At 45.5% G+C, this 71,254-nt stretch overlaps 1 protein-coding gene and 1 pseudogene across 1 annotated transcript; one reads left to right on the top strand and one right to left on the bottom strand.

Annotated features, from left to right (window-relative positions):
• The first annotated feature begins 342 nt into the window (after nt 1-342).
• LOC149326824 (trypsin-1-like) lies at nt 343-55,133 on the top strand. Its single transcript, XM_089564689.1, has 6 exons — nt 343-459; nt 2,890-2,993; nt 8,956-9,094; nt 28,509-28,623; nt 43,525-43,673; nt 54,945-55,133. The coding sequence occupies exons 1-6, from the start codon at nt 343-345 to the stop codon at nt 55,131-55,133; spliced, it is 813 nt and encodes a 270-aa protein (XP_089420815.1).
• On the bottom strand, nt 16,500-18,707 carry LOC149326825 (uncharacterized; annotated as a pseudogene).
• Nucleotides 55,134-71,254: the final 16,121 nt, after the last annotated feature.

Raw genomic sequence — 71,254 nt, forward strand, 5'->3', positions numbered from 1 at the left:
TTTTGCCTTCCTCAACACGTCCTGCCTTAGGAAAGGCAACACTTCAAAAATTGGCAGTGGTTTATCTCTGGTTATATCTGGAGGATTGCAAAAGCAACGAGGAGAGAGAGAGAGACGATGGTGAGCGTGCGGCAGCGGCGGCGGCCCCGGCACGCTAGCTATGTGCCGCTACTGCGCATGCGCAAATGGAGAGCGGGGCGGCGGCACCTCTGAGTGACCCGCGCAGCAACAGCAGCGGCGCGCCGTCTGCCGTCACTACTCCTCGCTAATGCGCAGTATGACCTTTTCGTGAGTTCCGCGCAATGGCTCGGCGACTCGCGTAGTGTTGCTTTCGCAACAATAATGCCTCAAGTGGTATTCTCTACTGTGTCCTTTGCAGCATGTGGCTTCGCGAACGTGTGCTCTCAAGCCAGGATTATTGGCGGTCAGAAGATCAGCAGATGTGTAGTGCCATGGATTGTAAGTAACCTGCCTATTTTCTGGTTTCAAGGAACAGCTAGTCCACCTAAGGCACAGCTGACGGAAGGCAAGGGGAGGGAACGAACACGTGCTGTATAGGTCAAGAATTAGCCACGGTAAAATTGTAGCCCCTTCGAAAAAGTTTATATTTATTGCAAGCATAAATTATCAACTTTCCTTCATGGGAGACAGTACTCATTGTCCCTAGGACTCGCCCTGAACGAGGACAGCCCATTCGCGCGAGTGATATTAAAGTGCGCTCCGAAGTATCTGACTTGGAAAATTTGTTTCGTTGTGAAAAAAAGAGGGCTGAATTGGACCCGCTCCATACGAAATATTCTTTACCTGAGCGGAATTGTGATTATTTCACACAAGCGCATGCGTTTTAGGAGCATGCAAAAAGACACCCACTCCGAAGCGGCTTCGTGCTGGTGAGAATAAAAACTGAAGCCGCACTTGAGCACCCTCGGTGTTACATCTCGCGGCACTAGCAGCGCTTGACACTCGGAAAGATCTGGCGCGGCCAGTGATCTAAGAGGGAAATGATGACAGGCGCCTTCTGTTTTAACTAGAAACAACACTGGTTAAGAGGAAGGTCGCTATTGCCTGAAATGTAAAGTAGAAGCTGCGACGTTGACTTTTGTAAGAAAAAGCAATCACAGCCGAAAAGTTCAAGTCTGAGTTTTCTTCTCGCCAAATTTTCCTGCGCTCGTCTATGAGTTGAATTTAGATTAACAACTCATCATGCATAGGCTAGATTATTTAATTTCTGGTCTGTGCTTCGGGGGGGAATGGGGTGAGGGCAATTTTAAACAAGTATTACTAAAGAAAACAAGCTAAAGGACGGTTTAGGTTAGAACACATCACTAAGTGTAATTTAAGTGCCGCAGCACTAACCGAAACACATCTGTCCAGTTTTCGACTGGACGAAACGGAATACAGTCGAACCCCGCAATAACGAAACCGCCGGGGAAGGAAAACCTTTTCGTTGTCGTGAGAATTTCGCTGTCGCGAAAATGGACAAACAAGCACACCCATTACCTTCCAGAACCAAAAATTGAATTAAAAAAGTCGCTTATTTTGCTCTGCTTGACATTGCTGTGCAGGAGCTTGACGACTCTGGCTTCGCAGCTTGATAAGCTATGCATAGGTTCGTCGTCGTCGTGGTCGCCGAGAAAAGTCCGGATAACATCGAAAGCATCAAGCACATCACGCGAGCTTACTTGTGTAACTTTCCTGCATCCAGGACGATGCTGCATCAGCGTCGACGCGCGCACACTCCCCTGACAACACTTTGGCGACGATGCAGTGCCGCGCGCTTTAAATCGATTTAGCCATCCGGCGCTCGCCTTAAAGTTGTCGTGCCCCAGAATGCACGCGAAGTCAATCGCATTTTGCTGCAGAAGGCTTCCAGACAAAGGCACCTTGTTCGCTCTCTTGTCCAGGAACCACTGAAATACGGCTTTGTGCACGCCTTCGTACACCGGCGTTGCCAAAGTCTTTTTCAGAGCGCGCGCACCGTTCTGGAGTGCCGCCATGATGCCATTCTTTGATTTCATAATCGTAGAAAGTGAGCTGCACGGGATACTGAACTCCTCCGCAATTTCCGTCTTCTTTCTGCCTTTTTCAGCTTCGGCGATGATAGCAGCCTTTTCCTGCAGCGTCAAAAACTTGTGCTTCTTTACAGCAGGCAGCATGTTTCCGACAGTCGAAAAACAACAAAAAACACTGTACACAAGCAAGTCGCGGGCGAATTCGGCTTGCACAAGGCGGACGGCGAGATCGGCGAGACAGCGTGGTCGGCGCACTAGAGAAAAAAAAAATGGTTCCTTGCTCTTCCCCGGTTGGCCGGCGGTGTCGTCACGTGAAACGTCACGTGCGTGCGTAGTCGCCAACAGACGGGCTAGCAAAAAGCCGCTTTCAGCGGGCAAAAAAAGAAATTGCTTTGCTATCATCATTACCGAAACAACCGAAAGTAAACAAGAATGGCTGCGCCGGTGCTTGTTAGCAGGTGAAATGAATGGGCCCGACTTGTCGGATGAGTTTAATGCTGCAGTTTTGCCCATTCTATGTTCCCGACTGGCTGACGTGCCGAAAAAATGTTGCAGATCACTACCTCAAACTTTCGTTAATGCGGGACTGCTTTTTCGCTATTGAGAGGGGACAAATGCATTGAACCCTATGGGAGTTCGCCGGGGGCGCCAGAATTTTTCGTTGCCGCGAGAATTTCGTTCTTGAGGGCGTTCGTTATTGAGGGGTTCAACTGTATTCGTAATCGTTCTTCAAAAAATACTTTTGTATACCAGAGGGAAGGTTTTCTCGGTATCATAAAGAACGTCTTTTTCTTGCGCACTCGTCCCAGAAAAAGTGATGAAAGGGAAATTTCCGTCACTAATCTTTTTTCTCTCACCCCACCGTTCTCGAGCGCAGGTTCGGCTTGAGGTTAAGCTGAGTCAGCAAAATGCAATGCGATGCGGCGGGACTATCATCACTAACCGGGTCATATTAACTGCTGCCCACTGCATACACAATCAGTGAGTATTCAACCTCTTTGTTGCGTGTCTTTACTTGTACTGAGTAGCTCACTAATGCCGCATGCAATATACACAAATCTTTTTTTTTACCACAAATTTCTTAGCAATAAGGACGTCGTAGTAAGGACTTTAAAGGCCATTGATAGGCACTTGCACCTCCCCCCTCACGTAATATACTGGGGTAGAAAAGATTTCGCAGCCAGTTCAGTCATGTATAATCTTCTGTATCTTGTATAAACTTCCCAACATTCTCCACTCATTCGACCCTTTGAGCGCTAGTTTCAGAGCTGTTGTTTTCTGGTATAATAAGTATGACCCGAGAGCAGACGGTGAAAGTCCGTACTTAGCAAGAATGGAGCGCTCATGAGCTGTAGCCAACCTCCAGCTATTACAAAGATTAAAAACAACTCACATCGCGGTTTGTATAAGCTCAGTGTCAGTTTCCAAGTGGAGTTTAGTGGATTATGCGCTCAGGCAGAATGAAAACATAAAATTCATAAATTGCAAGCCTGCAGTCAAGTCTATGCTACTCCGCTGTAATTCTATTCTTGTTCTTGCGATCCAATTCAAATTTCACAATCCTGTGCCACTTAAGGCCCTATTTCTCCCAGGGGCACTGGCAGCCTGTAGTATACATAACATGTTCTTTCATATAAACAAACGGAGTACAACAAAATTCCCACAGAAAAGGCGTGCGTGAATTGGCGCTCCACACAGCAATAAAATCAATGGTGTGTTGAAATAAAGCGCCATCGGACTAGTATGGACACATAAAACTCATAAATACCAATTTAATACATTTTGTATACATGTAGGAGACAGAACAAATATAAAGCAACTGAACAGCAGTAACATCAGTTTGGTTCAGAAAAGTTTTCCGAAGAATCAGTGAAAATAAATTTTTATAAGCGCTTTCTTCGAAGTTGTATCGAAGCATTGCCTAGGGCCTTCCTGAGATAACTCATTGAATAAGGACGGGACCGATAAATTCCGCAGCTTTTTTCGTGTTTCGTATCTATTTAAGGAAAGTGCAATGCTTGGATTCCTTTAGTTCTAATACACATTTTAGTTCCATGGTGTTAAACGCGTGGTTAAATTCATCATCAGCCTGAGTGCGCCCACTCCAGGGCAAGAATTAATGTCAAGAATTAATTCCGTTGTAGTACGTAATCTCATCCCAAGCAATAATTTTCTGCCACCCCCTGATATACTTGCCTTCAAACACCTCCAAACTTGCTTCCCCCTTTTTATTCGTATCGTCCGTTAAAATACGAAGCACAATATTTTCACACATTTGCAATTATTTGAATGGTTTCATGCTTCAAGGTGCTAGAACACAATCCCAGCGAAATAATTCCATAGGGTAGTGCATTTTCATCAACAGACTTGAAACACGGTCGTAATTTGTATTCTGTCCAACATATCCGGTGTAGTCCGATGGCTCATTTCAAAAAGAAAAAAAAATTGTTTCGCATTGTGTCCGACCAGTCATAAGCTTCAGGGGACACGCGTGAAATTCGCGCACAATGTATGTTTACAGGCACATTGTTGGGTTTCTACGTGGAAAGAAGGCTTACCTTTACCGGCGATATCTACGTTGTTCCACTCTGTATGTAACACAGGCTTCTGAAAGCCAGCTTTAGTGAAACCATTGCGGATAATTGCTTGCTGCTGCCCTGCCCATGGTGTATAAGAAATGCATCGCCGTACGTTCATTCTTTCTAAGATGATCTGTTAAAATGTGGTGACATAGAATCAAATCGAGGCCCAGATATAATGGAAGAAGAAATGCTACAGCAGCTACTTTTGGGCCAAAGCAACCTCACGTCGTCTGTTAACAACATTCTGGCAAAACAGGGTTCTTTTGAAGAAAGCTTGACAGGTAGAGTTAAAGGTCTTGAAATAGAGCTAGCAACGATCAATACAATAAAAACGGAACTGCAGAACCTAACGAGGACTGTAACTAAACTGGAAGGCACCGTTTCATACCTGCTAAAACAGGAGCCGTAGGAACAACCAGCTTATTTACGGAATAAAAGAAGGGAATGAAGAACGAGAAACAGAGCTGACGAGGAAAATAACAAAGGAAATTTTTAACGAGAGCTTAGGAATGACAATACACAGCATAGAAATGTGTCACAGAATAGGTATGAAATCAACAAAGAATCGCCCTGTCATCAGAAAAATGAGTGACTACCGCGAAAAGGCTTCAATATTTAAGGCATGTCCTAAGTTGAACGGCACAGATTTTTCGGTTAGTGAAGACTTCTCAAAAAGAATTCGTGACGTCAGAAAAAAGTTGTGAGAAAGCGCAACTTGGGAAAAGAGCAATGGTGCTAAGGTTAAGGTGGTTTTTGACAAGCTTAACACTGACGGTAACATTTTCGGATGGGATAATGCAGCAAACACTCAGTATAAAACCCTGAGGAATCAAAAGTGACACCAGAAAAGGAACAGTCTGGTTTTCAAAATTCTTAACATAAATGGTCGCAGCGTCGTAAACAAAGATGCAGAACTTGAAGGCGTGCTGTTCTCTCACGACGCGGACGTTGCCATGCTTACTGAGACCTGGGTAAGCAATGAAATATATGACAACGAATTTGTTCCCAAAGACTGTAGGCTTTTTCGTTGCGACCGCCTTAGAAGAGGTGGAGGAGTGCAATTTTAATGAAATCATCATTGTAAATTTTCAGGATGCCTGTTGCTGACGGCATTGAAGCTATAGTTTGCAAAACATACATCAACAAGGTTCGCTTTCTTCTTGGTGTTTTTTACAGGCGTCCCAACACTTCTGTTGTGGTGTTGGAAAACTTAAGAGCATATTTACATTGACATGTAACGAGAGACGATAGACTAATACCGGCTGGTGATTTCAACTTGCCTAACATTGACTGGCACACCTTTTCATAATACACTTCCCACAACGCCGATACCGTAATGCTCACATTGTGTTCACATTTGACCTGCTGTAAGTAGTAAATAATTTTGCTAGAGTGCAAGGAGCCGTAGGATCAAATATAGATCTAATTTTTGTAAGTGGTGCCATCCGCAACTTCATAGCCTGTGAAGTCAAAAACGAAATATCTGATCACAAAGCTGTCCTGCTGAGCTTGTCAAGTGTGTACTCAGATCGTCAAACTGGCGTGAAATGTTTCCGCATTTTTCGCGTGCGGACGAATATATTCTGGATATGCATGATTCATGTTGCGATAAATTTAGGAATGACACTGATAGTTTGAATGACCTATCGTTTACCTTTAAAATGATCGTTTCCAAATGTATTTCCCGGTGCATTCCCAAAATTGCAAAAAAAATTATGTGTACCGAAATCTATGGATTTCTCGGTGAACGTTACGCTTGCAGCGAAAGCTTAAAGGTTAGAAAAGAAATGAAGCAGAAATTCATCATTAAAACCAATAGTGGAAGCAATTTTGGAGCACCTTAAGTAAAAAATAATTTGCGTCAAAGAAAAATATTACGGAACACTCCTGCCTTCGTTTATTAGAACGCCTCCTGAGAGATTCTGGCGCCAAATCACGCCCAAATCTTCTCCCACGAACGAATTCATAGTAGACTGCAAATGTGTGCGTAATGAGGCTGTTTTTTGTTCTGCATTCAACAAATTCTTTCAGTCTGTATACAGAGAGGACAATGATTGTCTGCCCAACTTTTCTGCAGCACTCCCTGCCATTTCTGATGTTGCAATTTCAGAGACTGGTGTTTTTAACTTGCTTTTGAACCTTGATGTTAAAAAAATCGCCTGGTCCAGATAACATAGCAAACATTTTTTGAAGCGCTATGCGGAGTGGTGCGCAAAGTACATGACAGTAATATTCACCAGATCTTTACATGACGGTTCTTAACCGGATGACTGGAGGACAGCCGCGACTAAACCTCTACGCAAAACCGGAAAAAAAAACACACATCGAGAATTACCAACCCATATCTCTATTGTCGACATCATGTAAAATTTTGGAACATATAATTCACAAACATATATTAGGTTTCCGGAAGAGCACTAAGTACTTGCGGATTTTCAGCATGGTTTCAGGCGTGGGTTTTCTACACGTACATAGTTTGTTGAAACTGTGCAGGACTATGCTTACTCGATTAACCAGGGAAAGGAAACAGCCGTAATAGTCATGGATTTCCGCAAAGCATTTCACAAGGCATCACATAACAATCTAATTCATAAATTAAGTTATTATATTAAAAACGACCGGATACTTACAATGATTACGGCTTACTTTTCGAAGAGGTGTCAATTCGTCACTCTAAACAATATTTCTTCTAGCAGTGTCTTCTAGCTGGGTTATGTTTGGCGTTCCCCAGGGGTCTATTTTGGAACAACACTTATTTCTTTTGTTTATTAATGCCACTGTGCCATATCTTTCAGTCCGTGTGAAGCTTTACGCGGATGAATGTATTTTGTAGTAAGTGGTGTCTTCAGTTGAAGACCAGGTGCGTCTAAATAATGACCTAACGAAGGTGGTTGCACAGTGCAGCAAATGGCAGCTGCGTATTATTTTGAAAAAACTTACACACAAGAAAATGCCTCTTCATTTTGTGTACGGTACTAACAACATATCATTATTAGAGGTGACAGAGTGTAAATATTTGTGCCTATGGATTACTAACAACCTTTCGTGGTCAAAACACATAGATGCTGTCGTAGCGAATTCAATGCGGAAACTTTTTTTTGGGGTGCTCACGAAAGTCATCCCCACCTAGTATTCTTCGATTGGCATATAATTTCCCTCGTCTGTCCGCTACTAGATATCCTGTTACCATCTGGGACCGTTTCCCGTGAACAAACATTCAGAAATTATAGGGAATACAGCATAAAGTAGCTACATTTTTTAGCTATGTATCTGTGCATATGTAAGTGAGCTCGGGAGGCGAAGTGGGTTACCCCCAGTCGTTGAGCGCAGTCGTAATTGTCGATTAAGGTTTTTCTTCCAGCTTATAAAAGGTCATTATAAAGTTAATACTTATAATTATTTTGCTTACTCCTCAGGTTACACGAGACAAAGGCATGCACTAACAATAATCCCTTTGAATGCGGGAAATAACTGCTTTAAATATTCCTTTTTTTCCGAGGACAATTAGTGATTGGAACAAGCATAATAGCGAGACTGTTCATCATAATTCTTTAATGATATGTGAAAATGGTCTGCAAATGTTATGAAGTTGAGAGTATTTATATCATTGTGTTTTCTTTGCTTTTTTCCAACCTGCTATTATCTGTACTAGATCGCAGTATCTATGAATGAAAAAACTTCACAAGGAACACCTTTCCGCAGTTACACCATACACTTGCGCACTTCAGTGTATGGGGAAGTTCTTAGATATCAAGACAGCACCAATATTGCCAGTCAGCTTGTGTGATCTTGTCAGTTTGGTTACAGACGGATAGCGTAAGTAACAAAAACCTTGCTGTAGAATTGTGTTGGTCCTTCATAACATATTTGTCAATACTGCAAAAAGAAAAAAAGTATATGCTAGGTACCTATAGAGAGCAAACAAAAAAGTACTTTCACCTTAAACTATATGTACACCATGGAATTTTTTAATTTATATGATTCCTTGTCTGGAGTTCGCACTGCATGAAAATTAGGAATGGTCAGATCAAAAAAGTAGTGTTCAAGCATGCTGTTCATTGCAAACCATAACATTGCGAAATAGTGGCAACAGTAGAAAACTGAGCAGGACATCTCGGTCTAATCGGGAGCGAAGACAGAAATCACTTTTCATTGCGCAAGTCTCACAATGGTGTTACTGCCGCGCCAAAGCTTGGTATTTAGGCGCCTATTCGGGTACAGTTTACCAGACGCGACACGTATTTTCCCAGAGTCGTTTGTTTGTTTGTCCTGAAGTGCTTTACGCGTCCCGCTCTGTGTGATTATTGAATGCTGCAGTGTAACGAGACGTGTACAAATGTTGACGTTCTCTCTGCTTTAAGGAATTATTCCACGCGAGCCATCCAAGTCTACCTGGATTCAACGAACAAGACTCCAGGGCTTCGGCTTCAGGCACAAAAAGTACTGGTGCATCCTGATTACAACGGCCAGATCTACGCCAATGACATCGCCGTAATCAAAGCAAGTAGTTTGGAGATCTTAACCACTCTGACAGCCCGCATCAATGACAATTCTACTGTGGCATAGTGATAGACGGAAGAATTGTTAGCCATTACACGATTTCATTGCTTCATGTAAGTTTAGCCTCCTCTAAGAAACAAAAAAGCTTGGTTCTCTTAGGGTAAATAGCGAACGTAGTATACAGTATTCTATTCCAGAGTGACCTTGGTAGCATCTTTGAAAATAATATTAATTTTTTTCGAATTTCTGTATTATATGTGTCTCTAAAAAAGAAAATTATTCCACGATTGAGTATTTGCTCGCGACGAAAAATTCAGGCATTCCGATGCTTTACAAAACTAAAAATTCGCTTCTTGAGGACTGGATTTACTCCCATAGCAGAAAATTTTTCTTTCTAAATTGAAATAGCGGCAGGCGTCTGGAAGAGTCAAGACAGAAGAGTTAAGAGAGTTACGGCAGAAGAAAGACCGCAGTATGTCTAATTAAATAAAAATAAATATATATAAACGAATAGGCACACAGCGCGTAATAAAAAGTTTGAACATGAGAAAAATTGTTTGTTTGCCTAAGTCTTGATGGCCGCTGATTCTGACTCGAAAAGAAACGAAGAATTATCCGAAGTTCTACGCAATTTATTCGCTCTCCTTCAGCAACTATCCTGAAACTTAGTTAAATACAATAGGTGCTTAGGCAAACCGTTAGTCTGCCGAGTGCTTGCATAACTTCTACAAAGGTGAATGAAATTCGCTAAAAGTGGGCACCTTACTTCGTTCAGAGCATACAAGCACAAGAAGTACATCGATTTGGGCTAGCTGGTTCAGAGCTGAGATTGAGAAGACGGCGCAAGAGGGACGAAAACATGCAAGTTACAGCCTGGGAAGTGGTCATAAACGTATTAGTTTACGTTTGGGAGCCTTAATCAGAAAAGAAACCCATAGAACTAAAAAATAGAACGCAAAATTAAACGACGAACAAATAGCGCCAATGCCAGCCGACATAGAGGAGCAATGGAGCAACGCTCCATGGAAAAGGGCGATTATAATCAGTTAGAACCACTAATCAAAACAAAAATGAAACAAGTAAAAGGAGTAAACCGCTGGACAGGGTAGGGGAAGCCACGAAGCTGGTGGAATATAGAAATTAAGGACGCCATCGAACAACGGAGGGCGGCTTCAAGGGAACACGGAGAAGAAAAGAGGGCGCAGTTATCTGAAGAGGAAATAGGCGAAAAATGAGAATCTTATCGACAAGAGAAACAGCAAGTTCAGGTCCTCGTCCAGGTTAAAATAAATCTGTGTTCTGATCACTGGCAGGCTGAAATTCACGATGCAACTGAAGGGGGGGCAAGAAAATTTTCAAACCATATAAGCTAGCTGGTTAAAAGGAAGACAAAAATGCAGGAGAGGGCTGAGTCGGGCTGGTTGGTTCATGTGTGTTCAGCGCATGTGTCTGTCTCGCCTTCTTCCGTCCCGTCCGTCAGCGCTGTTTTGCCATACCATTCAACAAAAAAGCAGGAACACATTCAAGATTTGAGGAAAAACGTATAGAAGGAGACAACGCTGTGAACTACAACACATAAGTTATAGTTGAGTCGTTTAGGAATAACTATAGGGTAACCTCCCCAAGTTAGAGAGCAACACCGGACAGCACAAAAGGGAACACCTTCGAACTGACTAGTCTTAATTGGGAAAAGGCGGAAGCAAATATTCCTGAACCCATATCCCCAGGGATCGACAAAATTCCAATCAAACTTATTGATCAACTTGCCCCAAGAAGCAAGGAAAAGCTGATAAAAGCATTGCAGAAAGTCATAACAAAAAATCCGAGATTACTGAGGTAACTCGGATTGTAGTAATGAAAAGCAATGACGCCTCCTCATTTCAAGTTACTTTTCTTAGTTCCTTAATGAACCACTCCATTTACAAATCATTGTTTTTCAATTCATCTTAGCTGACAATATTTCTCAATTATTTCGCACTTAATTCGTTTTATTTGCCCTTAATCCACCTTAATGTACGAATAGTTCGCATTTTTGTCACATTATCACCTTAGTTCATAAATAGTTCACTTTTATTCACAATTAATTCACCGTAATTGATTCTTGACACTTTCTATAATCACTAATTATTGACTGCATTTCGATTTGCACACTTTCTTCCGATTCATCTCAGTATTCATTCCGGAATTTCAAATTTGGCGCACGCGTTGGGTCCGCACAAACTTACGGTCACGGGGTCCCACACTTCCGATGTATTTTGCCGCCGCTGTGGCTCAGCGCCCCAGTAGCACAAACGGGGCTCGGAATTGCGGGCCCTCGCGGGCCCCACACGGGCAGCCCATGGGGGCCCGATGTGGGATATGTGCGGGATTTGCAACTCGGCATCGCGCGGGACCCACATGGGCAGCCCAGTGGGCTTGCTACATAGGACCAGCAGGGGAACCCCTATGGTCTGCATGCATAAAAACGATACAGGGGGCTTTCCTCGGTCTTTTGTGGGACCCATAGGGGCAGTAATGGGCTTCTTAGAGGGGACCTCCAGGGGGGCTTATATCCTCTTTACACGGGCAGCCTAACTATAGTTAAGCTTAACTGCTGTTAGAGGGCTTAACCATAGTTAACGCAAACCACAGTTACCCGTGCTTACACGCAATTTGGGCATGTCGGTTAGAGTGACGGAAACCGTCATGTGATTACCACCTTTGTGAATTTATGATTTCACCTAAAGCGGTGTATTATCAATCGAGATTACTTTAAAAAGATTATATGATCGAAAAAACGGTTGTTTCTCGTTCTTCTATCTGCGGGGCAGTTTTTTTCCTGCGCATGTGGCGGACCTTAGAGTAAAGCTGGAAAGGAGTCTACACACAATGATCGTAGTTGACTTTACAGTCAACATAATAGCCATATCTAGCCACTACTGTCCCAACGGGAGCCGCCATATCGCTCGTTCCCATGGAGGAAGAAATGCTCGTTCCGTTGTATCTCATTTTTGACTGTGTTCGCAACGCTTGTGCGTCGTTAGTGCAGTCAAGTGCGGCGCTTCATTGCCTCCTCACTTTCATGACACGAGTGTGCGATATCGTGTCCTGTGCTCTTCAGTGTGTGATTATTTTCATATGTCGAGTGCCGGACGTGTGGTCGAAAATGCGTTTGGGCGTGTGAAAGCACGCTTCAGAATCTTGCTGAACGTCTGGAGTGCAACATACACAATGTGAACACTGTGATCCGCGCTGCTTGTGTGCTGCACAATATCTGTGAGAAGCTCAATGATCAGTGTGATGCAGGCTGGTTTGGTGCAGTGCAAAGTGCAGATGAGAGGCGTCCTCAGCCAGTGTGCACAACTAGCCGAGTAGAGCCGTCAGGGGTAGCTATACGGAATGCTCTGGCAAACCATCTTTCAGGCAACTGAAACATCTTGCATGATCCGTGTTCCTTGCCTTTTTTACTAATAGATGACTCAGTGTATTGAGCAACTAAATCCTTGGGCTAATTGAGGTTCAGTTTTGTTAAGATGAATTAATAGGTGGTTCAGCTGCGTAGCTGCCAGAGAGATGGCACAATGTAACAGGAGCTAGCTCTGTGTATATAATGAGAATGAGAGGAAATGGCAACTGTAGGTTGGCACAGAAGGCGTTTTGCCCGAGGTTGCTTTGCTTTCACTGCAGCAAAGCTGATGCATTGCTGGTATAGCTGGTGCCATTTATGAGGACTTCATTTAGAGGCTTGAGTTTCTACTACTGCACCCATTCTGCCACTGCTCTCTTCTCACAGGAATTCCAAGAATACCAACCTACCTTTCTTTTAACCATTTCAACCGCTTGTCTCTCGTGCTGAGCTGCCATTTGCATCTCTTTGTAGGTGTCTCTTTGATTGTGTTGTATTTAATTTTATTCTGGAGACATATGCATGCCTGTGGTAATGAGCTTTTCCTCAAATGAATCTTAAGCTTGTGGGGATTGAGCTTCTTGGGCTACCCGAGTGTGCGCCCGCTTCTGCCGTTTCGTTCGTTAGAGAGACCCCCCGTGGGGTGTCCGCGAGCGGAATGCGGGCAGCCGCGCTGCTTGTCCTCCCTTGCAAGGGAAGCTCTTCCGAGAACCGCAGTAAATCACCCTCCCTTCCGTTCTTCCCGCTTCGACCTCGCTTCCCCATTGGGTCACACCGAGTGACAGTTGGGCGGCGTTGTTTCGGCGAGAGGTCCCGAGCGGGAAATGAACGGGGAGATCGCCACCGACTCGGGCAGCAGAAAGGTGCGTAGAGTTTGGCTCCCGGGTGCCCCGGCCTTTGCCGGGGGCCCAAGAACGCGGGTGCTTTGACGTGCGCATCTAGTATGTATGCTTGAGTCCAGGCCCGAACTTCCGGAGTCGTGTAGCCCGCCTGTGCGGGGCCGACGCGCTCCGGATTCGGGAGGGCCTGATTTGGCTGGTTCTGCGTCATCGCCGGCCATTGCTGGTGATGACGCGCGATGAGCCATCGATGTGCAACCTGCGTCGTCAAGATGTGCTCCGCGTTTACCCCATCCTTCCTCGTTTTGCGCTGCGCGTGATTTAACCCCTTTGGTTGGCCGCGCGGCATGCGATCGCCCTTAGCTGTGCTGTCCCGCGTGTATGTAGTCTTTGCTTTGCGCACGCGGCTCCGCGGGCCCGCTTTCGGGTGCTGCGGCGGGGCTATGGGTTGCACCGAGGTCTGGGGATTAGTGCAGTGTTATGTAATGCAGCTCTATGTGTAATAAACACTGGTGCTCTTAAATAACTGCGCCTTCCTTCCTTCGGAGCGAGAGCGCAGGCGCGCACCAAGCGCTGGCAGTGCCCTCAGCTTGCTCCGGCCCGAACCCGCGATATGTGGGCGAAGTGGCACCTAATGAGCACACGGTCACACTCGGGTGATGACGATCCCACAAGCTTCATGAAGGGATGTGATACTTTGGTGGGTATACGCTGCTTGCATACTTCTATTCAGATGATGACATTGTCTGCATATGCCATGAAGTGGACATCTTCGTGGTGGGCAAGACAGTGCTTTAACCTGTTCACGATTACATTAACACCAATATGTGGAAAACTCTATTGTCAAGCCTGTACTGTCTCTTTTTTTTTTCAAATCTCGGACGCTGCATGAGAGTCTGCTCACTCTCATTCTAAAATAGAGCCTTATTGCATGGTGGTCATTTTGTCCTTCCTTTGAGTTGCTGTAATGGTTCCCTCTTTCCTCAAGCAGTTACGGTGAAAAATATTAGTGCAACCAGTATCGACAGAGTGCGTGTGTGTATTGTGCAGCAGGGGATGGAGGGACTATCTGGGATACATAGTCATTGTGCCATTGGAATTAACCCCTTGTAACACCATGTCTGCAACAATATGTTTGTAGTCTTGTATTTTTAGTTTGGCCACCGGTAAAACACAGTGTGAAAGTTTTATGCTGCGCACGTCAACCATTATGTACCATTGATAGGGAGAGTTTTGTTGTTGTGTTGCTTCGTCATGATTTATTGTTGCGAATTATTCTCCTAATGAACATTACTGCCCGGGAACCAAATAAAGCATTAAAATTGATGCACGGCTGTATACCCCTTGCTGTTACCTAGCATTTCAGGAATGCTAGGAGCCTCATTATGGCATCATTTGCACAAATTTATTCCAGTAGAATTTCATCTGCCTCCAAGTTCAGATTTGTTTCCTTTATTAATGGTTCAGACAACACATGCGTAACTATTTCCCCATAAGAATAATTCTCATGTGCTTCTGCATTAACTCATGAACACAGGCTCCGGTAACCAAGCATCAATAAATCCAGTTCAATGTGTCAACATTCATAGCTTTTAAAATGACTGCTGCTAAAAAACAAGACATTGAAGAAAGTGTAGTGCAATATGTTTGTAATGAACTACTTGTAAGCAACGTATATCAGACATGTACAGTTTTATGTCAGAACCAACTTTTTACTTTTAAGTCCCCTAATCTCAGCTTCAACACTCACTTGCCATAAAGGAAACCCATTTAGCTACAAACCAAATGAAAGCCTTGTAGCGAGATTACTTGGTACAGAGGGTGCTCACTGCTTTGCTAGGATGAGGCAGGTGGAATGATACTCGGAGGTTAACTGTTTTAAGCCAGAGGTTTGGGTGAGTGGGTCATATGTAAGGATGAAATGCAGCACAAAGCAAAGGAAGGACAAGAAAGAACTTGACGAAGCGTACTGCTGACTGTTAAGCTCGTCTTTTACACCTGTGACAAAATATAGTTTGAGAAGGGGAACACTACTAGAGAATAATTTGTTTACAGAGTTCACATACCTTACTAATATCCCACAAAACTTTCTTTCGAAAGCATGAAAATCTATCATTTGTACAGTTAGGCTCACGTTAAGCTGTAAAAAGCTTCGGTTTGTACCAACCACTAGCCCTTATTGCGACAAACAGTCCTTCACCTACACACTACTTTCGCTGACAAACCTGTTAAATCATGCAGATCTCAATCCTTCCAGTAAATAAACAATTTGCTGGTACACAATAATGAAAAGCTGGTTTACGCTCCCATTTTTATATCTTAAGTTTCACATTTTATAGTATTCATTGTTGTTGAATATTGCTATTTTTTTGCTGATATACTGTCATTGTGCTATTTCATTTTGTAATTTTGTAGCATGATCTGTGCATTGTCTGTTGCTCTCTATTGCTTGCTGTGTATTTCTTCGCAATATTTGTGTATTACTGGCCTATATGCTCCTGTTTTACCAGTTCAAAAAGCTTTTAGTCTCGCACTCACAGTTTTAAAGTGCAGTGTGATAGATACTATTGCATTTTCTGTTGTTTGTTTAGCAAAAGTAAACTTTCTCTGTGCATTTTCATGTCAGTACTATTTTGCTATCATTAATATTCCCCAGAGTCTCCCCGCACGCTATCACTTACCCTAAAGAAAGCCCATTTGGTTGGAAAAAAGATGAACGCCCCTTGCAAATGATGATCAGTGGATAGGCAACAGCAGGAAGTTCACTGTGGAAAGGTATGTGGAGCGATACCCTAGGAGAAACAGCAGTATTTCTTGCCACAACCTTATTCGTTCATTGCACCCACACCTATATTCTTCTGTAGTGTACACACACCCATTGTCAATACGTATACTGCACACTGCTGTGGTAGTCAACCCCCACAGTAATTTGCTGCTTAATCCACAGTATAAAATTCCAGACGTAAAAGAGCTTTGTTCATATCATCACATGCTGCTAAATACCTTTGCATCGGTCTGCATTGTCGAAACGCCTCCTCTTTGGAGTATCAGAAACTGATTCCATTGCCTCTTAAGCCGTGCTAGGGTGACGTGCACGTGACAGTCCAATGAAATATATGGCAGCACCCAGGAAGCCCTCAAAAGAATACATCACAAACTGCGAACCAACAAGCACTTGAGATCACTCTTTATTTTGTGACTGACTGCTTCCTCTCTCAAGGAATCTTTCTAGAAGCCTGACCATGCTTGCGTTAATGTCGTTCGCTTCTCCTTGAAGGCGGACCATTTTTTTTGCGCATTTTATGGGCTTTTCGTTCGGCCCGTACTGCTTCCTCTGCTTCTGTTTTGTGGAGGGCAATCAGCTGCTGCACAGTGGTTGCCGGTCTTTTGTGGCTACTCTTTTGAGTTTTGGGTCTGCTACAATTTGTCCCAGCAGTAACCGCACTGCTTCCTCCACCGCCATTGCTGCCACTTGTAATTGCCAGTGCATGTACCACAGGAGTGGTGCTGCAGCTGGCGGAACTGGCAGCATTTTCCAGGTGGTCCTCTCTGCTTGCTTCTGGAAGCCCGTCCTCCCACGACATCACCACTTCTGCACCGTCATGTGCCTCATTGACGACTGGCAGCTGCACATGACACAACAGAGAAAACAGCATGCTTTTAAGATTTGAAAGGAGAGGTTAAAGGCATCCTAAAGAAATGCACTCACCAGCTGCCACAGCATATTGAGAAAAACAGAAGCTATTGACGGCCACGGTGAGGTGGGCATTTCAGCATGGCACTGAGGTTGAAGGGGTCTTTTTTTGGTCTATGAAGAAAGGAAATGGCGCAGTAAATGTCGCACATATTGGTTTACACCTTAACTGAAAGGAGGGAGTGAAAGAAAAAAGGAGGAAAGAGGTGCCATATTGGAGAGCTCAAATAATTTCGACCACCTGGGTATCTTTAACGCGCACTGACGTCGCACAGCACACGAGGGCCTTTTCCGTTTTGCCTCCATCGAAACGCGGCCGTGTCTGTACATGGTTTCAAGAGGCAAGTGCCATTTTTGCTCTGCTTTGCCGATGCTCATGGTTGTGGGAGTGGTTTACTCTGCACAACTCCCAAATGTGCTCTTTACTGTTTGCCACTGGCCAGCCTGTCGTAAATCGAAATACACAGTGCACTGAGAAATGGGCAGTGATGGAATTGTGCCGTGATTTCATGTACTGATAGGCAATGTTACAAATAGCAAGTCACCTCCATATTTTCCTCGACTCGCCCATTATCGTTGATGGGCAGGCACCCAAGAAAACTGTGGAGCTGCCAGTAGAACAACCATGGCACACCGGGTGAGCCTGTAGCAGTGCCTGTCCGTCTCAGCTGCCTGAAAAAATGGAAATCATTTCAATAAATAATTGTACTGCTTAAATAAAAGACATTAAAGATTGCAATCCGAGCAGTTCGCAGTCTCAGCAGTTATCTTCAGTGCATTAAAGGCCACTGTGCATTCAACACTGCGAGACTAATATTTCACAATTATGTGCCTAACCAGCAGGCGCATGTGTTGGTGAAATTAGTGATGTTGCTTTAATCCTACCGGTTGCAGTTTTGAAAGTGAAGCCGCAACTGTCGTATTATGGTTCTGCTAATGGCATTCAAGTATCTGTGAGGCAGTGCAGAGTGGAACGCGGAAAAGTTATATGAAAGAAAAATAAATCTGCTCAGTTACTGCCATAGCAGGACGCCTGAAACGCTGACGCGTGCGTGCAATGCCGACGCGTACCGAAGATGAAATACCGACGCTGATGGCGATGAAGATCGTAGACAATAACAACACAAACGGAGGATGAAGTTGTCATGCAGTTCGATGCACGCGTGCACGAGCGAAGTCAAATTAGAACGACTATACGCCGAGTGACGTGTTTGCTGCCTCTGTCATGTGTCCTTACTCTCGAAAACTTTACGACCTTGATAACATATCTGCAAGATCGTATCGGACACCAGTAATCGCTAGCGACATGTGCTATACTGCCGCACATGGGGGGCTATAGCTCAGTTGCACCAGAGTTCTTTAATAGCTTGTTGCACTGAGTAAACAACACCAAGAAAGCGATATTGCACGAGTATTATTCGTTTAAGATCGCACTTACCGGTATTTCTTGTTGAGGTTGTCCATCTTCTGCTTGACTTGCTTGGCAGTGTATGGGCCTTCGCCCGGCGCAAGCTCGGCGTTCAGCGCGTCCGCGATCGCTGCGTATCGCGCGTTGCGCTTGTTGCCTCGCAGCGCAGGGAGATGGTCCTCCCAGATGCGTATCAAGGCCGTTGTTGTTGCATCAGGCCAGTTGACACGCCTCTGGGAGGACGACTCGCTTGACATCGGCGTTTCTGCTGCCGCGGGCGCCGCCATCTTGTCGCAAACAGTAGTTAGCCGCAAACAGTAGTTAGCCAGCTCGGTTACGTTAACTGCAGTTAGTGGCGTAACTATGGTTTGGCTTGTCGTGTGAGCACGGCTAACAATAGTTACGGAGAACCGTAGTTACCTTAACTGTAGTTAAGGGCGCCCGTGTAAATACAGTATTAGGCGGCAGTGCAGCGGGGACTCACGCGGGCTAGCCCAAGTCCGGCCCACATGGGCAAGCCCAAGTCCGGCCCACATGGGCTAGCCCAAGTCCGGCCTACGTGGGCTAGCCCAAGTTCGGCCCACAGGCAAACACACATAGACCAAGAAAGTGACAGGACACACACCAGCGCTGAATTCAGCGCTGGTGTGTGTGTCCTCTATCTTTCATGGACTTGGTGTGTTCGCGCTGTTGAACCATCATTATGAATATACACTAATTAGCCCAATTTGGACTTCATCCTCAGGCAAAACAGTCCACTTTTGCCTCTCAACCGGTTTTCCTTGGGTGATGGCTCCCCCGCCCAATTGCTTCTCTTTGTTAGAGCCACTTCGGTGCGCGCTATCTTTTTCCCATCGAACAAGAAACGCGAGCTGTGATGCATTACGGGAAAGGTCTAGTATTGGACAGTCGCAGGTATTAAGCGACCGCGTAAGGAGCTCGTCAGGTGAAATCCCGGCTCCGCCCGTCGGAAAAAACCCAAAATTCCTGTAAATAGAAAAAGAAAATAGCCCCACTGCGCCAGGTGGGCAAGTAACGCGTATGCCACGAAGGTTTTTGTTTGTTCTTTATTCCCGTAGGCCACGAAGGGTAATTGCTTCAGGCGTGTTTGAGCGACACCCATTGAACGCGTGGTCGGGTGTATGGCTTAGTAACCTGTGTTTGAGATGTGTTCTGGTCTGACAGTAATGAAAAAAAAAACAAATATTGGTGTGGTGAATGGGGGCTTAACGTCCCAAAGCGACTCAGGCTATGAGGGACGATGCAGTGAAGAGCTTCGGAAATTTCGACCATCTGGGGTTCTAAAACGTGCAAAGACATCGCACAGTACACGGGCCTCTAGAATTTCGCCTTTATCGAAATTCGGCCGCCGCGGCCGGGATCGAACCCGTGTCTTTCGGGTCAGCAGCCGAGAGCCGTAAACATTGAGCCACCGCGGAGCCAGACAAATATTAATATGCAAATTACGCGTCAGAAATTGGACGGAATGAAAAGGGGTGTTATGGTGCTTCAGTGTACTGGAACAAATGGTGTGTATGTGTACAAGTGGCGTAGTATGCCGTGCTCTGTAAGCTAGATAAGGATTGATCATAGGTAATCAATAATTGGGATTGTAATCGATGATCGTTATCGGTAAAGTGATTGTGGATTGGTAATCGCTAAGAAATAAGAAAAGGAATAAAGACGAAAAGAAGCTACCGAGAATCTCACGCAGCGGAAGGTGTACGTCACATTACTTGAAAAGAGATAATGCGTGCAAAAGAAGACAGGACGAAAGAGAAGGCACGGACAAGCCAGGCGTCTCATGACGCCTTTCCCCGAGGATTGGCAATGCTCAGTATCGTGAATGCACCTCACGCCTTTCGTATTTGAATCAATATTGTGTTTCAAATGTGTGTCGTAACATTGTTGGTGTGTAAACAGGTTGCTAGGACGATTACAATGCTTGCTTGGTCATCCTCCTTTATTTACGGCACATTCCGCAGCATCGATGCGATGCGTGATGTTTGTTCAGGGCCTTAAGCCGCTCCCCCTCAGGACGCTCGTCGCTGATTGCGCTCGCACGTATGCACCATATGCCTGTGTAAAGAAAGAATACACACCACAAAACTAATTTTAGTCTTGTTATCATGAAGGACAAGAATTTTCGGTGTGTAACAGAGAAAATTTTTCGATATTTTGTCTCTCTACGCTGTGCAATCTACAACTGGCTGGTTCAAAAAAGACACTGAACAACTAGAAAGTTTCTGTTGACACCGAGCATATAACTGAGACGGCGGCAGTACTCAGACAACAGAGTAATTTCAAATGCGTACTTACGTCCTAGCAGCTCGACGTCGCCGTCATAAAATCCGCCTTCTCTGCCGTGGCCTCCACCGCTAAAATGTCAGTAAATGTCACTGTTCACTACTCACGTCTTTCGGACCGAAGTTATTCAACACTGAGACAGGGACGACAGGGTTCCACCATACTTGCACTGGACGTACGCATGGAAGGCGATGTCATCTTCGATCGTGGATTGATCAAGCAACACGAGGAAAGGAACACAAAAATGTATAACAGAAATTCAACGGCGACTAGCGAGTGCCAGCGTGTTTTCGCAGCTACCTTCGTCCCTTGACACTCAACCCAACCGCAGAAAAAAAAAACCTGTTTCAAGCAAACGCAGGAAAGGCCGGACACAGTGAGCAAGTAGAATCGGAGCCCCCTCTCCACTTCATGGAGCGTCGCGGGGAGTGTGGTCGGGAGGGCGGCTTAAAATGTTCGGTAGTGGGCTGTAGAGTGAGTGCCTCCGCGCCATTTCGGGGAAGGGGGCTGGGAGGGACAGGACCGACACAAAGGGGCCCTCGGGGAAGGTACAAAGGCAGACAGAAAAACCAGGGTTGAGTAGGTTTTTTTTTTTTGAGAGTGGACCCAGGAAAAGCAGGGAAGGCGGTGGTGAGAGGAGAAAAAGACTTGAAAAAAAAAAGTGCGCAAAGACAGGTTACTCGTGTAACGTTTCTACAGGAGTTTGTTTTTATTTTGTTCTCTCTAGCACTGTACCTTTTCGCTAGTTTTCTTGTTCGTCGATAGAAATGTCGGCGATTTGTGATTAGTATCTCTTCCTGATAGGGTGAAGGGTGGGGCAGCTCGCGATGGCGCTTGGCCAAGTTGCGTTATCAATGTGCGGTCACTAGACGAAGAAGACGCGCAAAGAATTCCTGCACAAAAACCAAGAATGTTGTGTCTTGATCGATGCATCGCTACAGACTGCTGCTAGCGGACATTAAGAAAGCTGCTGCAATTAACGCGACAGTAACAAACCTTTTGCAGCCTCTGGCGCAGCCGCCGGAGGCTCGCTATGTTCATCAACCAGTCATGAATTCCATGCGCCACATGTTGCATGGGGACGACGAAAGCGCTTGAAGTGCTGGCGTAATTGAAGTGCGTTGAAACAAGCAAGAAACCTTATCTTGGCAGCTTTCTCCGCGGCGACCGTAGCACACCAGAAAAAAATACAATGCGATAAACGCAAAAGAAGCACCAACAAATCTCAGAAGCGGGTTCTTTTGTTATTACGACGTTCAATGAGCAGCTCTTCGTCAGAGTGAAACGTGCAAGGTCTTGGTATTTGGTCATGCTTAACCCTTTTACCTCTGATGTAGGATATGCAGGCAGACTAAATGCGAGAATGTCAACTCTTCCCGTGTACAACTAGTGTACGTGTGACTGTCGATAGGTTTTGCCCGGCAACTCGCTAATGGCGCATGATGTTTCTGCACTGTGAAGCCCAGAGTAATCTGCGCAGGATTTGCGAAGGATGCTGGCGGATATATATTAGACGTTTCCCGCACACGCTGCATGCTTTGCTACTGCGCATCTCACGCTTAGGCCTTTTCTACCAGCTATGTACGATACAGGCGGGGAAAATGTTGGAATCGCAATTGTGCCCATGCCTAGCCCATATATTTTCCATGCAGGACCAATTTAGGCTACAGGCGGGAATACTGGTGTTAGCCCACACACAGCCCAATTGGTTCCGTTAGGGCGCTGCACGGGCAGCCCCTGTTCGGTGTGCCCGCACTTCACCGTCATGTAGCCCCATCTTTTATGCACACGAACTGCACGCAGCCCATGCTTACCCCTTTCATACCCGATTTAGAATGCGGTGAAGACATCGGAATGGCAAATGTGCCCATGCCCAGCCCACGCGGGACCTTCGCCGGTGTTGCTAAGACAGCCCAAACTGCATTCCTGAAACGCCTCGCCACTGTGCAGCCCATAGTTTAGCCCCTGTATTTCCTACGCGGGACCCATGTCGGCTGAAGACGGGAATACTAGCTCTTTGCCCACACAAAACACTGCGGCTCCCTCATGGTGGTGTACGGGCCGCCCCTTTTCGGGTTGCCCGCGCTTCACCATAATAGAGCCCGCATCCTAGCGCGCGTGTATCTGCGGTGGGACCAAGGTGGGCTGCCCAGTCTGTTTTAGCCCATGCCTAGCCGACGACGGACCCATTCGGGCACGAAGTGGGCAGCCCCAGCGTTTTGTGCCAGCACTGCACCCACGGGGGACCCCTGTGGGTTTATTGCGGGCAGCCACCAGCCCTCATTGTACATGTCGGACCCGCATGGGCCCGCCACCTTGTTCTACTGGGGCGGTTATGGTGCTCGGCTGCTGACCCAAAAGACGCGGGTTCGATCCCGGCCGCGGCGGTTGAATTTCATTGGAGGAGAAATTCTAGAGGCCCGTGTACTGTGCGATGTCAGTGCACGTTAAAGAACCCCAGGTGGTCGAAATTTCCGGAGCCCTCCACTGCGGCGTCTCTCATAGCCTTAGTCGCTTTGGGACGTTAAACCCCATAAACCAACCAAACAACTTCCGATATTTTCATATTTGGCGCCACTTTTGCACTGGCCCCGTCCACTAATTAACTATTCGTCCGATTTCGAAATTTTTCTTAGCGCAGCAACCTTACATCATCCTCTTTCGATTACAACCGCTTGTTTGATGCTACCTCTTCTGAGTTGCCTACAACTGCTGCCGGCACATATTGCGCATACGACTGTGCCGACATAGCCTAGTAATACTTTCGCATTAAAACGTTAGAGATCACTACGGTGACCAGCACTGGGAGAATGCGAAAGCATTGACGCCTCTTCGCCACTCGTCGCCTCTCTTTCCTCCTCTAACACTCTATTTGCTCCTCTATGCCTGTATTTGATCAAGTAATTCACACTTAATTCACTTCATTTCAAACTTAATGCACCTTAATGTAGCATTATTTCACATTTAAATCGAATTATTCTCCTTAATTCAACCTAATTTACTTTTATTGTCAATTAATGCACCTTAATTCACCGTTTTCTTGGGATGGCGTTGCGCACACGAAAAAACTACACAGGAAAGAGCAGAAGACAGATAGAGCACAAACTATAAACTGAATTTATTGCTTTCACAACAGAATATGTATGCAGCATTCACACGTGCAAAAAAAGAATGGGCAGATGGGAAGAAAAAAGGGGAAAAGGGGGTGGGGGAAAGGGGAAAGCAAGTCAAGCCTGCATAGGTCAGCTGATGTCAGTTGATGATGTTCTGAGCCGATGCTCAAAGACATCAATAATCTGGGCAAGAGTATAAACAAAATAGCCCGCGATTTTTTAGAAGCATTCCACATCAAAGAAAACGGCGACAATTGTATTAGCGATACCTCGGTCACCTTGTATGATAGGGAAAGGAATTTTATCCCTGGTCAGCGCTCTTTACCTTCTTCTCCTTCTTCTTCCTGTGTGGTGTTCGCGCTGCTGATACATATGGATCGCAACCAACTAGCCCGACAGATGGTGGTTTTTGCTGACCTAGGCAGGCTTGGCTTGCTTTCCCCTTTCCCCCCCCACCCATTTGCGGCTACCGTATCCCCAAGAACTTCTTAATCTCATCCACCCACCTAACTTTCTGCCACCCCTGCTACGCTTCCCTTCTCTTGGAATCCCCTCCGCTACCCTTAAGGACCAGCGGTTATCTTTCCTTCGCATTACATGCCCTGCCCAAGCCCAGTTCTTCCTCTTGATTTCGACTGGGATATCATTAACCGGCGTTTGTTCCCTCACCCACTCTGCCCGCTTGCGATCTCTTAACGTTACATCTATCATTTTTCTTTCCATAGCTCGCTGCGTTTTCCTTAACTTAAGCTGAACCCTCTTCGTTAGCCTCCACGTTTTTTGCCCCATAGGTGAGTTTCGGTAAGATGCAGCGGTAGTATACTTTTTTTCTTAAGAGATACTGGTAGACTGCCATTCATGACCTGAGTGAACCTGCCAAATGAACTCCAGCCCATTTTTACCGTTTTGGTTATTGCCCTCCCATGACAGGCAAACATACCGAGATACTAAAGTTGAAAGTACTTGGGAAGGGATAAAAAGTACGAAAACTGTGAACGTACACAAAGGATTAAAGCAAGGTTGTCCTCTAACACCGCGGCTGTTCATGCTTTACATAATAAATATGGAAAGAAGGCTACAAGTAAATAATGTAGGTTATAATCTGTAGCACGGATTAGGCGCTAAGGTCGTTGAGCGACGGCTCCCGGGTGCAATGTATGCGGACGATATTGTACTGTTAGCAGATAGCCAGGAAGATTTTCAAACTACGGTTAATTGCTATGGAGACGAAGGAGACGCTATAGCTTTCAGTTTTAGCGCAACTATATCAGGCGTGATGGTTTTCAATGATACAAATGTTCAGGTGCTCACAGTAGAAGGCCATGAAATACCCAGAGTGGCCGAATACAAATGTTTGGGGATATGGTGAAATGAAGGGCAGATATACACTAAAAAGCACGAACAGTCTCAATAGAAAAGGACGAAGAGACGCCGAGATAATGAAACATAGGGCATTATGGGGGTACAATAAATATGAAGTACTGAAATGTATTTGGAAAGGAATAATGTGTTATTGGGCTCATTTTCGAGAATGCGGTTCTGTGCTTAAAGGCAGAAGTTCAGTGGGGATTAAAAGTAAATCAGAGAGCTGTTGGAAGATTAGCACTAGGTGCTTACGGCGAAACCACAAATGAGTCAGTACAGGGGGATACGGGCTGGACATCTTTTGAAGCACGGGAAGCTCAGAGTAAAATACTATATGAAGAACGCCTGAACAAACTTGACGTTAATAGGGGTAGCTAAGGTATTTAAACACGTATACAAAAAGAGCGATGGCTCACAATGGCGCAAAGAACTAGGAGACTAATCTGTGCGTATGCCGGACACGAGGACAGAGAAAGAAAGAGCATTAAACGGCAGGCCAGAAAAGTGGATGGTAAAAATTAGATTAATTCAATGAAAAATAAGCGTAGCGTAGAACTATATCGATACGGGAAAATAGGGATCAGGAAGGAATTGTTCTATGATAATTCATGAGGCAGTGCCCAACTTTTTGAATCTAGGTCAGGGTGTTTTGGAACGCCAAACTGCAAAAAGAAATTCAACGAAGATGGCACATGTGCTGTGTGTGGTAGAACGGAATATGCTTGTGCAGGTTGGTAATTAATTGTCACATAGTAATCGTAGCGCTGGAACAACGCAGGACAAAGACCAGACGGGACAAGCGGCAACATTCAACACAGCGGATTTATTGCAGACCAGGAGCATATATACATAACTGATCAAGTCGATAGAAAGATGAAAAGACAAGTCAAAATGTGACATTTCGTCATGCCATGAAACAGAGCTCTTTCCTTGATAATGCCACAGGCGGCCTGCTGACGCATTGATCGCCTGCCCATGTTATCTCACACGCTTCCTTTATTCTCTAGTCAAGTCGTTATGGTGCCGCTACAAAATGACGGTCTTATCGAACAGGGGGTGGCAAGATAGTTCTGCGTCACATTTTTTTGCAATTGGCCGCCAGATAGCTGTCCGTGGTGATGTTTCTCACTTTATTGTTGGGCTCTAGGAGGCGCACATTAATACACCTGCCCGTTTGCCCTATGCGGTGCCAACCACGTGAAAAGGGAATTTTGTATACCCCTCTCTTCCTGCAAGAAACGTGTGCTTAAGTCTACAATGAGGATTCGGTGATCGTTAAGACAGCTCTTTTTGCACACACTCAAAAGCTTTTTAGGTGCCTCAATTCTCCTTTTACGACAAAGCCTTGCCCTGCCTTCCTTCGATTGTCAGAGATCTTATGCACATTGAGAATCACAGCTAACTTTCCTTTCTTTCTTTTTTCTTCCATTTTTCTTCCATTTTGAGTCAAGATCAGTGTCCTGCAGGAATATTAAAAGGAGGCGTGAAGCCTGTCTTCTCCATGTATGGTTTCCACTCGGGTAGATAATGTCCTGAACTTTACTGTGAAGGGCTCCTCTCTTCTTGAAGGAAGCGAGCATCACAGACCTTTCTGCGTGGTACTCTGGGCAGTACTTAATACAATGTTCTATATCCCCGCACACAGTACATATAGAACATAGCGGAGACGATGCCATGCCCGTCTTAAGCATCCAGGCAGGAGCATGAGCAGCGCCCGTTCGAATTCTATGTAGTAGAGTGGCCTGGGATCTTCTCAGACTGGAGGTAGAAGCCGGCGAGCGCCATTCAACACCTCGAACAGTCAAAGTCACCAGCGATGATCACTTTAAAGGCGTAGAGCCTCTGCTGAACAGTGTAATCGCTGATGATCCCAAATATGGCCTCAGGGCTACTAGGTGGACGGTACACAGCACACACGACGATGGCTAACCCATAGACCGAAATCACAGATGATTTCAATGCAGGTAAATTCGGAACCATATTTTGATTTCAGAAAGTTACTTTTTTTTTTACCACAGCCTCACACTTCTCATCATTTACATCATAATCATCATTAGCCCGTCTACGCCAACTGCAGTGCAAAAGCCTCTTTCATGTCTCTGCAATTAACCCTGTGTTTTGCCAGCTTTTCCCACCGCGTCCCCGCCAATTTATTAATCTCATCCGCCCACCTAACCTTCTGCCGTCTCCTGCTACGCTTGCCTTCTCTTGGAATCCACTCCTTTACCCTTAAGGGCCAGCGGTTATCTTGCCTTCGCATTACATGCCCTGCCCAAGCCAGTTTCTTCTTCTTGATTTCAACTAAGATGTCATTAACCCGCATTTGTTCCCTCACCCACTCCGCCCTCTTCCGATCTCTTAACGTTACACCTTTCATTTTCCTTTCCATAGCTCGCTGCGTTGTCCTTAACTTAAGCTGAACCCGCTTTGTTAGCCTCCACGTTTCTGCCCCATAGGCGAGTGCTGGCAAGATACACCTGTTGTATACTTTTCTCTGGAGGGATATTGGTAAACTGCCATTTTATCTGTGAGAACCTGCCATATGCGCTCTAGCTCATTCTTATTCTAGTTATTTCCCTCTCATGATCCGAATCAGCGGTCGCTGCCTGCTTTTAGTAGACGTATTCATTTACCTCTTTCAGCACCTGGCTGCCGATTGTGAACTGCTGTTCCCTTGCTAGACTGTTGAACATTACTTTGGTTTTCTGCATGTTAATTTTCAGACCAACCGTTCTTCTCAGCCTAACTCATTGATGATGCATTGTAGTTGATGTCCTGGGTTATTCAGCAAGGCAATGCATCAACGAATCGCAGATTACTTACGTATTCTATATCAACTATTATCCCAACTGTTTCTAATCTTGGCCTCGGAACACATCCTGTAAGCAGGCGGTGAATAGCATTGGTGAAATCGTGTCTGCCTGCCTGACGCACTTGCTTATTGGAATTTTATTGCTGACTTTATGAAGGACTACGGTAGCTGTTCAGTCGTTATAGATATCTTCCAATATTTTCACATAGCTCTTCTACACCCTGATTCCGCAATGGCTTTATGACAGCTGAGGTTTTCACTAAGTGAAATGCTTTTCGTAATCATGAAGGCCATATGTAAGTGTTGGTTACACTCGGCGTATTTCGCTATCATCTTAGTGATATACCAGTCCATACGCTCAAAACGACATCAAGATGTCTTCGAGGTTTTTATGCGTGGAATTAAGTTCCCCGCGACGATTTGAATAAGTGTCTGTGGTCTGGTCTTATATGCGACTGAATGTAAGGGATGCAAAACCTTCCTTTTTGCAGGTGAACAAGAAAATAGAATTCCAGCAGTCGGTCACGCCGGCTTGTTTGCCAGACAGTAGGGACATGAGTGTGACGGGCGAGTACATCGCCGCTGGTTGGGGCCTCACTAGAGAACGTGAGTACTTGCCGTCCGATTACTCAAGTGCTCGGGCATTGTGAACCATTTATGGCAGCCTGCGACTGCCTCAGCTTACAATACAAGTTGTTTCTGACTGAGTATTCCTTCCTAATTTAGCACTTCAAACATACTGAAAGCTGCCTGCAAAGGCGAAGAGAAAATTAGACTGCTGCAGTGGCCATAAAAATCTTTCTACCGGGCTGTTTACATCTTTCACGAAGTCGTGATAATAGGTATCCTCGCTGAGGCATCCGCTCAGAAGAGGAGGAGATTGCGGGCATTTATAGTCAGAATATTGTTACGAAGAAGACGAAGCTGGCAGTGGCGCGGGACGGAGTGCTCGCGCTAGGCCAGCGGCCATTAAATGATCTCTTATCCATCGTTCATCACGCCTCATTCTTCGGCTGGCCGCCACGTAACATTTGGTGTGAGGTGCTGGGGTCCCTTCATCGCCATCCTGGTCCCGGAGCTTCAGCGTCCTGCGCCTGCCGTGGACGTCGGCCATGAGTACCTGGTCCGTCCCGCACGGCCGTGCCCCAGCCCGCCCGACCTGAACCGACCTCGCCGCTCACCCCAGCCCCGTCCCCCGCCCGGACCACAAGACACGACGAACTGACGACGTTGCCGCGACCATAATGACCCGACTGGGCCAAAACCCTACCCACACATGAGGCAACGCCCCCCTGCCCCTGCCGTTCGGTGCGTCCAAGGACCTCGGCCGTGAGCTCCTGGCACCCTACGGCCCGGATGCCTTGTGATCGGGACTCATCAGCCTATCATCTCATCCACCGTGGCGGCCGGCACTTCATCACCTTGCCACTTCTTTTCTGCACTGGAAGCCATCGCTGAATCACACAACCCTTCGTCTATGTCTTCCTCACTTTACGATCGGGACGATCGCTCGGTGGCCCCGGGTAATGTTACGAAGAAGAAGAAGCTGGCAGTGGCGCGGGACGGGGCGCTCGCGCTGGGCCAGCGGCCATTAAATCATCTCTTATCCATCGTTCACCACGTCTCATTCGTCGGCCGGTCGCCACGTAACAATAACGACACAATCTTTATCAGAAAAAAGCAAGATTAGGATCATGGCAATAGTTCTAAATCGTTGCAAGAACTAGCATGCGGCAGTCTTTTTTGAGTATCTTGCAGATCTATCCTTGCCTTCCTTCACGTTTGATATATTGTTTTCTTTTTACACAGTTGATCACGAGTTCACATGACACCGAAACCATATTTTATGTTTTACATGTCACAGACTACACTTACGAAATGATATGTTCAGCAATGAGACCTGACGACGATTCGTGAGAACGAATCATGAGGTAGCTTTTTAGATATTTCAAGTTCATTACTTATTTTGAGTCAAATTGCTTAACTATCCACTACAATTCCCTTGATATTGACAATCTCAACTTTTTTCCGGAGGTTGATAACATATCTTTGATCCCGGATTTGTAGATTTTAAGTAAGGAATACAGTAACACGGTATCGGCTTTCCAATTTTCTGCGGTGGTTCTGATGGCGTTTAAACTGTGCTTTTCTTACCGGCACAAAGATATGCCCAAAAAGACATCTATTGCCGAATGACACCTGCTATCATTCTCCAAAGTGTAGCTGTCTCGAGCACTTACGATAGTGAAGACGAAGACAACCCTCCGACGATTGCTCTCCTCACTGCCACGTTAAACCACGCCCCAAGCGTCTTTTTTAAGGCGAAAGCTTTTAATCGCTCATCGCTGTCGACAGAAGGTTGTCAGCAGAAGGTTGTCAGAAGAGGTGTCACGCTTTCGCGTCAGACCAGGAAAAAAATCTTTGTGCACGATGGCATTCGAACCACCATCCTTCCGTACCGCAGCCGAGCATGTTAATGGCTACGCTACTTCCTGCCAACGCATATGCAGATTTTTTCTTTCTTCCCTGGTGTTTATGTACATGGTTTTGTACAGAAAGGATATATATACATGTGTGCGTGTATACATACACAAAAAAAAACTATTTACAGAGTACCTAGGTAGGCGCTACGTAGCATGCTCTCCTTGTCTAGGACGCAGGAGAGTGCAGAAAATCGTCGAATCAGACGGGTGCCTCCCAAACGCCCGTCTCCAGCATTGAAGATTCACAAAGAGTTCCGTACTTAATTAACATGTGAACCAGACATCGGTGTCGCAAGCAGCAATACCGCGCTTAAGGCTTTCGCCTCACTGCACTTTAGGTCAACAAAGTGCTCCTCTAATTTTTTTTTTCTAAGGGCAGAGTGAACTAATTATCGTAAGAAAATATCACATAATTTTGAAATCCATCGGGTTAGCCATACGTCCACCTGCCTAAAACTCGATAAATGAACTTGCTGCTTAGTAGCCTAGCGTAGCCATTATATGCAGAGGCTAATACCGCGGACCTAGATGGGAGATTGATCAAGACATGAAAGTTGCATTGTACTGCAAAACAATGAGAGTGGTCAGTGACAGGCAATCCTGAATCAACATCGCGTTCCACTCATGAAGTCAGATATATGTGGAATATGGTTATGCAGTATTTATGTTTCTTTTAATACGGACATAGTATACAATCTTAGGTACAAGCAGGAAGGGTAGTTTGCGCAGTAAAGAGAAATGCTAACAAAATTATGCTCAATGAAGAGAAATTCACAACATAAAGGGCATTTACAACATAGATTGTTTGCAGCGTTATAAAAATTCTGTACTTACGAGGACCGTCGAGGTGTAATGCAAGAACTTCAGAGTCGCTGTCGTCATAGAAGGCTCTTGAAAGAAGAGAGGAATCGGCAGCTCCATAAAAACTTGCGACTCATAAGGTGCTACGAGGCGTAGCACAATTCAGGTACTCAAGCGCTAGTAACTGGAGGTATTATCAGGCCTGGGAAGACAGTTTAAATCAGCAACAATTTCCTTCGTGCAAAATGCGGTGATGTTAAACCAGAGCAGGTTATGTTGCTGGACAAGTTGGTTTGACATCCTGAACATGTAGTGCTGACAGACGAGGGACGAAGGAGAGACGAGACACACATGGCACTGAACTAACAACTTTAATTTCGAACGAGGGCGATCCGTAGATTTTTATACAGCACCCAAGAAGCCAGTGATTGTAGGGCACATGCCCAAGTCAAGGCAAAGAACAATAAAACCAAAGGAAACAGGGTAAGCACGCAGGCGCATATTGACCCGCACAATACAGAAGCGAAAAATCCAAGAAGGATTCAGTCATTCTGGTCGGCCAGGTGCCAGGTACACCCCTGAGGACACAAACAGCAAAGAGTCGCAATGAAGGGGAAGGGGGAAAGACATATTACACACTTGGTAAAGACAGAAAAAAGAAGAATTCTACACGCACCGGCAGCCCTGTGCAATTTGGTGATGACAGATATAAAAAGATAAAAATGGTAGAATACAAAAGGCAACGACGCGAAATACATTAAAATCTCAGAAGACGGTGTGAAAACGTACATAAAGGGAATGAAGTGAAATGGTGGTGTAATGGGGAAAGAACTGATACCCTAAAAGTATTCGAAGAAAGCCAACCGAAAAAACACGGCTAGAAAAGATGCGATGCAAGCCAAAAATAACAAGGGCTAAAAGGTGGGGATGAAGGTAAAAATAAAATGACCTAAAAGAACGAAGATGGCTAAAGCTAAGAGAGGGATGAAAACTAGAAAAAAGATTACCAGTAGTGTCCCCAGAATGTTTAAAGTGAAGTGGCGAAAGGGCTGTGGTGTGAAAAGGAGCCGTGTAAGGAGCCAAGGCGCTAAAATTACAGTGACCGGGAAAGAAACGCTAACTCCTTTTCCAGGCTACAGGTTACTGAGGGCGTACTCATGCATACGTCTTGTTGCTTTTTGATGAAACCTGCTGCAATTATGGTCTGAGTTAGCTGGTTGCTGCTCTTTGCGAGAATATTTGTTTCCTTATACATCGGAGGGCGCCACTCACAAGGACAACAGTCACGAACGTGGACGGCTAAGTTGCATTGCGAACAGTTGGGGATAATAGCGGACGTAGATTACCTAAGTATTTGCGATTCGCTGATGACATTGCCTTGCCAATTGACTCAGATATGAACTGCAAAGCATTATCATTGAGTTAGGCTAAGAAGAAAGGTGGGTCTGAAAATTAGCAGGCAGAAAACCAAAGTAATGCTCAACAGTCTCGAAAGAGAAAAGCAGTTCACAATCGGCAGCGAAGTGATAAAATTGTTATATAAATACGTATAATTAGAGCAGGCAGTGACCTCTGATCCGGATCATGAGAGGCAAATAACTAGAAGAATAAGAATGGGGTGGAGCGCATATGGCAGGTTCTCTCAGATCATGAATGGTAGCTTATCAATATCCCTCAAGAGAAAAGTATACAACAGCTGTATCGTACCGGTACTCACCTATGGGGCAGAAACGTGCAGGGTAACAAAGACGGTTCAGCTTAAGTTGTGGACAGCGCAGCGAGCTATGAAAAGAAAAATGATAGGTGTAACATTAAGAGATCGGAAGCGGGCCGAATGGGTGAGGGAACAAACCCGGTTGAAAGAAATCCTAACAGAAATCAAGAGGAAGAAATGAGCTTGGGCTGGACATGTAATGCGAGGAGGAGGAGGAAAAAACTTTTATTAAGCAACCATTAAAAGGAAGCCAATGAGGGGTGAGGGTAGGGATGAAGGGGTTGCAGGAACAGGTGGGCCCTCGCGGTCGCGCTAGGTGGCCAGGAGCCCTGGCGACCTCTGTGGACCAGGTCACCATCCGGAGCTGAACCTCAGGCTTTGCAGCACGGCCTCCCATCTCTCCTGGTCGTCGAGTCTCAGAAAAGGGGTGAATGCACGAGACAATAGAGTTAAGGGTTAAGAAAAATGTCTGTCTTAATCCGTCTCCAAACGTCTTGCTCGGCCTTAATTAGTGAGTTATGGGAGGGGTGTAAACTAGTCAGGAACCCTGGTAGTGTAGCGTGATTTCATGGCACGTCATCATGCATTCCCTAGCACTGCGGAACGAGAGGAGGCCGTCCACCACCCGGTCGATGACTCCTGGGGCGTGATTGTGTGCAGCCGTATTCCCCAGGTGTCCACAATGCGCAGGAACCCAGATGAGTGGGATGAGCCGACTCGGTGGTACAACACTGTTCAGAACACGATGTGCTGGCGTGTGATCCCGTTGTTTGGCTGATTTATAATCCGAGAATACGCATTTTACACTTGTTTGAGTAATGGCCAGGGCTATAGCTGCTACTTCAGCCTCGAAGGTATGTTGAACGCGATTGAGAGTTAGAGCTGAGCAAGGATTATGATCGTGCTTAAGTACCGGGATGGCATAGGCTGAGGTGATAGAATATTCTGCAGCATCTACGTATGTGACTGATGGATCACAAGGATAGTGCTTATGTAGGCCTGTTGCCCGAGGTGTGCGACGATTCTTGCCATGCTCAGGGTGGGTATTTCTGGGCAGAGGTAGAATATAAAGATTTTTTGCAAGGCCTAGAGAAATGTTATGCTGATCCGAAATTTTGTCGTCGAGAGTGATTTTGAGTCTTTTCAGAAGATTCTGTCCAGCAGGTGTTCGAGATGGGCGATAGTATTACCCTGTGAGGTGGGCTTTAATTAGTTCTGCTAATGGTGTTATATACGCCTAGTTTGAGGAACTTGCTGGTGGGGGTAGAATTCGGGAGGTGAAGGGCAGCCTTATATATACCCCTGATCATTCTATCTATCTGCTCCTCCTCTGTCCGAGTGAGATACAGATAGCGGAGAGTATAAATGAGTGTGCTGATACAGAAGGCTTGAACGAGACGTCGCGTGTCTGCCTCCCTCACATCTCTGTGTTTATTATTAATTCTACGAATGATCGCAGTCGTATTCTATACAATGCGGTGGAATGATTTAATGGGGGTCGCATTGAAGCTGTAATTCGTGATGAGCATATCCAATACCCTAACGACGGGTTTAATTGCAATTGGAAGTCGAATGCAAGATAACCGCTGGCCCTTGATGTGCTCGGGGATCGGGACCAGGGTCTTCACCGCATTAGGGCGAAGCAGGCAGACTACGGAGGGAAGCCTTCGGGAGGAATAGCGAGCTTGAAGGTTTATTTTACATTTTGTACAGTAACACGTAGACCGAAGTCAGAAAATAGGGGAGGATCCTCTGGCACCCCACAGATTGCTCCTTAAATGCAGTTCACATTCCCCAGGCACCCAGCTAGGGAATCTGATCTCTGGTTGAGCGTCCAATGGGCTGCAAGCGTCTTCTTAGGCTCCGCACTCCCCACGTGGCCGCGCACACCGCACAGACACACACACACACACACGGGCAAGGAGGAACTTGTCGTTTCTCAGTCGCGAACTGTTTGACCAGGCCCAAAAGGTCGTTCGCTGCTGAGTGACGATCCTGATCGATGGGGACGCGAGCGCTGACCGCTCACACCGGTGACCTCTTCAGTTCGGTGGAAGGGACAAATCAGCCGTGTCGCCCATCCGCGGCGCCGTGCCCCGCCGTCGTCGCCACTGGGTCTCGTCGGTCAGTCCACGGGCAGTCCGGGAGAAACACCGCGCTCAGCGTTCCCGGAGAAGGGGATTAGACGCCTTTGTGTACGCCGACGCCGTCGCCAGTAGCTGCCCCACGCAGTGTCTCTTTTTTTTGTCTCCCCCGAACAGCAGCGCTTTCCGTCGCAGTAGCCTGATGACGCCGGACTGGCTCGCCTGTTTCCGCTGCCAGTCCCCAGGAGCGCAGTTCGGCACCAGAGCCGCATTCAGCATCGCCGGCGAAGGGGATTAGAGCTTTTGTCCACGCCAACGCCGCAGCCAGAAGCCGCCCCCAGGCCAGCTTTTCCTTGCGTCTTCTCCGAGAAACAGCAGCGCTTTTGGCCGCATACCTGATGGCGCCTGACGGTCTCGCCGTTCTCCGCTGTCTGGGCCTCCAATCATTACATCCTTAAGGGTAATGGAGTGGATTCCAAGAGAAGGCAAGCGTAGCAGGGGGCGGCAGAAAGTTAGGTGGGCGGACGAGAAGAATACGGTGGCCGCATATGGCAAAGGACAGGATAAATTGGAGAGACATGGGAGAGGCCTTTGCCCTGCAGTGGGCGTAGTCAGGCTGATGATGATGATCATGATGACAGTACCGATGGGTCCGAAACGAAATTTATTACACGATAAATGACGCAATAATCTGAGAAAAGCCTCCTCATGGGGTTATTAGAGTTTGGCAGATCATTAATGTAAATTAGTAACAATAGCGGCCACAGTACAGAGTCTTGAGGCACGCCTGTGGTGACGGAGCATGGCCAAGAATGAGAGTTATTTGCAGTGACTTCAGTTCTGTCACGCAATAAACCCTCGATCCATGAAATAATATTTGGGTCGATGTTAAGTTTGCTGAGCTTAAAACAAAGTTGGTCATTAGCAAGATCGAATGCTTTCTCAAAATCTAAAAATATGCAGTCAGTGAAAAGTCCCTTATCCAGTACGTCAAAAAGCTCATGGCTGAAGGTAGTGCGTTGCGTCTCACCAAAAAAATGATTGGCGAAAGCCATGCTGATGAGAAAAAAAAAGAATGACGTTCAAAGAATTTAACCTTATTAGAATATGTGACATGATCAAACATTTTACATAGGACATTTGCTAACAATATAGTTCCGTAATTAGGGGCACAATGAGCATCACTAAACTTGAATATTGGTACCACCTTACCTACATTGCAGTCTCCGGGCAGCTGTCCTGAATCCAGAGTTCGTGAAAGCAGTGCACATATATAGAGGAATAAGCACTTGCATTCTTTAAAAATATCGAATTGATGAATTCGATTTTGGAGGAAGAAGAAACTTTTAAGTTAGTAATTAGACTTTGTGTACCGAGGCTGTCAAGAAGAATTGGGTCCATTAATGGATTTTGCGCCGAGTGAGGACAGGATGGGAAAGAGACGATTGCACTAAAAAAAAAAACATTAGAAAAGGCGTCATTGAAAACCTGAGGACACTGCGGTGGAGGGATCATTGCGCCGCTGCTGTCGTTTGTAGTGATTGCTTTGTGGCTAAGACCAGTGATGGTGTTGCGAAATTTTTTCGTGTTGTCAACAATGACGGAAGAATGCTGTGGAAAAAACTTCCTTGGCATTTTTTATTGCTCTCCGATAATCAGAAGGAATGACACGAGATGAATCCCAGTGATAAGAACAAGCGCGGTTTTTGGCTCTGGGATAAAGCCATCTTTTTTCTAATTAAAGACGTTATAAGAAGGCAGTGAACAATGCAGAACGATGCTTGCGTGATATGACGCGTAAATTTACGTATTTTTGCAAGAGAAGCTAAACTTTTTTTAAAAAAAAAGGCGTCAGTTCATTTCCACAGTACGGTTAAAAAAGTTCGGCATGTACTCATCTATAAAAGTTTCGTTTTCTGCATTTATCGACGAAATATCTGCCTTCAAGTAACCTCTGATATATTTGGGATTAGGTCGCTAATTCCTTTTACTTCGAACTGAATGAAGGATTGGCCACTGAGGACCGGCAGAAATGTCAACGAGTGAACAAGCTCAGGAAACGTAGCTAGGACAAGACCAATAATATTAGCGGAAGTAGATGTGGTACGGTTTGGATGGTTAATGAGCTGAGAGAAGTTTAAGTCTGCACACAAATTTATGTTGCCAGTCGTGTCAGATGACGAATCCAGAGTTGAGAAAAAAGCACCGGGCAAGTTTATTTTTGGCATGCAGAAATCGCCAAGTGAAAAATTGGTAGTGGCGTCATGCCTGTCGCAGTTCGTGCACAATGCACTGGGAGCACCACGACAGCGGTGTAGGCAAGCGCGTTATATAGCCCTCCATCCGCATGGGTAGTAACTGTGGTAAACACGCGGCTGCAAGTAGCGTCATGCGAGGAAGCCGAGCGCGCGCCGATGCACACTCGGTAAACACGCGCACAGCGCGCGAACGACGGCGAAGGTCGACCGCGTGCGCCTCTCCAGTGACGCCACGCGGCAAACTCGCGCATGCGCAGATGTGGCTAAAATCGATCACGGCGCACGCCAGACCCGGTGTTGACTAGCCTAGTGAAGATTTTCGCTTTAAAAATTGGCGAAGAAGGAAATCTAAGCGAAATTCGGTTTATCTCATCATGAACCTCGATCATGAGCCTCGGGCGATAGCATGCGCAGAATATTGTATCTCGGTTGTTAGTGCGTACACAGGTGCATAAGATTTCTAGAGAAGAAAGTGGCACATGCGAAAAATGCAGATGGTCTGCGACCGCTATCAAAATACCTCCTCCTGTTTTGTCGCCCCGGTCATATCGATATTTAGAGAAATTCTTTCTGCAGTTTAGTATCTCCTCAACTGATATTTTAGAATTCAGCCAGGTTCCCGTGAGGGCCACAATGTCTGCACTGCACGTGTCGACCAGAGTGCACAAATCATCACGCTTATTACCAACGCTACGAATATTAGAGAACAAAACACATATGTCATTTATCAGCTCGAGACCTCGAGAAGATTGCTACGTAGGCGGATGATCGGCTGGCAGGGCATTATTGTCAGGGCTGTGTGATGATGCTTCCTTATTTATGTAATATTCACAGATGCTGTTTGATGCCGCAATGTAAACGTAGCGCTTATTCTTTATGAACAACTTTTTGTGTCGAGTATCGTATATTGCACCACTTGCCTGAGCAAATTCGAATAGTTTTTTAAGTGAGTCGCGTGGTGAAACGCATAAATCGACCGTAAGTTTTCCCCAGAATTTTTCATTTTGCTTGTATCAGTAAAAATAGCTTTTCGGATCTGAAAGATAGTAAACTTGACTATGACAGGTCGGCATATATGAGAGAAAAATTTACCCAGCCGATGCGCGGGAGCTAGCATCACTGGTTAATTGAAGGCAGAAAGAAGCTTTTCACGCCCAAGTTTTTCAGATTCACCCCATGATTTGTTTTCCTTGTCAGTTAGGCCGTAAAAATCAAGATCAGATTATTCCGTCGTGACCTGTCTTCGAGGTTGTCCAGTCGTCTATGGATGACTTCTGCTTCATTCTGCATAGCCTCAGACACTTCCCTAGTAATGTCAATGGCATCGGGGGTTTACCACGCAGCTACGTTTTCTTCGACGGCAACAAGCCTATCGTTCATACTGGTCGTCTGACGCTCAAGGTTAATGTGTTTGACGGACTTCAATGAGCTGGGTGAGTATTACTGGACTGGCTAGCATCCTCTTTAGGTGGCCCGGGGTTCAGTGCAGTAACGCCACCTAAGAGCAATAATTTCCGCACGTATACGCATTCACATACTACGCACAGGAACACGCTTGGGCATGGTAAAAGCAGCAGGTTGACGTTGCCTGATCGTTTACAGTGGAAAGAAGGACATGGACTAACATGCACCAGGAAACACAGGGAAATTGGACGGGTGTGCATTGCTGCTGCTCTTCCGTGGCCAGTGAGGGCGCTCGGCAATTGCCAGTGCTTAAATTGGCGCGATCTACTTTATGACTTTAACGATGGTCAGGGCCAGAAGAAGTTTGTTTTCAGGCTCAGAAGCATACAAAGCACGTCTTAATAAGTTATGAAATTCACCTCAGACACGTGCCGCTCAGCGTGGATGGGTCCTAGACTGAAAAAAAAACAGCGTTGAAGTAACTGTTGAAGTCCTGAGCAATGGCATCTTCAATGACTTATTATTTTATCCGCAACTACTACTTCAGACAGAAGCCGCCGTGGTGGCTCAGTGGTTATGGAGCTCGAGTGCTGATACGAAAGACGAGGGTTAGATCCAGCTGTGGCGGTCGAATTCTGATGGAGGCGATATTCTAGAGCGCCATGTGCTGTGCGATGGCAGTGCACGTTAAAGGACCGTAAGCTGCCGAAATTTCCAGGGCACTTCCCTACGGTCTCCATCATTGCCTGTGTCGCTTTGGGACGTTAAACCCCCTAAACCATTAACTGCTTCAGATACGGTCTTCTTTGTAGATCTCAACTATCCTCAGAACATGCTCGATTCTGTTAAAATCTGTCTGCTTTCGACTGCTTAAACCGTACTACCGGTGAACAGGTGTGACACCGTTGGATTCTAGAAGACCAGCTCGATCTTCGACTCATTTGGCAGAGAAGTGTTATACACTCAATAAAACAAGTTCCGGGGCTAGTCGGTGATGCATTTTATTTTCTTGAAATTTAAACAGCGCCACATTTCTAGACGAATGCACAGGAAGACATAACAGGGCGGGCGCTGACACAGTTGAAGTCAGCACCCGTCCCGTCATGTCTTTCTATGTATTCGTCTAAAAATATAGCGCTATTGAAGCTTCAAATAATAAACTTTTATCCGCTATTGTTTGCAATTAATTTTATATTTATAACACAGGTCAGGTCGCGCAAGGCCACCTAACATCATGACTTCTGTAATGAGGTACTGCTACCTGCATTTTATTGAAAAATAGAAACAGAATCAACTTTACTTGATTTTACACCTCCTACATACTGCGAACATATAGATGGTAGAATAATGACCAAATAAAACAGGAAATGAGAAAGCAAGCCGCAAGACAATAGCAATATTTCTGTTATTTTCTTAGTAACTGTTCCGAAAATCGTACACGGAGAAGGGCGAAATATCATCTAACAAGAAATGATAAAATATTGATCTCTATGGTTTTACTTCCGTTGGGTTCCATTAGTTGCTCAGTCTAGTTTATAAGCTTCATTTTTTCGCTCAAGCGAGCACAGTTGTTTTCAACAGAGAATCATTCATTCCTTCATTCATTCATTGCTTCATTGATTCACCTTTATTGTGCATTTTTTCATTTTCTGACAACACGGCCGAAGAAACAGATTGTGCCTCTGCAAAAAAAAGTGCTCGTGATCGCTTACATTCTGCACAAGCGCACCTTCCAGTATTCATTATTTAAAGACAAAATTTACTTCTATGGACGTAACCTACTCTGTTTTCTTTGTAAGCAGGTGTACTTAATATACTACATAACAGTAATTAGTGAAACGATTGGGTGGCAGCGATCAAAATTAGGTTTATAACAGGTACAATCTGAAGGTAGTGCTCGCCTGCGCACCGACATCCAGCCTTGATGATCAAACCGTTGAAAGTTTCTATGAAGACGTGGAATCGGAAATGAACAAAGCAAAAAATTCAGGGGGGCACTTTGTTGACCTAAAGTGCGCTGAGGCGAAAGCCTTAAAGGTGCACTGAAGAGGATTCTGGACTTGTCTTTTTGCCGCGGGAACTCGATCTACACGTTCCTAGCATTCTTATAAACTGCAACTTACTGCCCTGTATGGCCGATTTCCCTAATTAAATTGAATTAACGTCCGGCTCCCGTTTTTTTTTTTTAATTCTGCCTCGTACGATGGGCGGAGTCGACCAACGCGTGAAGTTGCTTTCAGCCAGCTCCTTGGAGGCTTTGCTTTCGCTTTATTTTGTTTTTTAGGTTTCGATGAATAAACAATTTCATTCGCAGATAATATAGCCGCAAAATAAGCCCGCAGAACTAAAAATACGCGCGGACTATTTGCTACTACGGACTACTACGTATTACTCCACCGATGGCAGAGCGGCAAGCCGCCACGGGACTGGGTGAAAGGCACTCCACGCGTTGGTCTACTCCGCCCACCGTACGAGGCAGAATTCGAAAAAAAGGGTGGGAGCCGGTCGTTAATTCGATTTAATTTGGGAAATCGGCCATACAGGGCAATAAGTCGCAGTTTCTAAGAATGCTAGGAACGTGTAGATCGAGTTCCCGAAGCAAAAAGACAAGTTCAGATTCTTCTTCAGTGCACCTTTAAGCGCGGTGTTGCTGCTTGTGTAATTGATGTGTGGTTATAAGATGTTAATTAAGAGCACAATTGTTGGTGAATCTTATATACTGGAAACACTGGAGGGCGATCCGCTGATTCGACGCATTTCTGCAAACACTCTCCAGCCAGAACTGCAGCTTGGGCTTGTTGGTGATCCATCTCGAAGTAACAGCGCAAAACACATAGACAGGACACATAGAACAAGAAGACACCACGAGCGCTGACTTACAACAAGTTTATTTCGAGGTAAACATTGCCTGATATACTGTCTAAACACAGCTCGTGACACAGATACGTCACTTCTGCCGCCGGTGTCATCACTTCCCCGCAGAGTCATCGTGCGTCCAACAGCTCCAGTTCTTTTGTTGTCAAAAGTACAGATGGCTTGCTGATGCAGTCGTCTCCAAGTTTCATTATCTCGGCTGCCTCAATTATCTCGCGAACGAGCTGGTCGGTGTGCTTTTCTCCAGCGTCCTAGACAACGAGAACAACATATGCGTTGGCAGCAAGTAGCGTAGCCATTAGCACGCTCGGCTGCGGAACGGAAGGATGGTGGTTCGAATCCCATCGTGCACAAATATTTTTTTCTGGTCTGCCTTGAAAAGCGTGACACCTCTTCTGACAACCTTATGCGGACAACCTTCTGTCGACAACGATGAAGCATTAGAGGCTTTGGCCTTAAAATCACTGTACACTGTACTGATGGGCGACATCAGTGCGAAAGTAGGGAAGAATCACGCTGGAGACCAGGCGATAGGCCGCTATGGCATACATGGCTGACGAGCGCAAAAAAGACGAAGACGAAGAGAAGAAGACGACAACACCTCAATGGTCAAGCAGGCATTCCAGAATCAGGGCGTAAAAGAGACTCATGTGCAAATACTAGAAGATGTCTGTAACGACTGCAGGGCTACCATAGTCCTCTGTAAAGTCAGCAATAAAATTCCAATAAGGAAAGATGCCATGCAGACAGACGCGACCTAGGCAATGCTAACCATCGCCTGTTTACAGGAGGTATTCTAAGGCCTCAGTTGTGAAAAATTGGACATAAGAGTTTGTGGCGAATACCTAAATATTCTGAGATTCGCTTATGGCACTGTCTTGCTTAGGTCCCTCAGGAGATGAACTGCAAAGCATGAGTTAGAGGGCAGAGCAGAACGGTGCGTCTTAAAATTAACATGTTGAAAACCAAAGTAATGTTCAACAGTCCAGCAAGGGAACAGCAGTTCACACTCTCTAGCGAAGTGCTGGAAGAGGTAAGTGAATACGTCTACTTTGTGTAGGTAGTGGCAGGTGATCCGGATCACGAGAGGTATATAACTAGAGGACTAAAAATGGGTTGGAGCGCATATGGCAGGTTTTCTCAGATCATGAATGGCAGTCTGCCATTATCCGTCAAGGAAAAGTATACAATATCTGTATCTTACCGGCACTCACGAATGGGGCAGAAACAAAGGCTAACGAAAAGGATTCGGATTAAGTTAAGGACAACGCAGTGAGCTATGGAAAGAAAAATAATAGGTATAACGCTAGGAGATCGGAAATTCGTGGAGTGGGTAAGAGAAGGAACGCGGGTTAATGACGCCCTAGTCGAAATCAAGAGGAAAGAATGGGCTTGGGCAGAGCAAGTAATGTGAACACAAGAAAATCGCTGGTCTTTAAGGGTGCCGGAGTGGATTCCAGGAGAAGGCAAGCGTAGCAGGGGGCGGCAGAAAGGCGGGCGGATGAGATTAAGAGGCTTGCAAAGATATGGTGGCCGCAGCTGGCAAAGAACAGGCTTAATTGGAGAGACATGGGCGAGGTCTCTGCCCCGCAGTGGGCTTAGTCAGGCTGATGATGATAATGATGAACTAGTGTGCTGTGTCAACACAGGCTTCTGACCTTACGTCATACTCCAAAAGAGGCCACCACTGATTTCAATCTTTTTCGGGCGACTCTCACTGCACCTTAGACTCTGGAAATTTTGAGTAGGGATTCGTGGTACACTGGTTACCACGAAACAAGAAAGCGAAAGAAGGGTCGATTACAGAGTCAACACGCGCTTTCTCTCCAGTCGTTCATTCATGTGCTTTTTCTTCGCTTAAAGTAGAACGGCATGCTCTTTTTTTCCAGATGGGAAACTTCCCAAAGCGCTGAGGGCGGTTCGCCTTACTCGAATGCCAGACGGCGAATGTGAAAAGATACTCAAGCAGTCAGCACAGCAAACAATCGACAGCGCTACCATCCTCTGCGCCCGCCACGGTGAAAAAGGCTTCTGTGCGGTAAGTTTCGGAATGGGGAATGCATAGTACAGGCCACGGGAACAGGAGGCTGGCGTGAAATAAAGAATAAATGAATGCAAACATGTTTATACGAGATTTCCAGCGGACTGCACTGAAGAGGAGAGATTTTGTATATATTGTCACGTGCTGATCGTGACCATGGCGTTGTATAAGTACAGCGCCGATACCGATACCACTTGCATCAGTGTGCACTTCAATTGGTGCAGATGGGCAGAAGTGGCGTAGGATCGGGCCCGAGGTCAAAAGAAATTTCAGATGTCGGAAAGGTGCGTCACATTGCTGGTCCAATTGAACGGTGCACCTTTATGCAGCAAATACGTGAGTGGGTAAGCGATGTCCGCAAACCTAGCCATAAAGCGTCGAAAGTACGAGCAGAGCCCTAAAAAACTCTGCAGCTCTTTCACTGATTGAGGCACCGTAAAACTTTTGACAGCTTCAATTTTCTTTGGATCTGGTCGAACACCTTTATCAACTAAATGACCAAGAACAATTGTTTCACGGTTCCCAAAATGACATTTCTTGGAATTGAGGATAAGGCCAGCTCGTTCCATGCAATCAAGCACAATATCCAGGCGGCTGTTGTGCTCACTAAACGTTTTGCCAAAAATTACAACGTCGTCCAAATAACATAAACAAATTTGCCACTTAAGACCACGCAGGATTGTATCCATGAACCGCTCGAATGTTGCAGGTGCATTACATAATCCCAAAGGCATAACGTTAAACTCGTAAAGTCCGTCTGGTGTTATGAATGCCGTTTTTTCCCTATCTGCAGCGTGCATGGGGATTTGCCAGTAGCCGGATCTCAAATCAATAGAAGAAAAGTATGAAGCGGAGTGGAGACAATCAATTGCGTCATCTATACGTGGAAGCGGGTAGACGTCCTTCTTCGTGGCCGTATTTAAGCGACGGTAGTCAACACAGAACCTCCATGAGCCATCTTTTTTCTTAACAAGGATAACTAGAGCTGCCCAAGGACTGGAAGACTCTCGAATTATGCCTCGCTTTAGCATCTCTTGAACTTGGTCCTCTATTAACTTACGTTCAATGGCTGAGGCTCGATAGGGCTTCTGGCGTATAGGAGGTGCGGAGCCGGTGTTGATCGTGTGATGAATACGACTGGTAGGCGGTGGTGTAGAATCATCTTTGGCAAAGTCGAACACGAACACGTGCTTCAGAAGGAGTTCCACTAGAGTGCGACGCTCGGTTGGGGGAAGCGCCTGATTAATCATAGCCTTAACTTGGGTCTCCATATCTCTTTTCACGTGCTGCTCACTGACAGAGTTGGTTAACGTCGCGACGGAACCTGACACACCTTCCTCGAAACGGGCGAGTTTGAGGCCCCGGGGCAACACAGCTGGCTCTTCAGAGTGGTTCACTGTCCACAGCTCGGTACGGCCTCTCACCACGGGAACGACGCAACGAGGCACGACGATACTCTTCTTAGAGCAGGCGAGTGTCGTAGGCTCTACCACAGCTTCAAAAGATTCGTACTGATTGTGAATAGAGGAAACCCGCACGAATGCTGCGGAGAAAGCTGGTACAATAGTGTCTTCTTCCACCGCAAATGCTCCAAAATCTGGTGTCGAGTTATCCACAAGAGCTGAAAGTAGTGAAGAATTCAAAGCAATTTCTCTCGTACGACAGTCTAAAGTTGCACCACACTCTTGCAGAAAATCAATCCCAAGAATCACATCATGCGTTGACCGTGGTAGCACTGCGAATTCTGTTCTAAACGTTAGACCACCAATAACAACACCCGAAGCACACACATCAAGTGGAACCAAACGTTCACCACCGACACCACGGAATAACGCTGCAGGGTCAACACTAAACATCACTTTCCTACATAAACGGTTCTTAAACCTCAAACTGATAACGGATACGGTAGCACCAGTGTCCACAAGAGCCATTGTTTTCACACCATAAATAAACACTTCCAGTTTGTTCTTCAACATAAACACGGGCAGAGGTATATTGGACGTCATCGACTCGCCGGCGGCCTCACCTCCATCGGCCGCGCCTCCTAGTTTCCCGGAGGCGGAGGGGATGCACGACGTCGAGGAGAAGGTGACCGCTGTTGGCGCTGAGGTGGCGGCGTCACACTGCGGTCAGATGCAGGTGATGAACTCCGCAAATTGCTCGGACGGTACGGGTCCCAAGCGGATGTTGGGGGTCGCTGCTGCGCGGTGTGCAGTTGTCCGTAATTAGGCGCCGGGGGTTGGCAGTCTTGAGAAGTCGGGAAACGACGGCGGCAATATCTAGCGATATGCCCTGCAATGCCACACCGGTAGCACAAAGGTTGAGAGCGCCAGCGACCGCCATAAAAGTCCTGGCGAACAAAGTCGCGACGTTGGCTGGAGCCAGGATATCGCTGCTGACGAACCACGTCTTCTGGGTAGGTGGGCCTCCTTTCCATCGGCTGGTGGCCATAACGTTGGGCAATGTTCCGATCGTCCATGGGCAAAGTGCCGTTAGGTTGAGCCCACGGAGTCGACAGGGCGGCAACATCTTCCTCCGGTGCAGAACTGTGCCGCAGATATTCTGTGCGGCAGAAGGTGTCCCGGGATCTGGACAATTCGTCGCGCACAATCTGTCGAATCATATCAGCCATAGAATTTGGAGGACAGGCTTCAACACTGGCTATAGAGGTGACATTGGCCAATATTCCGAATTCAGGGGTGATTCGACGCAGCTCAAGAGCTTCAAATGTTCTGCAATGTTTTATAACGTCAGCGGTGGTGCTCAGGCTCTCTTTACTAATCAGGAAATTGTAAACATCTTCCGCAATTCCTTTTATAAGGTGGCCGACTTTGTCTTCTTCAAGCATACCGGAGTTAACTAGCTTGCATAATTTTAAGATGGCTTCGATGTATGCCGTGCAAGTTTCTCCGGGTACTTGCGCGCGGTGAAGCAATGTCTGTTCCGCACGCTTCTTCTTTGCCGATTCATCCCTAAACTTTTTCTTTATCTCGGTCGTAAAGGTAGCCCATGAACTCAGTGTATCCTCATGATTGTCGAACCAGTCAAGGGCATTGTCGGCAAGGAAAAACACCACGTTAGCCAGTTTAGTACCAGCGTTCCAGCGATTGCATTTGCTCACCCGCTCGTAGTGTTTCAGCCACTCGTCAACGTCCTCTTCAGGTTTTCCAAAAAATGTGCGGGGCTCTCGATAATGTGGCCAGTTGTTCGCAGTGGATATCCCGGGTTGCTCGGCATTGTCGTCTCCAGGCATGTCCAATGGCAGTGGTGGGAAGCCTGCGAGTCTACGGCTCCTTCGGTAGATGGAATGCTCCGTGGTCGATACCCGGCACCTCTCACCAAACTGTTACGTGCTTAGCACGCACGGGGGTTTATTCACAGAGGAGATCGGTCGGAGCAGGATGGAAGCAGGAAGCCTACCAGCGTCCTTCAGCTCTTTCTCTTCCTTTCTCCCTGCTGGTCAGTCGTGGTAGCATATGCCAGCCGTTCATTGAGTAAGAGCGAAAGAAATTACACGGTTATTGAGCAAGAATGTCTCGCCGTTGTTTTCGCTGTACAGCGCTTCCGCTCCTATCTGTACGGGAATGCTTTCACCGTCGTGACCGACCACCACTCGCTTTGCTGGCTAGTGAGTCTTCGTGACCCCTGTGGCCGGCTTGCTCGATGGGTTTTGCGCCTACAAGAATTTCACTGTGGTGCATAAAAGCGGCCGTAAACACTCAGATGCCGATTTTCTTTCCCGTTTGCCGCTTCAAACGACTGATGACGACGCAGACAACTTTGATGAATACTTGGCGTCACTTTCACAAGCCTTCCCCGATCTTCAAGTTTTCCGAACTGAGCAACGCAAAGACCAAACATTAACCTCTTTGTTTGATGCCGCTCAAGATTCTGTAAAGAATACTTTTTGCATTCGCGACGGTTTGCTTTATAAGAAGAATTTCGCTTCTGGAGGAGCACGTATGCTTCTTGTCGTACCCGAAAACCTACGCATCACAGTTCTTGAAATGATGCACGACGACGCCACGTCTGGGCACTTGGGAGTGACACGCACACTCCACCGCACACAATAACGATTTTACTGGCCTAACATGCGTTCAACCATCCAGCACTATGTAGCCAGCTGTGTGCAATGCCAGCGCTTTAAGCTGCCGACTTCAAGTCCACCGGACAAACTGCGGCCAATCACACCTCAAACAGCCTCGTTTGAGCAAGTTGGCATTGACCTCCTTGGACCTTTCCCACGGTCCTCTAAAGGAAATCGATGGATTATTGTGTGCGTAGACCACTTAACCCGTTATTGTGAGACAGCCGCGATACCAGCTGCTACTGCGTCGGTTGCGTGGAGGCGACTCCAAACGAACACCTTTCCCAACCCAGCGATATATGCCCGCATATACCCTGAGGTCTAATCCCTTCCTGTCAACTATGTGGCCAACATGCCACTATATCCCACATACTCTGGGCTTGCCCTCGGGACTCCCCTCCTCGAGGCTTGCAGCTCTCGAATACAGACCAGTGGGAGGCCGCATTTCTCAGTTCCGACTCGGACACACAAGTATCTAACTTCCTACTTCGATTCGTCATTCTTCGGCACGGCCCTCCTGCAGTTCTTATTAGCGACCGTGGACGCCAATTTACAGCGGACGTTGTTGAAGAACTTCTCCGCCTCAGCAGCTGCAGTTTTCGCCACTCCACGCCATATCATCCCCAAACGAACGGTGTGGTAGAACGCACTAATCGGACGCTCACCACCATGCTTGCTATGTACGCCGCTGCAGGTCATAAGGACTGGGATGGCGTCCTCCCGTTCATTACTCATGCATACAACACAGCGCAACATGAGACAACTGGCTACAGCCCCTTTTACCTGCTCTATGCTCGCTCGCCTCGCTGCGGCCTTGACACCATTCTACCGTTTTTCATCCACGACGAACCTTCTCTTGCGACCACACTCTGCAGAGCTGAAGAAGCTCGCCAGATTGCCCGCGTTCGAATTTTATCTTCGCAAGAGCGTTCCAAGAACCGCTACGACGTCCAACACCAAGAAGTTTCTTATGTTCCTGGTGATATTGTGTGGTTGTGGAACCCTCTACGTAAGCGTGGTCTGTGTCAGAAACTGCTATCCCACTACACTGGACCGTTTGTTGTGTTGGAGTGCATACGTGACGTTAATTACGTTATATCACGACTAACTGCTAGTGGTCGACGGTCACGCCAGTCTCAGGTGGTGCATGTAGCCCGCCTCAAGCGATTCCATCCCAGACGGTCTATTTAACTCGCCCGACGGGCTTCGTCTGCAAGGAGGGAAATGTCACGTGCTTCCACAGAACCTCGACGGAAGAAGCAGAAGATGGACTGACCAGCAGGGAGAAAGGAAGAGAAAGAGCTGAAGGACGCTGGTAAGCTTCCTGCTTCCATCCTGCTCCGACCGATCCCCTCTGTGATTACACCCCCGTGCGTGCTAAGCACGTAACAATATAAATATGAATAAAGTATATTTTCTTATTTTCATTTATTAGTTCGCCAGAGTTTATAATGTTGGCTTATCGCCTGCGCGTGATTAAAGTCCTCAACCATAAAACGATGAACGGTGAATTCTTATTCAAGAGCTCCGGACCCCGGTGAAAGAAAAAGACCTCTCTCCGAGAGCTGTCGGAGCTATCGAAAGACGGATGCTATGCCTTTTCGTGGCGCCAATATGTTATTTATGGATAGTGTCAGCCCTGTATAGCGCTTTTCCTGAATTAGAAAAAAATAATAATAAAAGTTATTAACAAGTAGCACATCCTACTGTGAATATTTGTAATAATAATAATCCAGACTCTTAACAACACTTGGGAGTACAGGAAAAATATTTGCAGCTGTAACAGAATAAAAAGATTACATCGCAGGTATACAACGCTGGATGCACTTGGAAATGAAAGAAACTCATTGGCTGAAGAAAAAACAAGAGTGTGTGCGATGCTTGTAAATTTCTCGACAGCCGTGCATTGCACAGCAGTGTCAGGTAGAGAATTCCATGCATTAATCGCTCCTGGAAAAAAAAAACTATATTTTAGCCAAACAGTGCGAAAAGATGGGCTGGAATAAGCATGGAATGATAACGCCGTGATGTCTCGTTAAAAACTAATTTCAGAAAATTGCGATCAGTCGATATGAATTTGATTATGAATAACTTGGTACAAGTATTTTGGCCTACCAAGCTTTCTACGTTACTCTAACGTATGAAGACCGGCCACGTTGTGAACGGACATAGTAAGGTAAGGTACGACAATAAGGACGGAAACCTGGGCGAGTTGGTGGGGATCCCTACTTTTAACTGCGCAAGAAAACAGGTCCGCATCTATCTAAGGTGCGATGTCGGCATTTCTTAAATATCAACCTGGCAACAAAACCTTGTCAATCTTCGAGCAATAATTTTTGTGTATGGGTCCCACATACGCTTCGCGTATGCTATGATTGGTCTGAACAATGTTTCATATACTACAGATTTTAAGCATGAAATGCTTTTAGCGCCCTTTGTCGACAGAGTGGTGACGTCACGCCGAGACCGAGAGCCAACATCCGGGCACTGCATTCCACTCATCCGGGCACTGAATTCCACACATCCGGGCACTGAAACGAGAGCATCCGGGCACCGTACGAGATTTAACGAGACTCTCTAAGAGAGAGGGCCGCACTTCCGCGCCGTCCCAAAGGATGGCGCGGCGGTTCCACACTCACGCATGTAAAAGACCGGCCGCTGAGCCTTCAGCTGGGCAGATGTATACACGCTCGCGGAATATTCCAACGCGCTGCATATACATTCTTGTCAGGCCTGCATCTCGTCGTGTCCGCGTACATTTCTGCATCGTCCTGCATTTCAATGCCGCCACAGTCACAGCTGCTTAAAGGGTGAGTCTACTGAATTTTATCGACCATATTTTCTTTGCGGCAACCGATAGCTCTTTACTCAAATTACCGTTTAGCCAACTGTGGTGCCAAGGAGTGCGGTAGAACATCATAAATTGAATTTATTAATGTGGGAACACATCTGTATGAAATGGTAGTCTCATCTGGCAACCATCTGGATTTGGGACGCGCGGCGACAAACATAGCGGCGCCCGTCGAAGCCGGACCTCTCGCTTCGGACTGAATTCTCGTTGTTGCTGCCTTTTTCAGTGCGTTCACTGGCCATAAATGGGGCGCCTGTCTTTCGCTTCGTCTCATCTCGCCTATAAGAAGACATATAAGAGATAAATTTGCTTTATTTTAATAATTAGAGTGACGATTCTGCCGCTCTTAGGCTTAAGTGGAGGGTCGGCTTGTTTACAGCAATGGTTCCCGTCCTGACGACCAGATGGCGCCACTATAGGCTGAGTATATTTTTGCGTCTCTGCTAGCATACGCTGAACTAAAAGTGGGAATGTGCCTGCGTTTTGCGTACGTGTAACTATAAATAATCATGACAGAAGCCAACAGCCACAGAAACCAAGGGGCTGAGGGGATTTTTTTTAAGTTATTTATTTTGTTGTGTTGATCAATTTAGAATATTACTGAATATGTTATCGTTTAAAGATAACTGATTAGAAAAGCAGAAGAAAAAACAACCACCTGCCGCCGGTGGGATCCGAACCCACGCGCGGAATATTCATGTAATTTACAGAAAAAGGGAGCGGTACGCCTTCTACAGTTTACTAGAACAAAACGTGCATTTCTCTGACGTTGGGGCATACAAATGATACGTAGTATATTCACTTATGCTTGTACAAAAAAAGACTACCACTTTCTTGAATAAAATGAACGTTTGGGGTCGCCACCATGCTTTTTTACGCGACTTTTAACGCCGAAATAAAATATAAATTCCTGCCTAAACCGGGCGCAGACCCCTCGTTATTGATGTTATAGGGTGCCAACTACCAGAATATGCCATTATTTATACACTCATCTCGGTGAGTAGACTGACCCTTTAAGCCGAGAAATGGATCCTGATGAAAGAAGAGGTAGGAAGCGTCTTGCGGGAAGCGATCGCTTTGCGAGTGATACGCCACAGCAGAAGACTGCTCGCCCCTGCCGACAACGCCATGATTATGCGGCCGCTCCCGAAAGCGACAAGGCCGCCACGGTTCGCGGCTGCCTACCTAAGCCCGCACCATTGCAGGCGATCGCTTCGGCGCAACAAGAAGAGTGTGGTGTGGTGTGTTGAACACTGGACCCATTTCATGATTTTGACTGGTGCCATCTACAATCAATGTGTTATGCCTGTAAACATTTCATGCTTACTCTACTCTCGGTTACGGGAGAGGCAGAGATTTTTATTCAAGGGTTGTATGGTATATGTTTCGCCTAAAGCTCCAGAGTACTTTTCCAGCTTTCCAGCACACAAAATCTATTCGAGTGTTCCAACAAAGATCCTGGGTAAACATGAGACTTATGGTGCATTTTCTTTTGGATTACTTAATTTTCTATGTTTTAGGAAAAATTCAATCTACTTTATTCCTTAGTTATTCTCATTAAAAGTGCCATCTTCAGGTTTAAGACCATTTGCCATTCATCGCCTCATTTTTTTACGTTTTGCGAATTTTAGTTTAGTTTTACCTTGTCGATTTGTGTTTTTTATACGGTTATAAACTATACTGTCATCTGCAAAAAAACCTTATTGGTACATCAATGTTTTCAGAAAGCCCATTAATAAATATAAGAAATAACGGGGGCCCAGAACGCTTCCCTGGCGTACGCCTAAGGCAATGCATGAAATGGTAGATTTGCTTTCTCCCATCTGAACATACTGCTCACGGCCATGTAAATATAAGATGAATCAATTTATGATGGGCTCGCACCTAAATGTTCTTAAATCCATAAACATAATATCAGTCTGGACACATAAATTAATTGTATTGGAAAGGTCATGTTCTAATTCAATCAGCAGAGAAATTGTCGATAAACTTTCCGAAAACCGTGCTGAACACTGCATAATAAATAACACTTCTGGAGGTAATATTGCAGGTATTTTTATACTAAGTGATCTAGTATATTCGAACATGTAATTATGAGTTATATGAGATGGTAATTAGCTACGCCTGTTTACTGTCATTCTTAAATATCCGGATAACTTTTCCTAGCTTCTGCACTGCAGGAAACGAAAAATTACTGACTGAAAACTTAAATGTAAGTGTAAGGTATTTTGAGTTTAATTTTGTGTATGGGTAAAGAAATTCATTTGGGATACCCTCTATACCTGGGCTCTTTTATCTTAACGTTAAGTAGGAGGTCAAGCACCCCTTGTTCGGCGATTACTACATTATTGATGGCTGGCCGATCCTCAGGAAACGTGGAATTCGGAGCGAGACCATCATCGCTAGTGTAGACTACAGAAAAATGTGCGGTATAGGCTGCTGAAATATCCCCACTCTGTTGTCGCCGAAATTTATTCGCATTTTCTTATTTTTCTGCAAAGTTACTTCTGAGTATCTGTTTCACACATATTCCTTACACGTACTGTCCCTTTGAATAAGCCATCATCGTTTAGATTCCTTTGATTTGAAATGCCTGTAGCTTCCAAATATTTAACATCTGGGGCCACCCCACGCCAGCAACTGAACATCAAGCAGCAGACGAGCAGCAGCCATGTTCCTCTTACCCGTCAAGTCTGCGTCAGCTGGTGATCCGTCGTTGTTTCTCGATCAGAATAAAGATCTACGCATTCTGGTTTAATTGCCAAACAGCTGCACAGCAGTTCATGGTGGAAAATGGCGCTGTTTTCACCTGGAAGTACTCCAGGAAGCGTGTAGCACAAACAAATTTGTACACACTGAAAACGCAGGTGGTATTTTTTTAGTTCATTTCTCCCACATTATTCGCTGACAAGTTGAGATGAGAGGCCCGCATACGAACGTGGCATTTACTCCAGTGCACATAGTTTAAAAGTGGACAGTTCAGCAATGGATCTAAAGGAAAATAGGGAAGGTTATTGTAAGAGTGGCGAACAGTGGAGCGGAGGTTAGGGAACACAAACAGTTTAATGATATCCTGCTTGACATCAAGCTGAGGAAGCAAATATGAGAGCAGTGGTAATGCGAGGATAAGCACAGCGATTGCCATTTAGTATAGTACTCTGGGTTGCGAGAAAGAGTAAGTTCACCGGGGCGCGGCAGAGATTTGAATGGGAATAAGAAATAAGAGCAGACTAAAGGAGCTAAAACAGTAAAGCAAAAACAAGCAATGCAAATGTGTCATTGACTCAAGTAGAAGTGAGGCTTATTGCGGCATCCTTTTGCTAATTCCAGTCACTAAGCCCGGTAAAGACGACTCTCGCTTCTGGGACTGCTTCACCATTTTACGCGCAACACTACTGCGGCTGGGAAGTAGCGTCAGAATAGGACGGCAGCCCCGTCGCGGTGGCTCAGTGATCATGGCGACGGCATGATGACCCGAAGGACCCCGATTCGATCCCGGCCAGGGCGGTTGCATTTCGACGGATCCGAGAGGTCCGGAGACGGTGCGATGTCAGTGCACATTAAAGAGCGCCAGGTGGTCAAAATTTCTGGAGCCCTTCACTGCGACATCCCTCATAGCCTGAGCTGCTTTGGGACGTTAAACCCCAATAACACAAACCAAAATAGGACGAAAAAAGTGTCGAGAGAACAAGAGACACGGGAATGCGGAACCTAAGAGATCTTTAACTTCTGAATGCAAAAAACCTCGCCTGAAAACTATTTAAACCATTGGCTGCTAAATTATGACCTCTTCTCATATACAGGTAATAAAAATCTTCCTGGCGATAGCGGTTCGGCTGTTTCAGAAATCAACTCGTTGGAACTAATCCTAAATTATTCGCACAATTACTTCTTTTTTTACGGACATTAATCAATAAGCGCTGAATAAAACGTAAACTCCTGCACGCTAAGAGAAAAAAACTTTGTCTTATCATGAGAAACGCTCTCAGGGAAATTTCATAATTCATGTTTACGTCCTGTTGTGTTCGTGTCTCCTTTGTATTTGTTGTTTTCGCGCCGTCCGAACTACTTTCAAGACATGTTTAAGCGTTCATGCCCTTCAGAAAAGTATGTGTATGAAGGGCTTTTAAATGACCCTCGCACTGCAAATGTGAATGGTATGCCCAGTGCAGCCCCTTATTATTAAATGCGAAGTTGAATGAAATCAGTGAATTGCGCTTCCAGTACAGTTTTCCTTAGCTGAATGGTATAATAACTGAGTATTGGTGGTTTTGCTGTCTCCAGCTCTTCCGTTAAGTAATTAATACTCCTGCATCTAAACTTCGCGCAGGGCGACTCCGGCGGTCCTCTCGTCGGTTTCAGGAGTGACTTACGCTGGGAGGTTGTCGGCATCGTCTCTTTCAACTTCGGCTGTGAGCACGCCTGGGGACCCAGCGTCTTCACGCGAGTTTCATACTTCATGCCCTGGATAAAACGGCAGCTTGCGAACACCAGTAATTGGCGAAAATTGCACGGCTGAGCTTTATGGGTTTTAATTGATGATAGCAGCTGCTGAGTCTCAGCAGTTCCTAGAATGCTCAGAGAAAGTGTGATCGTTGTGGCAAGCGCATAGGCACAGTAAGGTGATTAAAAGTTAATAAACATTATTCACTTATCGGCAAGTGTGTTATCTTCGTCTCTGAGACTACAGCTGCATGTCTCAATACGCTTAGTAGCTGCGCCTCAGGGTCGGCTCTATCTGACTGAGTCAAAAACTGCTTATTAAAATGCGTATGTCTTTAGCAGCTGTACGGGGCATTTCTTCTGTGCGGTTGATTTTCGGCCGCCTTAAATATAACGCTTCTGTAGCAGCAGAGTCGGTTTATTTATTCCTTATTTTCATTTTAGCTAGTCCGACTGGAAGCCAGTACAAGCACCTGCAGGAATGGATTGAAAAACCGAAAGGAGTTATAAGCAGATTAAGTGAACAACAATAACCGCTATACAATGCAAAAAGGCAAGCAACAAAAACACCTGATGTCCGAACTAGCAGTTCAATTTTCTCAGCGAATGCACCGACACGCATGGCATTCACCATGTCATGCGGAAGCGAGGTCCATCTTTCAATGGCCGGTGGAAAGAAAGAAAATTCGAAGTGCTTTGTACTTTCAAGCAATGGGCCCAATACACATGCATGATTTAATCAGTGGGGCGGTGGGATGGAGGGTTCAAGTGTGCATTCGTTTCTATGCTTATACGGTTGCAATAGAAAAGGTAATGAAATTTAATTGATGCGATGCACCGGCGACATTCTAGGGTCGGTACGCGCTTGGCTGCTGAGCGCAGTTACACTGTAAAGTGTATGTTGCGAAAGTATATGAATCGGAAAGCCGAATTCTGGATTCCTTCAAGTTGACGAATCAGATATATTTGATGTGAATTCAACACCAAGAAATATTGAGAAAGAGTGAAAGGAAGACGCTTCTTCAAAAATTCAAGTGCAGAATGCGAATAAAAAAGGCAGATCACAAAAGAGCCCGTAGGCCTGAGATTGTGCTCTACAACCACCGAATCTCACATAATCTCTAAAAAGTGGCATGCCTGGTCTTTTCTGGGCTCCTAACAAACTGAAATTTGCGCACACACATTGAAAAGCCGTTTGTGAAGTGTCCCACTGCAGTGGCATACACTATTCACATGTCATGTGGAAAGTTTTACGTCACCGAACCTGGCAGGTGCACCCTAGGCCATTTTTAAAAAACATGCCCTAAAATTAAGAACCTTGAAGACAAGTACAAACATTTTGTTGGGCAAGTAAGTGCGATGGATGTGTGGCACGGTTTGAAGACATAAAGATGGCGTGGCTTAGTTTAGAAGCCTATCACATAAGGAATCTTGATAGTGAGTGCTTCAGCACTCTGGTCCTTATCTTTGTCAGCGGTGAGTTTGGCTTCCTATAAGTGGCTAACTGTTGACCAATTGAAAAGAGAAAACTTAACAAACTTGATTTGGTGTGCTATGTTTCTGCTTGTCTGCCCATGCATCCCACTATGTTGGCTGGGTCATCAATTCCTGTTATATACCTTACTGATCCTTTTCAGGCATCTTTTTGCCTTACAATAGATGTCACCTTCCGGCAATGAAGTTAGCGCTTCCGTAGGACGCGTGCCAACTCCCTGTGTGTGTCAATGTTTGCGCTTTAACGTCCCGTACAGAAATGTCATGTCTGGTTTGATATGAAAAAATCCAGATATGAACAAATAGGGAATTGGGCATATAAGGTCTTATATGAATATACGGGCATATATAGCCTGATATGCCCAATTCCCTATATACCATTATCTGAATGGAACTCATATAAGGAAATGTATGAATATATGGTCGTATATGTCCTGATATGCCCAATTCCCTATATATCCATATCATGACTGAACTCATATATGACAATATATGAATATATCTGGCCTATATGGCCTGATATGCCCAATTCCCTATATATCCATATCATGATTGAACTCATATATGGATATATCTGGCATATATGGCCTGATATGCCCAATTCCCTATATATTCATATATGGATTGAACTTATATATGGAAATATATGTATATATGGTCCTTATATAGCCAGATATGTCCTATCCTTATATGACCATATCTGATGGAGCCCATATATGGGATTTCTATATATGGTCTTTATATACCCAGATACGGCCAAATCCGTATATAGCCATATCTGCGAACAGTCATATATGGATGAATATACTTATATGGGCCATATATGGCCTAATATAGATAAATCTGTATATGTCCATATTTGGTTGGAGCTTATATATGGAGCTGGTTCTATATACGAACATATACTGACAGATGTGCACATAACCTTATATACTTTAGGTTAAATGTTGAAGGGAAATTTCCCATAAGGCGGAGCAGACTTCCATTAAGTTATTAATTACTTATTCGCATCCATCCAAGCACAGTCATACACCATGTCCCCAGACCAGGACGAATCTTTTTACGAAAGAGCAAAAGTTTCTGTGGAAGCTGTGTCAGGTCCCTTTGTAGCCGTGTGACTGCTTGGCGGAATGAAAATGAGTGATTACTCCCTTATTAAAACCTTATAAGCTTTCATATGGAAATATATAATAAATGGCAGCCTATGTATATGTGCCCTCATACGGCGAGATCTACCGAAGGAGACGGTACAAAAAACAAATTGAAGAAATCCAACGATTTGCGGCGCGCTTCATCTGGAATCTCTGCAAGCACCTAGGCTCCCCTTCTCCAATGTTGCAGGCTGCTACTTTAGAACAACACCAGCATCACAGCCAGTAAAACTATTCTCATTCGAGTTCTGTACTGCTCGCTCTCAGTGACTGCCTGCAACAGCGACGCGGCCTTCTATCACATTAGCCAATAAAGAGTGAGCCTGGGGCGTGGCGTCTCCAAACAGTGATGGAGGGCGGCCAAACAAAATATGTAATGAAATTAGCTACAACCATTGCAGAATGCTGTCATACATATGCCGTTATCGCCACATGCAGACGTAAGCGACTGTGCAGTACGTCCTTACCGCTACTACTTCAGATATGTAATACAGCTTAAATTTTTGACGCAGATTTTTATTTTAAAACTTTGAGAGATACGTTGGTGCTGTGTAGGGGGGTTATACAGGATGGTTAACATTATGTAAGCGATAAACCTGATTTAATAGACGATTAATTAACTAACATTAACTAATGAACCTTTCATTTTGATTCTAAGGGGCAATATTATGTTGCCAAATTAAAGGCCGTCATCGTAAAAGGTGAGCCCAGTTTCTAACTTTTTTTTTAATTGGTATAGGGGTTTGAAATATCGAGCGCCAGATTTTGCGCATTTCAAAGCTCGCTGAGTTGGTTTACCCGCATTGAAAATGCATAAAACTGTCGGTCACTTTTTTTATGCATCAAACACGGACACCGTTTGTGTATTTTGTGATGTAGAAAAAGTTTCTTTGAATTCGGCGACGATACGACGCTCAGCGACGCGTTTATGAATATCCGAAGCGGACAAGGCAATTCATTGAGCTTGCAAGTGTGTATGTTCAGTATTTCGAACCACATTAACGATTACGAAAATTTAAAAGCTAAGGTTATCTTTTTTTACTGACGGCCTTCATTTTCGCGATACAGACTTACGCCCCAAAATCAAAATTATGAAAGCTGATTAGTTAAATATAATTAATCATTTTTCAGATTATTGAGCTCTATTACGTACATAATGCCCGTCTTGCTGTACGGTCCACCTTCACTGACCAAACCGACATCTCTCGCACTTTGTAAAATAAAAATCTGTAAACGTTAAAAAATGTCATCCAATACATATCTCTAAGTGCTGCTTTAAATTGAAAAACCACTCGGTTTTATGCTGCTCTAAAGCTCCTGATAATCATATAGCATAGGTAACACAAGTAACACAATTACCACATAGAAAGTGCGCAGGAAATTTTATTGGGGTACATTTAATGCTCTTGTGGTTCTATAGTTCTGTATGCTTCTTATCGTCGATGCTTTTCTTTCTCGCTCCTTATTTCGCTGAGTTTAGTGCCCACGGCCAGCAAAAGCAGCTTTCCGGAGAGCTCCCGCCCTTTCTTGGTCGGCAGGGCCGTTGTGTAGGCTGCGTGGGAGATAATTTAGAGCGATCATGATATAAATCTGCGCAGAACTTGTGCACATGGCCACAGTAGCATAAGTTGAAGAATTATGCACTGAATCCGAGACACCCTACCGTAAAATCCATTGTGGGATATTAAAGGTGCCCTGCGACGTACATAAAGCATGGGTTCTTTAATCTTTGTATGCAGAGTAAGGGACATTGTGAGTCCTGAACGCGCAATGAGATCACCGAAATCATAATATTTGATATTTTAATCTTCGCTAGAAATGCTTGTTTCGAGCCGATGGTGTCGCAACGCGGCGGCCATTTGCGGCAGCGGAAATGAGGTGCCATCTAGATAGAGCGCTGCCTTTCTCATTGATTGGGCGTCCAGTTTGCATATTGTTCCTTCATACTTGTGAAATGGATCCAAAATATTATGTCTCTGAGTACTGAAAGCTTTTTCGCATGCCACAAAAACTGGAAAGAAGCAGGGAAAGCGAACGAAAACTAACAAGAATACCGCTAGGGGCGACACTTTCCATTCCGCTTCAAACCTTCATGGCGGCCAGCGCTGTTCAAAAAACGTTGGCTCAGACCAGAAAGCGCGCGCGTCGAGACCGGCCGTGACCATACCAAGACGGCAGCGAAAAAAAAGCCAGTCGATACACCTTGCCCAAAATGTGAAGAGAAAGGCCGGACAGGAGACGGGAGTCGAGTTTGGGGGGGAGGGGGGCTACCGCTGACAGCCTTATACCCCTGTCACACGGCCAGTTTCAATGGCCATCGAGTCGAGGGCCATCGAGATTTTCGATCGCCATCGAACTCGAGGGAGTTGTGGAGCTGCTACACGGCAAATCTCAATGGCCATTGAAATGGTTCTCGCGTCTTACGCCAAGCTCGTGTGGCACCACAATCGCTACGTTCGGTTTCGCGCAAATAACAAAAATATATTGACGAAACTTAACTAAATGTTGAAATACACTTTCTTGCAGTCATAAGGGGCGTTCACACTTGTTGAAAAATCCGGCAAGCGAAGCGGATTCGGTCGCCGCAAAAACTAGGACTTGTTCTCATCTGTTGACGCCCGGGCGTGTTGGAACGGCCGCGCCGCTGCTGCTTCTCGCTGTGCGCACCACGTCACCGCTCGCGGCGTACACAGATACAGTGAGAAAAGAGCATAAATTTATGCTGTCTACGTACCACGAGCGTATGCACGCTTACGCACGCTAAACGCAGGCGCATTCCACATTTAGTTCAGCGTATGCTAGCAGAGACGCAAAATTAAACTCAGCTTCTATGGCGCCATCTGGTGGTGAAAACGGGAACCATTACTGTCAACAAACCGACTCTCTTAGGCCTAGCAGAGGCAGAATCGTCACTCTAAATAAAAAATAAAGCAAATTTATCACTTATACGTTTTCTTGTAGGCAAGATGAGACGAAGCGAAAGACCGGTGCCCCATTTATGACCAGTGAACGGACAGAAAAAGGCACCAACAACGAGAATTCGGTCCGAAGCGAGGGGTCCGGCTTTGAAGGGCGCCGCCATGTTTGTTGTCGTTCGAAGCAATGCTAGCAACCTTGGGCAACGCTCGAAGGCCCTCGAAATCTCGATAGAGTTCCGGGCTGCTCCGTCGACTCGATAGACTATTGACTCGATGGCCATTCAAACTGGCCGTGTAGCAGCGCTCGATCGCCTTAGAGTCGATAGACTATCGACTCGAGGGCCTTCGATATGCCCGTGTGACAGGGGTATTAGAGTCCGACTAAAAAAGAAACTTCGGGAAGCTTCCTTTGTCGTTAGTCCCCCCTGCCCTTACTACGGTGTCGCGTACACGGGGGGAAGACGCCGTCAAAATGCGCGGCTGTCTACAGCCCCGACAAAGCAACAACTGCATGCACGCTTCCGCTGCGTGGGTGCTAGGCGCGGTTCTGATTTGTAGCGCCCAATCTCGGTACTGGGTGAGTGAAATCGGAGATTGAAATGCGTTTTCGTCTGAGCTTTTCATTTCGAATTTTTAGAGTGGAATAACTTTCGCTTGCATGCTCCGATTTCAATAATTCTTTTTGCTCTGGTCTCTGGAACGCATGATGAATCTATTTAATAATATTAACTGGTACAGAGCAAATCATCGCGATGCCCCTTTAAAAGCTTAGCCTCATGCTTTTTTTGGGGGGCTTTACCATTAAATTTTCCTGGCACAACCGCGAACGGAAACAGGTATACGCCAATTGTTTCTGAAACACGTTCGTTCGCACTAACCACCCGAAATAAAACGCGTACCAGCTCTTCATTCCACTGCTCCTGCTTAGCTGTAGAGCGCAAGCCTTGTGGCAAATGTAATGCGGCCATTGTAGCCTAATTGGATACGCAGAACGCAGCAATGCTGATCCCGTGTTAAAATAGAATTAGCACTATTACTTACGACAATGAAAAGGGTTCAGTTCCTGATACGTGCATATGACAGAATCCATGACAGGTTGTTGTCTACGTCTCGTTACTTAGAAAATACATCCCTAACTAGCCCCGCAATGTGCTTAGCGAGGTTAGTCTATGTTTTTTGCGTTACACAATTCATATCATGCACTTGAACTACCGCTGGCAGGAACGCAACTCGGTGGCGGTAAAAATTTAGCTACTGAAAAATGAGAGATTACTCTCCGACTGCACATAGAAATAAATCATGCATTATGATACCATTTAGCTTAATTTATAGCCCTATCATCGAAAACTGCCGACGGCATTGACAAAGGTAACCAACAAAGCAATACCGGAAAAACAGTAAATGGTTGTTCACGCTTACCTGAAATATTGATGATTGCAGGTTCACAGAAACCTTGGTATTTCCCGCTCACTTGCACCCTGGATCCTTCCGATGGCTCATCATCCCATGCATGCTTGGCGCAGGTCATTTTCACGACGTCAAAAGTGTCTTCTTCCTCAAAACGCACAAGTGTGGGATGCGCTTCTCCGTGACGTTTTTTGACTTCGCCCTCGTTCTCAACCCTCGTTCTTTCTCGACCTCTCCCTAGAGCGCCTGGGGAATCGCTAGGCGCACCCGCCGCGCCGCGCGTGCGTGGTGAGCGGGCATTCGTTTCGTGATCCTCGGCGCGCTCGTTTCGAAGCGTGTGCAGCTATGGCGTTCGTGTGTGGTGCGCTCGTCGGCGACAGCCAGCTGAAATTTCTGTGCAGTTTTTGCTTGCGGCTTTCGCCGTTTCGCCAGGAGCACGTGGCTAGTGTCGTACTCGTATTTAAAGTTTTTGCCGCGGCACTACAAGGATCCGCATCAGGCGCGCTTTGAGGACCGCCGATTGACAGCTACGCTGACGCGCTTGTCGGGCGTGCGCATTCTCAACCCCGAGGTAAGGACTGAACTACATTGTCGCAAGTTTTCTCGTGCATTGAGGGCTCACCAAATTTCGGTGCTTGTAACGAAACTTTTTTTTTGCAGCATCGTTCCCTGGATATGCTTCTCGGAAGCCGATGTCATTGTTCGCCGCGGACGCTGGGCCTACTGCTCGCCGCCACGCCGCTGTAGGTTGACATTGAAGAGCTGCTCCAAACGGCCCTTTTCAGGGCCGCTTCATTGCTTCCTGCAAGATTGCGGGCATCCAATCTCGCGGCCGTGTTCCCTCTCTTTGTTGAAATCGGCGCCAGACATCAGAACCCGCGCTAGGCCTCGTTGCAGGGTTAAACGAGTGGTGTGGCTTTAGAGAAATTATGACTTGCGCTTGGTCTAGCTATATCATTCACCCAGTGCAGTGTGCCTTTGCTTCTTTAGCGACTTCTCACGCCTTGTCGAAATCGGATTTTAAAGCTCACGCCACGTCTCGTTGAATGGGTTAACCGAGTGCAGCGCCTAGCTTTGTTTTTTTTTGTGTTCTAACCTGTAAGCAGTGCACCTTTCTTCGCTCCTTACTTTTGTTCTTTTCAGTCGTTTCCTGAATCCGTCGAAAAAGCCGGGCTTTTGTTCGCCGTGAATGGAACCACGAGGCGATCGCATCTGCATACACAGCACGACTTTGTTCCCTCGTGTTTTTTTTTTAACAAGGATTGCTTCGACAGCTCGGGCAAAATGAGGACTGCGCACGCATAGTGAAGAGGCACAAAACGGATGTCGTCCTTACTAAAGGCCCTTCTCGGGGCCACCTCAGTGTTTCCTGGGAGACCACGCGCTTTCCGCCCTGTGCACATGTTCCCCTCATTTCCAATCATTTGTAAGTTGCATATCAATGAATTAATAAATCAGTCAATGCACTTTATTTACCAGAAAAATCTGGCTGGTCATCCTGGGCTAAAAGCTGTGCACACAGCTTGACAAGGCCCAGGGGACCATTAGATGACAGTTTTGAACGTAGGAAAAACAAGTTGGTACTTTAAAAGAACATGGAAAGTACACCAAACAATATAAGAGAGAGATAAACATTACAATCGCCCATTACAGTAAAGAAAAAGAAAACACTGACAGCAGACATACAGTATCAATATACACTATAATACATACAAAAATTACGACATTCAGCACTATGGCACGAAATATAAAAACAGCACATAAAGCAAAAAAGAGATTGCAAGTTACAATAGTACAGATAGATTAGCTGTTTACATTTACATATGCATAAAATTAGTCCTCGGCTCCTTGGGCCTCCTTCAAATCCTGCAGAAGGCTTGAATTTGCAACTGCTAATATCAAAGAAGGTTTAGAAGAACTTCAGTTTGGGGTACATGGTGCATACTACTTGAGAAAATAAACAATAGCGCCTACAATGACACACACAGAAGAAGAACGATGCAGCACAAGCGCTATCCTGCGCTCTACAGTTTGGAACTGTGACTGTGAAAAATGAACCTTCACGTCAGTGAAATATGAGTCTTTAGGCTGTCTACAAATCGTTATTACAGAAAGAAAGAAATCTTAGTGAATGTTGTGTAAGAGGCTTGCATATTCCTCTGTTTGTTTATTTATTTGTTACCCCTCAAGGCCAGTGGCATTACACAGGGGGAATGGTAAATATACGAAAACTGAGAGAAAAATACAGTTGATTACATGAATATTAAACAGCGCCTGAATATACAATATTAGCTAGTGTTACGCGGAACTGCTCATAATTTTCAGTGCCGGCAACTTCTGCGGGAAGGTGGTGTCAGTCGCATGAGGTTCGCAGCAGGAATGACTGCGAGCAGCATTTTCTGTTGCATGACATACTTCCGACTTTGTGATCATGATCAATGCGGCGGGATACAGAAATTGTATGGGGGATGAGGTGATCACGAAGAGCGGGATGATGGTGCAGCTTGTGGAACAGGGTGATACGAAACAATTTTCTACGCGATGTCAGTTATGGGAGGCAGATATTAGATTTCATAGTAGTTATACTCGCTGTGCGGTTGTAGTTAACAAGGATTAAACGCACAGAGTTATTTTGCACCAGCTCAAGATCATTAATGAAGTTGTCATGAGCAGGGTGCCATACACGTGTTGCATGTTCGAGTTTTTATCGTATTAGTGTTTGATAGAGCAATAGTTTCAAATTGGAAGGAACGTTAAAGAAGTTGCGACGTAAGTAGCAAAGCATGCGATTAGCATTTTCAATTATGTTCTCGGTATGAAGAGACCAGTTAAGATAATAAGTAATGTGGACGCCGATGCACTTATATGATGAGGCTGATTTCAACGAAATGTTGTCGATGTAGTAGTGAGGTAAGTTTTTCTAGATACACGCATGACTTTGCATTTGTTCATATATAGCTGCATTCACCATTCTTCGCACTGAAGTCAGTGGCGGTCTCGTCAATAGTCCCCTGCTTTGTACGTTCACCTTGTTAGCGGCTGTCTTATTTCACACAATTCCACGTTCTACACGTTGATAGTTATACGAGCACAATTCGTTGTGGTTGTCGAGGAATCGTGTTCCTGCCTTGCCGCTACCGTTGTCTTGCCATGCCGCCGGCGCGGCGGCGACGGCGGTGCCATTCACCTGCGGTTGCGGTGGCCAGCAACCTCGTCGGCGGGGGAGGGGGGGAAGGGATGCACCCATTCATGTCTTTATCCCACCATGGGACACAGCGACGCCAGCGAGGGGACCATCCCTTTCTGGCTTGACAAGGAGCGCCGACCAGCCGCCTTGAAGGAGGGGACTGAGGGCGGAACAAAGCCACTTCCCAGAACTGAGAAATGAAGGCCGCTAACCCCACTGGTGAAATGTCCGGGCAGGTGCTTTGACCTTAGTGGACATGTCGTGGCGGGATATCTCAGACGTCGACTCGTTTCCCCTGGTATCGAAATGAATATTGCTCGCGTAAACGTTAACATTCAAAGATTGAGTAATGGTATAATGTCTATACCTTTCGCCATTTATTTTTCAATAACAAAGCGCAAACAAATTTTTGTGCATATAAAATAAAAAATCGTTGTTTCTATTTTTTCTTTTTTTATATACAGCAGTCTGTCCGCTCCCCCTAAAACCACTCTCTGTGGCCGCCACTGACTGAAGTAATGTAAGGTTGTTAGCGTTGGTTATTTCTCTAAAAATGACGCAAACATCAGCGAATAGGTGAATATGAGAATCCATAAGAGAGCGGGGATCATTAATGTTAAATCAGGAACAGTAGCTAGGGTCCAAGAACTGAACCTTGTGGAACTCCGGAAGACACCTCTGTAAAACAGGTGTTATAACCGTTAGCAAAAACTAATTGTGAGCGATTAAGTAGACCTTCAATCCATTTCAATAAGTTACAGTCAATATTCAGATGTTTTAGTTTGTGAGCCAAAAGGTTGTGACATACATCGTCGAAAGCCTTCGAAAAATCCAGAAATATACAGTCAGTTAGTGATGGTAGGTCTAGAATACAGTGCAATGCATGTGTAAACTATATTAACTGTGTTTCGCAAGAGTAAGGTTTTCGAAAACCATGTTGCGCTGACATAAAAAAGTTGTTCAATGAAAGGAAGTTAACAAGGTTGGTGAATATTATATTTTTGAACATTTTGGGTCAAGTATTGGTAAGGGATATGGGACGATAATTAATAGGGGATGCTTAATAGGGGATTAATAATAGGGTTAATTAATAGGGGATTAATAGGGCTTTGCTGCCGGATTTGTAGACTGTAACCTCCTTTCTGATCTTCCACTCAGTAGCAGCGTTGACTGGTCAATGCTGGAAAAGTTTGGTTAGTATAATGGGCGAATAAGCTGCAGTGCTTTTTAAGTAACGCAGTCATAACCCGGAGCGGAATGAACACTGAGTCCATCAATAAGCTTATTCACACCAGTAGGAGCAACAGTTATAGGTGGCATGAAAACATAGTTGAAGTGGTGAGTTGTAGGCATATGTATACATCAGATATGGGTGTAAAGTTGTCAGTGATTGCGCGGTTAAGAATCGTGACGCAAACGTCGGAAGGGATGGGGTCGCCTAACGGGTCAGATAACGCAAAACTATCGTCGGTGGAAGGATTAATGACCCGCCAGAATTTTTGATATTGGTGGTTACATGTGAGTGGAAGTGCTATTAGCGCTTTTGAGCGTCTGAACATACATGTTGGAAGCCGCTGAATACGAAGTCCGATCACTCACTAGTTGGCGAGAACTTTACGATGCGGTAGAGGCTTTTTTTTTGTTAGATAAACGTTTAATGTGATTATTACACCAGGGAGCTATTGAGTGGGTGGTAGCAGTGCGTTCAGGAGTGTATTGTTCTGTGAATTCGGTGACTATAGCTGTGAACATGCTCCAGTTGGTTTGAATGCTGCGGACACCAAAGCTATGGGAAAGCGTCGATAAAAAAAAATAGTTCATTATTTATCGCCTGAAAATTTGCTCCGTTGTAGTCTCGTATTATTATTATTTTTCTTTTTGTTAGTGTTCGGAGTGGCTAGATTAATGTCAGAGTGCATTGGCAAGTGGTCGCTGATGCCTGGCAGGTATGTAATAGGTGAGACTATGTCAGATCGATTTGTCAGGATTAAATCTAGCGTATTCGCCGCGTTGGCTGTTATAGTCCCTTGTGAGCACAAATGCACTAACGAGAATACTGAGCGCACATCTAAAAATTCGCGACTTCGAGACGAGAACGGGGGCATTAAAGGGGAGTTGTTATTCCATGTTATCTTCGAAAAAATTAGATCGGCAAATAAAACTATACTGAAATAGATCATGGTGCTTTGTTTTTAAGTGTTTCCATAAAAAAGTATGGCAACAGATAAGGAAAGGCTTAGGTGATCGTGATCGAGGAGGTTAGACTGAATTATAGTGCAACAGCTTGAAACAGGTCTTCACATCATTCGTATATACTAGAACATTGCAGGAGCCCGGACAAAGCAAAATTACACAAATTACGTTTGAATAGAGATCATGGCAGGAAAGTGGATGAAATATAGCTAAAAGAAGAATTGTGAACCGAAGCAAAGTATGTAATGAGCCAGAAATATGCCTATCAAAGAAGACACTGCACTGAGAAAATGGACAGCATGAAATAAATGAGCAGCACAAGTGCAGCGTACGGGCCTTTATCAAATAATTTATTTTTTGTTTATTTACCACGTCCTGGTAGTGTTAGCTCCATAAAGCATTATCAAAATTATCACAATTTTCAGTTTTATTTGCTTAGGATAACGTTAGAGCAATAACAACTTGGTTCATATATGCACTTCAAATATTGCCATGTATGAACTCAAAATATGTGTGTTTATTTATAACGAAATAAAAACAAATTACATTAATTTTTTTAACATGTACCTAAATAGATCCACTGGTTACAGCTTGCGTCAGACTTCTGTTGTGGTAAATAGGTCTCGCACCAACTACGGACCACAATCAATTGAGCACCAAATCATGTTGATGTGTAATTCTCATCCGTTTGTAATAGATGCAGCTAAAAATAGTTCCACGCGCAGGGGTTTTAAACGCATCTGTTCGTCTTTCTTTTTGTCTAACGTTGTGTCCTAGACGACAAAATGCTTACTTCTGGTTCCGTTTGATGTAACCCTGCTGGGGGGGGAGTTCTATGATGCAATGGACTTCATAGATCGTTCATCGTGGGATGTCGTGTGGTCTGTGTGGCATATCGTGCAGTCTGTGTGATATGTCATACAATTCGTATGATATGTCATACGGATTATGCGGTGTGTCGTGCAGATTGTGTGGTGTTCTGTGGTGGATGGTCTGTGGGGTTGTTGCGTCGTGGAGCTTTTTTTCAGCAGGGAATGCTATGTCGGTTCGAACAACCCTAATGTGTTGTATTTCTGTACCATTTTTGTATATGATTTAGTGTGTATTATTATTTTATTATCTGTATATATTTACAAGAACTGTTTATGATGCGTCTGTTGTGTAAGTGATGGCAAAGACAGCATTTTTTTGTTGTATAATCCAATACCGCTCCTGCTGCTCCCAGGCGAGGACAAGACCCAGTCAGGAGGTTCAGCACCTCCTTTTGTCTTGCCTCGTGGGCAATATCTGTATGTTGCCAGAAGGATGAAATAAACAAAAAAAAATCATCGTACTCTTCGTCCTGGGCCACAAGAGCTGGGGCTTCATGAGATAATTATTACGGTGCATCAACGAAAATTTCAACATGCCGTCAGCATGCAAAGATATTATACTGGCGCTGAAAAAACCGCATTTTTTAAATTTTCACTGGCAGGAGGGAGTAACTTTCTTGACTGCGCTGCTTTCTTCCTAAGCGAATGAAAGACGTGTATGCCGACCTCTTATACCTGTTCTGCAGCAAAAACAATTCGAAAATATGTAGCGTAAGATATAACACTAATGCACTGTGAAGCTTGATGCCTTATTGGTCCAGTAGAGTGGAGAGCTGGGCGAGTTAATTGGTTCACGATTGTAGAAAGAAAAGCAGCGCAAAAGACGGGGACACAGAACTGGGAACACAGAATACAGGAACACAGAACACAGCGTCGTCCTGTGTTCCTGTTGTGCGTCTCCGTCCTTTGCCCTTGTTTTTTTTTCCTTAATTGGCCATGCACTTGTGGCAATTTAAGTGCACTTCCTGTGAATTTTGCACAAAAGTAGTGTATTTTTGCATTCACCTTTTTACACGCTGAGTTGTTTTATCTTTTGGTCAATTCAGAAGGGAGGAGTTAGTATAGAAGTAATTTACTTTGAGAATACAAGGAAATATATCTTGCGATGAATTTTCTCATATTTTAATTCTGCCTGATGGTAATGCATTACGCGTCATACGGTGTTACTCACAACCAAACGCCCAGGGCTCTAAGTTGGGCAAAGCATGTATCATATATGTGGAAATGAGAATATGGCTGTGGTGCGCTGGGCGTCTTGCATGCACAGCAGGAAGTGATTTGTGTCTAGACCATCCAGGAGGGAATGTACAAGGACGGGAGGATAGTACAAACGCTAAAAAAAAAAAGCTAGCTGGGGCTGGAAACGCATTTTTGGTTCTAGCAAGTACCAACGTTGGGGAAAAGCAACCAGTTTTGGGCGCCTTGTAAGAAGAAAGGAAGGTTCTGGGAAGCGGAGGCAGGGCTGCGTACGGCGCACGCGAGGTCGCGGGGTCACGGAGTCGCGCGAGATGTCTATCTTGCAGCAGCACATCGGGAAAAGGTTAAATTCTTCCACTCGCCACTCGCAGCGTACCGCAGAGCCGGCAGCCTTCTCTCTTGTCCGCCTACCCGGCAGGAGTACTCTCTCCCGTTACGGCCGGGGAGACGGACAATAGTCGCGGGCGAGAGCGAAGGGGTGGCCCCCTCCACAAGAATGACATTAGAAGAATGTCACTGGCGCCTCCACTACGGCTCAGCTCGTACTGGTTGCTGCGTTTCGCCGTAATTGCTTGTCAGCGAAGTGAACACAGCACCGTGCCTTCCCGTGAATAGTAGAAGCAGGGATGTCGCGGCCACATCGGCATTCGCAGGATAGCGCCGCCCTGTCGCTTATTTGCTCACTTATCCTCTGACAAGTCAAAAAGTCTTCCTGTCGTGGCACGCCATCCATGGCTTACGACACCACGTCTGTCATTCTCCTTCGTACTTCAAGCGTTTCTATTCTTGCTATGAAAGTATTAGCCGTTGCGGCCACCAATTCAAGCAGCGACAAAAATTTCAGCACCGCAGGATTCGTAATGAAAGAGTGCCGCTCTTGTTTCGATCAAGCCATCATCAATGAACAACTTGCATATTTAGAGTGATAAATCTATACCTTTATGCGTTGTGTTTTGTGTATAATCCCAAACTGTGATCTGGAATGCGAGGTCAAAATTTGAATGCCATTGAAATAAACTCCTTTTCCTGAAATTCTCTTTTTGTGTCGTCGCCGCTTTGCAGGTCGGGCCGAGCACGAGCGTGCTCAGGGTCCTTCAGTGTCGGGCCGGGCTTCCTGTCGGTAGGTTAGGTCCCGGGCCGGGCGCGGGTTCGAAATTGCGGCCCGTGCACAGCTCTATTCAGAAACCTAATCACATTTCCTTTTGTGAAAAAAGAGCTATGTGCAGAGTTTAAATGGTGCAAGTATGAAGCTACAATGAAGTCAATTACAGACTTCTGTGCAGCAGCTAGAGGAATTTCAAGAGCATGCTATACGTGATGCTATACCTCAGTCACAATTGATGCAGTCAAGTATTATTTCGTATATTTTTTTTTACCCAACAGACATGAAATGTCTGAAGATGAATATGTACCAAACACATCGAAACATCAGTTGTGATGCCTGAAAAAAGTTGTACTGCAACATATAAATGCTCAAGTCTCGATAAGCAGGAATACTGAAGGGGAATAAAAACAGTTTTCTTTTGTTCGGGCTCACGCACCTGCGACAAACATATTCTTTATACATAGCAATCAAACTTGAAATAACTGTTTAAGAAAGCCTTTTGGTCAATAGTAAAGCTAAGTATGACTGAAAGGAGTCCGCAAGAAATGCACAGAAGCAGGCATGCAGTGTGACAGCGCAGCGCGACAGGTGCGCTTTTTAATCTCGCGCGCGCTCTGAAGAACATGGGTTTATGGTTTATTGGGGTTTTAACGTCGCAAAACGACTCAGGCTA

This window comes from Amblyomma mixtum, chromosome 10, assembly GCF_055824585.1.
Source record: "Amblyomma mixtum isolate Tamu chromosome 10, ASM5582458v1, whole genome shotgun sequence".
Taxonomy (NCBI): Eukaryota; Metazoa; Arthropoda; class Arachnida; order Ixodida; family Ixodidae; genus Amblyomma; species Amblyomma mixtum.

Coding starts and splice junctions, on each gene's coding strand:
- LOC149326824 (XM_089564689.1), top strand. CDS start 343: ATGCCTCAAGTGGTATTCTCTACTGTGTCCTTTGCAGCATGTGGCTTC. Junction 460..2,889: donor GATGTGTAGTGCCATGGATT/GTAAGTAACCTG, acceptor TCTCGAGCGCAG/GTTCGGCTTGAGGTTAAGCT. Junction 2,994..8,955: donor GCCCACTGCATACACAATCA/GTGAGTATTCAA, acceptor CTCTGCTTTAAG/GAATTATTCCACGCGAGCCA.